The 70905-nt window shown below is 35.8% G+C and overlaps 8 protein-coding genes across 10 annotated transcripts; 5 read left to right on the top strand and 3 right to left on the bottom strand.

Moving 5' to 3' along the window:
• The first annotated feature begins 28666 nt into the window (after nt 1–28666).
• LOC132604186 (transmembrane 9 superfamily member 5) lies at nt 28667–34980 on the top strand. Its single transcript, XM_060317562.1, has 7 exons — nt 28667–29015; nt 30380–30420; nt 31016–31604; nt 31719–31850; nt 32668–32824; nt 32910–33394; nt 34262–34980. Exons 1-7 carry the CDS (start codon nt 28867–28869, stop codon nt 34476–34478), a joined length of 1770 nt encoding a protein of 589 aa, XP_060173545.1. The 5' UTR covers nt 28667–28866; the 3' UTR covers nt 34479–34980.
• A 564-nt stretch (nt 34981–35544) lies between these two features.
• On the bottom strand, nt 35545–40031 carry LOC132604168 (NAC domain-containing protein 1-like). The gene is made up of 2 exons (XM_060317540.1): nt 39878–40031; nt 35545–36535 (listed from the first exon to the last, which is right to left on the bottom strand). Exon 2 carries the CDS (start codon nt 36480–36482, stop codon nt 35859–35861), a length of 624 nt encoding a protein of 207 aa, XP_060173523.1. The 5' UTR covers nt 36483–36535; nt 39878–40031; the 3' UTR covers nt 35545–35858.
• Nucleotides 40032–40983: 952 nt separating this feature from the next.
• Nucleotides 40984–44208, bottom strand: LOC132604176 (cytochrome b-c1 complex subunit 9, mitochondrial). The gene is made up of 3 exons (XM_060317550.1): nt 43943–44208; nt 43722–43769; nt 40984–41238 (listed from the first exon to the last, which is right to left on the bottom strand). The coding sequence occupies exons 1-3, from the start codon at nt 44033–44035 to the stop codon at nt 41191–41193; spliced, it is 189 nt and encodes a 62-aa protein (XP_060173533.1). The 5' UTR covers nt 44036–44208; the 3' UTR covers nt 40984–41190.
• Nucleotides 44209–46472: 2264 nt separating this feature from the next.
• LOC132604158 (large ribosomal subunit protein uL1z) lies at nt 46473–49465 on the top strand. Its single transcript, XM_060317529.1, has 6 exons — nt 46473–46589; nt 46761–46794; nt 47741–47960; nt 48543–48708; nt 48890–49095; nt 49237–49465. Exons 2-6 carry the CDS (start codon nt 46790–46792, stop codon nt 49288–49290), a joined length of 651 nt encoding a protein of 216 aa, XP_060173512.1. The 5' UTR covers nt 46473–46589; nt 46761–46789; the 3' UTR covers nt 49291–49465.
• Nucleotides 49466–52953: 3488 nt separating this feature from the next.
• Nucleotides 52954–54992, top strand: LOC132604143 (ferredoxin, root R-B1-like). Of its 3 annotated transcripts, none has more exons than XM_060317500.1 (2): nt 52954–53110; nt 54337–54992. In XM_060317500.1, exon 2 carries the CDS (start codon nt 54343–54345, stop codon nt 54796–54798), a length of 456 nt encoding a protein of 151 aa, XP_060173483.1. In that variant the 5' UTR covers nt 52954–53110; nt 54337–54342; the 3' UTR covers nt 54799–54992. The 3 variants fall into 3 exon arrangements, with proteins under 3 accessions (XP_060173483.1, XP_060173490.1, XP_060173498.1); XM_060317507.1 differs by having other exon boundaries at nt 52960–53114; nt 54341–54992; XM_060317515.1 differs by having other exon boundaries at nt 52971–53110; nt 54341–54992.
• A 105-nt stretch (nt 54993–55097) lies between these two features.
• LOC132604139 (ankyrin repeat-containing protein BDA1-like) lies at nt 55098–57406 on the bottom strand. The gene is made up of 3 exons (XM_060317495.1): nt 57327–57406; nt 56061–56655; nt 55098–55785 (listed from the first exon to the last, which is right to left on the bottom strand). Exons 2-3 carry the CDS (start codon nt 56634–56636, stop codon nt 55714–55716), a joined length of 648 nt encoding a protein of 215 aa, XP_060173478.1. The 5' UTR covers nt 56637–56655; nt 57327–57406; the 3' UTR covers nt 55098–55713.
• A 2718-nt stretch (nt 57407–60124) lies between these two features.
• On the top strand, nt 60125–61589 carry LOC132626183 (protein FAF-like, chloroplastic). The gene has a single exon (XM_060340964.1). The coding sequence runs from the start codon at nt 60255–60257 to the stop codon at nt 61098–61100; it is 846 nt and encodes a 281-aa protein (XP_060196947.1). The 5' UTR covers nt 60125–60254; the 3' UTR covers nt 61101–61589.
• Nucleotides 61590–65794: 4205 nt separating this feature from the next.
• On the top strand, nt 65795–68801 carry LOC132604132 (protein S40-7-like). Its single transcript, XM_060317488.1, has 2 exons — nt 65795–66647; nt 68360–68801. The coding sequence occupies exons 1-2, from the start codon at nt 66038–66040 to the stop codon at nt 68374–68376; spliced, it is 627 nt and encodes a 208-aa protein (XP_060173471.1). The 5' UTR covers nt 65795–66037; the 3' UTR covers nt 68377–68801.
• Nucleotides 68802–70905: the final 2104 nt, after the last annotated feature.

Raw genomic sequence — 70905 nt, 5'->3', positions numbered from 1 at the left:
AATCAGTTCATCTTCACCTAGAGGCATTTTGCTATGAAATTCGTTGTTTGAATGAGAAGGAATGGTGTAGGGATGAGTTGAAATGGACAGCTTAATAGGCTATTTATAGGCTAATGATATTGAATGGTTACAATTTTCATTAGCCTTCCCAACTACCAGTCAATGTACATGAATTCAATTAGATTGAATTGAATCATCCAATGCAGACTGACTGAATTCATTTCAGTCAATGTACCTGAATTCAAGCCGCCACAGAAATCTGCCCACATTTATATGTACACACACGGCACAGTACACACACTGCACATTTAACTTTAGTGCTCAATGTACACACTGCCCAAATCACAGTACCACAGCTAACAGAGCACAAAAAAAGGACACAAACAAGTATGATTAATAAGTCATTCTAACACTTAATTAAGCAGAAAACATTAAGTCATTGTAACTGCTAATTCAAGTCTTCCAAACTTCCAAATTCATACAAAGTGTTTAATATCCAAAAACAACTTAATTCTAGTAATCTAAATAATGGTCATCACTTCCATGGCCTCTTTCCTTTGCTGCTAGTGGCCTTGTTGAGTTTGTCCCTTTTAATCTCATCAAGCATGCTTCTTGAGTAGCATGGTTTGCCTTTGTACCCCATCCCTTGTCGTGCCTTGTGACCAAGGTCTCCTGTGACTTCAGCAGATCTTATAGGCTGACTTCCTTGATGTTTACCACCAAAATTCAGCACTCTACTAGTAGGCATGCCATGCTGCAATAAAAAAACTTGAAAATTAGTCACTTCACAACTTCACATACCAATGCCATTGTAAAGAAAATATTAAACTTACATTCAGGGATGTATAACCACTTTCAGCAACAAAGACTCCCATACCAACTGTTTTAGATCTTTTATTTGGGTAAGAAGGGGGACCCTCAGAATCAACTCTTTTGAGAACAACAGGGGCAGGACTAGCAACAGCCTCTGTTACCTTTCTTGGCCTTCGTCTAGGCTTTAGAGTAGCAACTGCAGGTTCTTTTCTTGGCCTTCCTCTAAGCTTTGGAGTAGCAACTGCAGGTTCTTTTCTTGGCCTTCCCCTTGGTATTGGAGGAGCACTAGGCACATTAGGATCTTTTCTTGGCCTACCCCTTGGTCTTGGAGGAGTTTCAAGTAGCACAGGTGTTTTTATTAGTCTCCCCCTTGGCCTTGGGACATTGTTTGAAGCAGCAGTTGTTTGAGAAGCAGCATTGGTCTGAGAAGCAGCAAAGGTTTGAGAGGCATCATTAGTTTGAGAGGCAGTACTGGCTTGAGAAGCAGCAAATGTTTGAGAAGCATCAAATGTTTGAGAAGCAGTACTGGTTTGAGAAGCAGCAAAAGCAGCCCATGTTCCCCTCTACAAGTAAAATACAAAGTCATAAAAATTTAATAGTGCAGTGCAAAGTCAAGAAAATTGTAGGAATGACATACATACCCTCTGACAGCCTCTTTTATTGTGGTTTTTACCTCCACATTGGCTACAAGTCATCAGCATGCCTATTCTTGGCATTTTTCCACATTTCTTTGCTTCACTAGCCTCTTTCCTTCTTGCTTTTGAGGGCCTGCCTAGCATTTTTCTGATGATTGGTGGTGCAATAGCAGGATTAGCAGACCTAGGCCACATTGCCATATTTGTCATTGGTTGAATGTAGTGACAAAAGGTTTTGAACCAGTTCTTCTTGCTATAGTATTCATGGACATATTCAATAGGTTCATACTTCTTGTACAACATGGCACAAATGGCATGTGGACATGGTATTCCTTTAAGCTGCCATGACCTGCAACTACATTTCTCATTGACAATATCAACAGTGTGCTGATATGGACCATCAAGAATCTCAAACCCATGCTCAAATTAAACACAATATTACAGTTCATTGACTTCCCCATGTTTTCTTCTAATGTCCTTAATGCCATTAGAGATATTCTTGTGACCCAAGTGTTTGCAAAAGACATCATCACGCTTATCCTATTCATTACCTTCATCCTAATCTCTTCTAGCATGGTTATGATGGTCTTGTGTCTTGCAGGCAAGATCCAAGCATTAAAGCTCCCGGCCATATTATTGTCAATGATGTCACACTTAGTTTCAGTATTAAAGTATACCTTACAAAAAGTGTGTTCCTTATAGTAGAGTAAATCCTCAACAATCTTCTTACCACCAAGCAGCTCTAATTTGTCCAAATTTCTCCTCAAATCTGCCTCAAATGTGCTTCTAGCACATTTCCAAAAGATCAGCCTCCTTTCAAGGCCTCCCCAATCTTTTGACCAGTTTGCAAGGATGTGTCTAGCACATTGCCTTTGCTCCACTTCTGGTAGAAGCTCTTTTATAGTGGCAAGAAGCCCCTGAAAAGGAACAATTTAGTACCTTCTGCATATAAAATCAGCAAAGTGTAACAACATAAACAATATAAAATCAACAGTTTAGTACCTTCTGCATATCTGAAATGACTGTGTAACCAGTCCCATCGCCTAAGTTCAAGTCTTCAATCAATATTTTCAAAAACCAAGTCCATGTGGTTTTGTTCTCATACTCCACAATAGCCCAAGCAATTGGCAACATCTGGTTGTTGCCATCCTTAGCCACAACAACTAGCAGTTGACCCTTGCTACAACCCTTTAAGAAACAGCCATCTAACCCAATGCATCTTCTACAACCACTCAAAAATGACATTTTCAAGGCATCAAAACAAATGTAGAAACCTAAGAAGCAAGGCCTACCATCTTTAGCAAATTCTGTAGTAGACACTTTCACCACACAAGTACTTCCTGGATTTATTTTCAACACTTCATCTCTGTAATCAAGTATTCTTCCAAACTCTTTTTCTTGATCACCCATGATCTCTAGTAAAACCTTAGATCTAGCTCTCCTAACAGTGGATCTGCCAACATGCACACCAAGTTCCTTCCTAATTGCCTCTTGGGGTTTACAAATTCTGATGTTTAGTTGTTCAGTAATTCTATCTTTGTAGTGGGTGGCTAGGTACTTAGAATTGCACATATAGTTTCTTGTGGTCTAAACACATCTATGTTTAGGATAGTATGTTTTGATTTGAAAATTCTTGGTTGAATTGTCCAGTTTAGCATAAATTAACCAAGGACAACCATCCTTACATGTGACCCTCACCCTTGAAGGCTCATTGACAAACTTATCTAACTGAATATGCTTCTGAAGTGAATATCTAGTCACAGCATCTCTAATCTCATTAACACTCTGAAAAATCATACTAAGCTGCCATACTACCTTCTTACATGTAGGGTCAAATCTTATGTATTTACTTTCCCTTCTAGGTTTCAAGGTTACCCCCTCCTCAGCATCATCCTCATCAGATGTACAACTATTTGCATCAGAACTAAAGTAAAAGGGTTCATCACCACCTACCCTTCCTTCTAAACCTCTTTCATTAGGTTCTGTTTCATCAAATCCTATGTCTTGTTCAACTTCACCTAAAGGTACATCATCAATGTTAGGTTTCCCTTTTTTCTCTCTTCTAGTCCTTCTCTTATAAGCCCTCCTTTCAGCCCTAAATGTTCTAACTTCCTAATGTACATCAGATCCATCATCACCATCTGGACCATCAAATACTGCCACATGGTCTGATTCTACATCGCATTCAACATCTGATTCAACATCAGAATCTGTTGATTGAGAGTCAACATGGTCACTACTTACTTGCTTTGCATTTTCACCATCTTCAGGTTCAGTTTGTTTGGGTGAATTTTCAGCAGCTTCTGTTTGTGGGGTTGAAGAATTAGTGGGAAATTGAGAGGGTGAAGTAGTAGTTGCTGCAGTTTCAAGTGGTGTATTTTCAGTGGCTGGGTTCTCATTAGGGTTGCTTTGAGAAACATTTGGTTCACATTGGATACCCTCACCAACTTTATTAAAAGCATCACTTTTTGTTTAGTTGTTGGGAACAATATATTTCAAAGGCAACGGGGGCACATCTGGTTTATCTACCATGTGGCAGACATAAATCTCCACAATGTCCCCATCTTTCAAACTTAGGGAAAGGTCAAAAATATCCTTGTCAGTAAGTACATCTACAAGAATGTCACTATTAGGGGGCTTCACCTTAAAACCACAACTTGGACTATATCCTAATTCCTTTATGTAGTCCCTAAGCTCAAAATATGACAACCTATCAACATCAACATCTAAGAATTCTGTACAACTACCACCCTCATATCTTGACACACCACTACTTAAATCAAATACCCCACCATAAAACCATCTCAACGTAACATAAATAAAACTATTTACAAAGCAACAATACTTAACAAAACCCTTAAATTACAAAGCAACAAAACTTCTCACCAACAAGCAACATCAAAGGGAAACATATGATTCTTAACAAAATCAGCAGCAAAAGTTACTCGTTCATTTACCTCATTCTACTAAAAAAACCTACATTAACAAACACCCGATTCAAAACCCTCGAATGCAAGCAAATAATTAAATGTGTCAAAACCCTAACAAGCAAACTATATCAGTAGATAAATACACTACAAAATACACAAAACGAAAAAATCTAAACCTGCAAAATCACGAATGATAGCCTTCTTCAGCAAAACAAACTTCATCAAACTTAAGAATGCAAAAACGACCCTAGAAATCACTAAGTATTGCGCGAATTAATGTATGTGGTGGAAGATCGGTTGAAAATTATCAAGGTAAACAGTGCAAATGCTGTGAAAATCGATGAGAGAGAGAGAGGGGAGTGGAAATGAATTTTGTTTATGTTTAAGGGGGTGAAATGAAAAGGGAGTTAAAAAATAATGTTGATTTGGAAATTTAAAAGGCGCGTGTACAACACGTAAGTTAAAAAATTGGGGGTCACTAAAAATCAGCGCTAAAAGGTCACTAAAATACTGAAAAATTAAGACTGGGGGGGGGGGGGGGGGGTAATAGGTCGCCCGAAAAGGTTGGGTGCGTCATAATTAATCTGGCTATACGTTCGGGGGGGGGGGGGGGGGGGGGTTAATGTATTTTCCCATTTTAAAAGTACGCACACGTTTATATATTGGGTGCTGCTATTTGGCACAACCCTATTAAAAAGTCCTAATTACCCTTAATGAAGATTTTGGCTCCAATAAGTGGTGTTTCCCTCCAAATTTCTTTCCTTCAAGGCAAAGCAATTATTACACATAACTTGCTTAAGCTTTTCATTCTTTCAATACCTAGAACCCATAAATTTATCTCCCTCTAATATTTTTATATAATTTATACATACATAGCATGGACCTAGAAAGCTTTTTTGGTAGGCTTCTTAGCTCACATTTGTTTTTGTTTGTTGTTTTAAGACTCTTTTGTTTTACGTTTCTCTTTGTTTGGTTTCTAATAAAATATCCACTAAGTCTACTTAGTGGTTTGTTTAAAAAAATTTATACATACACCTAATTTAGTTATTTGGTCAACCTATATATACGGTCTATCAATACAAACTACAAGTTAATGTACCCTATAAATATCGTTTAAACAATATAAAAAAAGTCCTAAATTACATACAAAAATTGTCTAATTTTTTGACGAAATTGCATTTATTTTATATAAAAAATGATTGAAGTGAATCAAAATTTAGTAAAAATATTTACTCAATCCTATATAATATTTAGATAAATTGAAGTAATTCAACATTTCAATTACAGTCAATCATAGTGTTGATTGCTTGTTTCATCCAGTTTTTGTCATTTTTTTAAAATTGATTGAATTAAATTAAAACTTGCTAATTGTTCCTCAATTATATCTAATACTTATCTAAATTCTTGCTAGAATAAATCTTTAATTCAAAGTCAACAATAGTGTGACTACTTGTTAAACCCGCTATTTTTTAAAAAAATTGATTGAAGTAAATCGAAATTTGTTAATTGTTATTCAATTCTATCTAATACTTAGCTAAATTAAGATAATTCAATGTTTCCATTAAGTCAACTCGGTGTTGACTAATTGTTACATGCACTATTTTTTTATTTTCTTAAATTAATTTAATTAAATCAGCACTTACAAAATATTTATTCGATCCAATCCTATCTAATGCTCAACAAATTGAGATAATTCAACGTTTTAATTAAAGCCAATAACAATGTCAACTACTTGTTACATTCATTATTTTTTTTTAAAATTTGATTGAATTAAATTAAAAGCCGATAATGATTACTCAATCATATCTAATACTTAGCTAATTTAAGATAATTTAATATTTCAATTAGAGTCAACCATAGTGTTGACTGCTTGTTACATCCTTTTAAAAAAATAATGATGGAATTAAATCAAAACTTGCTAATTGGTACTCAAATTTATCTAACTCTCAAAAAACTAAGATAATTCTACATTTCAATTAAAGTCGATCATAGTGTTTGGCTACTTGTTATATCCACTTATTTTATAAAAAAAATGATTGAATTGAATCAACACTTGGGAAAGCTTTACTTAATAATGGTTGATGCTTAGCTAAATTGAGAAAATTCAACTTCAATCAAAGTCAACCATAGTGTTGACTACTTGTTACGTCTCTTTGTATCGTTTCAGTTTTATCGAATGTCTATGAAGAGACACCACTTGTTACATCGTCTATTTTTAAAAAAAAAAATGAATTAAATCAAACTTGTTAATCATTATTCAATCCTATCTAGTGCTTAATTAAACTGAGATAATTTAATATTGCAATTAAAGTCAATCATAGTCTTGACTACTTGTTACATCCATATTTAAAAAAAATAATTGACTTAAATCAAAACTTATTAACTGTTACTCAATCATATCTAATACTTTCCTAAATTGAGATAATTAAACATTCCAATCAAAGTCAACCATTATCATAGTGTTAACTTTCGTAACATCCACTATTTTTGTTTAAATTGAATGGATTAGATATGAACTTGCTAATTGTCACTCAATTCTATTTAATAATTAACTAATTGAGATAATTCATATTTCAATTAAAGTCAACGATAGTATTTACTACTTGTTACATCTATTTTTTTTTAATTGATTGAATTAAATCAAAAGTTGCTAATTGTTACTCAATCCTATACTTAGCTAAATTGAAGCAATTCAATGTTTCAATTAAAGTCAACCATAGTGTTGACTACTTGTTACATCCACTATTTTATTGATTGAATTAGATCTAAACTTACTAATTGCTACTCAATTCTATCGAACTTAGTTAAATTGATATAATTTTTATGTTTTAATTAAAGTTAATCATAGTGTTGACGACTTGTTACATTCATTATTTTTTTTAGAGTGATTAAATTAGATCAAAACTTGTCAATTGTTACTTAATTTTATTTAATACTTGACTAATTGAGATAATTTAATTTTTCAATTAAAGTCAACCATATATTGACTACTTGTTGCGTCTACTTTTTAATTAAAAAAATTGATTGATTTAAACCAAGAGTTGCTAATTGTTACTCAATCCTATATAATGCTTAGCTAAATTGAAGCAATTCAATATTTCAATTAAAATCAACCATAGTGTTGGCTACTTGCTACATCTACATTTTTTGTTTAAATTGATTGAATTAGATCTAAACTTGATCATTGTTACTCAATTCTATTTTATACTTATCTAATTGAGATAACTCAATGTTCCAATTAAAGTAAACTATAGTATTGACTATTTGTTATATCTACTTTTTTTTTAAAATGATTGAATTAAATTAGAAGTTGCAAATTGTTATTCAATCCTATATAATACTTAGCTAAATTGAAGGAATTCAATGTTTCAATGAAAGTGGACTATAGTGCTGACTACTTATTACATCCTTTATTTTTGTTTAAATTGATTGATTTAGATCTAAACTTGTTAATTGCTACTCAGTTCTATTTAATACTTAACTAATTGAGATAATTCTATGTTTCAATTAAAGTCAACCATAGTATTGACTACTTGCTACATCTACTTTTAAAAAAAAAATTATTGAATTAAATCAAAAGTTGCTAATTGTTAGTCAATCTTATATAATAATTAGCTAAATTGAAGCAATTCAATATTTCAATTAAAGTTAATCATAATATTGACTACTTATTACATCCACTATTTTATTGATTGAATTAGTTATAAACTTACTAATTGCTACTCAATTCTATCTAATACTCAGCTAAATTAAGATAATTCATTGTTTCAATTAAAGTCAACTGTAGTGTTGACTACTTTTTACATCCACTCTTTTTAAAAAAAAATTGATTGAATTAGATCTAAACTTGCTCATTGTTACTTTTTTCCATTTAATACATAACTAATCGAGATAATTCAATGTTTCAGTTAAAGTCAACCATAGTACTGACTACTAATTACATTTTCTTTTTTCTTTTAAAATTGGTAGAATTAAATCAAAAGCTGCTAATTGTTACTCAATCTTATATAATACTTAGGTGAATTGAAGCAATTCAATGTTCCAATCAAAGTCAATCATAGTGTTGAGTACTTGTTGCATCCACTATTTTATTGATTAAATTAGATCTAAATTTACTAATTGCTACTTAACTATATCTAATACTTAGCTAAGTTGAGATAATTCAATGTTTCAATTAAAGTCAACCATAATTTTGACAAACTCTTACATCCACTTTTTAAAAAAAAAAAAAAAATCATGAAATTGAATCAATAGTTATCAACTTGTTTTACGTAATCTTATATAATACTTAGCTAAATTGAATCAATCTTATATTTCAATTAAAGTCAACCATAGTGTTGAACACTTGTTACGTCCATTTTTTTTTTAAAGTTATTGAATTAAATCAAAACTTACTAATTATTACTCAATTATAGCTAATCTTAGCTAAATTGCGATAATTTAATGTTTTAGTTAAAGTCAACTAGTTGTGGCAGCAATGGCTACGCCCCCAGGCCTCCGTGTAGAAAGAGAAGAGAACGTTAGGTTTTAGATTAGATTATGTTCTAGTTGATTCATTTTTTCGTCCCAACCATAGTATTGACTGCTTGTTAAATACACTTTTTTTTAAAATTGACGAAATTAAATCAACTCTTAGCAATTTTTTTTTACTCAATCCTATTCTAATCTTAGTTAATTTGCACTAATTCATTTTGAATCGACCCATAAAACAAAACATGCAAAAACATCAATTTCCAAAACAAAAAAAAAAAACAAAGAATTTTAATCAGAATAAAAAAAAAACGAATCTATACCCTTCTATTATGTTGAAAACCATAAGTCTTATTAGCCGGTACAAAGTTAATGAGAAGCATCTGATCACCGCCACGATTATTATAAGAAGGAAGAAAAAATTCCTTAGCCATTGGATTGAGCTTGAATTTTTTTCAACATGTCAACAATATGTTGCATATGATAATTATCTGATTTATCCAATGAAGATATTTTTGGAGTCGTATTTAAAAAAAAAATAGGCATGTAAATATGTACTTTTTTTTTATTCCTCTTACTTTTTATTACTATAATTATATCATCCATAAGAAATATGGAAAATAAAAAACTACTCCACTGTTGCGGGCTTCAACAGTTTATTGTTTTAATTTGCTTCACAATGAAGCAATACAATAGGTAAATGGATGTACTTGGCATAGGTGTATTGCACATTTTTTCTTGTTGAATATTATTGGGAAGAAAGAGTAATTATGGTCTTGAAGAAAAAGAGAGTAAAATTTGAATTATTTTGACTTTTCCCTCTAACTTTTCAGGAAGAATATCAACGGAATAGAAAAAAAAAAAATTTACTGGTACACCCTCAAATGTCATGTGAAATTATATTAATACTCCTAAAAAGGTGAAATTGTGTCAAGTTGTTTCATTTGTGGTTGTGCTAAATATATTTACCCTTATATGTGTGTAATGTTTTACTCATCAACCACTTTTGGAGGTAGGGTGCCCCCACCAATAATTGCTTCCAAATTAACCAATGATTGGCCTTGGAAAAAGTTTGAGAGTTACAAGTAGGGGAGACAGATTCCATTATAGTATTTGGTATGCATGCATTTGAGTGCTTAAACTTTTTATTCTTCATGAAACTTAATTAAATGCAATGTTCTTCATGTGGAAAATTGTGAAAACACTCGAAAGAAATGACTTCCTTTTGGATCTAACTAACATTCCCTCTTCTTTTTTCCTGGAATATTGATTGGTTCGAATCATATCTAAGGGTATTATTCTATGTCTTTAATTAATAATCTTTTCAGATTAGACATAAAGTATAATCAAGCCATTGCTTGTCACTTAAGCATGGAACTAAATTTGCTATATATTTATATTATATTAGTTGCGTGACATGTTACGTATCATCAAAACTAAACTCCGTGCTTTATCGTCTAGGTTTATTAATTTCAATCTTGTCCGAGTTCTTTTCAGCAACCCCACTCCCCACACCCCCACAGAAAGAAAAAAAATATTCCCGAACAGGGACCTAGTCTAGAAAGAAAATGTACTTTTGAACAACAAAAAATAAAGAGTGGCACACAAGAAGGAACAATTCTGCCACAGAATCCCCTAAAAGTACTGCTTCTTGTGATTCGTTTAATTTTTGGTGCGTTTAAATTCAGTCTCTTGTTGGGTCTTCACTGTAAAATTAACTCCAGTAAATCCCCTAAAGTATTGTTTCAAGACTTAATTAACATGATACTCGCCTTTAAGATAATATTTACAATATGATGAGAACTCTGTATAAATCATATCATATTATATTAAAAGTGAAAAGCTTTTAAAGCTAAAGTTGGATCATGAAAATGCCCTCAAAAGTTGATTGATGCTTTACTCATTGGCCGTTACTATGCCAAAGCTTGAAATTAATTATTGTAATGTTAATCCTCCCTATCTCAGCTTTTATACGTTCGGTCTTTTGAATTTCCATGACCATCGGTATAATTAGGATAGCCTTTTCATATTCTTTGATACTTTATAAAAGTGCACAACACATTGACAAAATGCTTTATTATTTTCTTTTTTCTTTTCTTCATTCTTTTCTGTCAGAATTCTCTTGTCTTCTTGTTTTTTTATTTTTTATTTTATAATATAGTAAATCTGCTCTTTTTCATGTTAGGCAAAGTTTAATTTCTGCTAACTGCTTGCTGTTTAGGGAATTGTATATCTTATGGTGTAAATATAGGAATCGATTGATTCAAGATTTCTATAAATTTTAATCTGACTTTAGTTAATATCTACAGTCAAATATTGAATAAATTTAATCGCAAAATTTATACGGGGATATTTCCATTTTCAATATTATTTTGATCCGTTTACATGCCATTATTTTATGCCTCTTTAGTACCTTTTTTTCGTTCATTTGCAGGGATAGTAGACGCAAGTGTTTGGAGAATGCCAGATACAATTTGCAACGACGATGTTTCAATAGCAGCAACATTAAAATTTGGTCGTATCTCATTTTTAAAAAATCGTTACAACTGTATTGTAGTTGGATCCACTTAATTCCTAATTAGATTTAGTTGTTCCATTTTGCAGATTCAGATGGTATCTAATAATTTGCATTCAAGGATCAAGTCATTCAGACAGACTGATTGTTCATTAATATGTATTTTACCTTTTAGATTTTCAATTGCTCATTTATACACATGTTTTAATATTATACCAATATTATTTAAAACAGTTTTGACTAATTGACATGGGACACACGTGCCAAAAACTAGCGGAAGAAAGTGAGCCAAGCTGCCTTAATTCTTGTTCTAACTGGTGTTGGAAAAATAATTTTACTTTAAAAGTAAGGGAAAATACATAAATACCCCCCCCCCAAACGTATACTCGGATTAATTATGACGCACCCAACCTTTGCGGGCAACCTATTACCCCCCTGGCTTTATTTTTCTGTATTTTTATACCCTTTTTTTGCTGACGTGGCAAAAAAAAATTTGATGCCTAGTTGCACAGTAGAGAGTGTTGCACACTCTCCGCCACATCGGCGCCACGTCAGCGCCACGTCACTGCCACATTGGTGCCACCTAAATTTTATTAAACAAGTATTAAAATTTTAAATAATGCCATCTTCTCCATTGTCACAACTTAGAGAGCTTTCTCCATGACTTCCGTGATTATCAAATAATGCAAAGCTCAATTGTAATTCAACTTTAGCACAAACAAACAACTTCAAACAATTTTCACTAGTGTTTTTAAGCTCCAAATAGTAATACCCAGATGATTAAACAACAGTTAATCACAACATCCATTTTTTTTTTCTGCTGCAATTTTCAATCTCAAGAACCCAACAATACAGATCTGAAATTTTCACTTTTCAACTTGTTTCAAATCAGCATACAACTTCGAATGTCACCGTCATGGTCAACTCCGCCATGGTCATCGCCGTGGACCTGGTGGTCTCCGGTGACCCTACGCCAATCTGCCTTTTTTTCTTCTTCATAAATCCACCTCTCAATCACATTATTCTCCTCGAATCCACAACTAAATCGCAACGCCATGAAATAAACCGCCCAATTTCAACTTCCCAATATCAAAACAAGCTTTAGTTACTGCTGATAAAGTAAACCCATTTGGCTCAAACCATTAATCAATCATTTCCCCTTACAATTTCAGAGAAAAAAGAATGGAGCAAGTAACAATGGAGTTCACCGGAGCAAGTAACAATGGAGGTCACAACAGCTTTCTCATCAGATTTTACTTGCTAACCAATTTTGACTAACAAATCACCAACATACAAAAATTTCAGATTCAAAATTGGTAACCCAACAACATTTTTGACTACCCATTTCTGATTTAAGAATTCGACTACTCCATTTCAGATTCAAAAATTTCAGATTCACAATTGGTAACCCAACAACATTTTCCTCTAATTTTTCTATCGTTGGAGGAAAATGTAGGATTAAATCGACAAAAATGGAGTTCCAAAAGTGAAGAAAAAGAATGAGAGTGAAGAAGAATTGCACAAAGAAAAAGAAAGTAAAAAATTGTGAAAGAATAAATAAAAGTAACATTAGCAAAAATGAAGAAGAATGGGGGTAGCGGTGGGGTTAGGGGTGGGTGGGGAAAATGAGGGGTGGGGTGGAATGAAGAAGCAGAAGAAGAAGGGTTTAGTGACGTGGCGCCGATGTGGCGGAGAGTGTGCAACACTCTCACTGTGCAACTGGGCATCAATTTTTTTTTGCCACGTTAGCCAAAAAAGGGTACAAAAATACAGAAAAAATAAGGCCAGGAGGGTAATAAGTTGCCCGCAAAGGTTGGGTGCGTCATGTTGGTAAATGAAAACCACCTCGACCGGATCAGAGTAAACAACAATGTCGAATCAGACCGCCCTTTACCTTGAAAGAAATCACACGCGGCCACCAGCTTTCCCAAAATAAGGGGAGACATCCGACCTATACTATCTCCTGAGTAATTCTTTCCTTTTCACATTGTTTGATGACTGCAATTTCTCGACTCTCAAATTAGTTCAATCTTCAAATATTCGTTCCAATTAGTACAAGTGACACTGTAAGAATCTATGCCAAAACGAATTATATATAGTATACTAAATGATGTACTGGGAAAGTGTTTTTTTTTTCTTTTTTTGAGTGGTTCTTCTTTACCCTTTGAACAAGTCTTCTAAGCAACAGAACGAGACAATGCCGAAACTTGAAACCTTCGTACAAATTGATAATTCATTTACAGAGTAGCAGGGCCATGGTTCATGCATACAGAGTCATATTAAGTAGCAAGATTTTTACAGCACATTATACGCTGCAAGTACAATGACCTTTCAACTACAAGAGATAAACATAGTATATCATATGTAATTGCTTGAAACTCTTATCAGTGTGCCAGATTACTGCCTTATCCTTAACTGGAAAATATTTATACAACCATATAATTTACGATCGAATACATACTTGTAACTTCCAAATACTACAATCTAACAACGAAATTTACAATGTGTCTCATCTCCTTAACATTATATATTTAACACAAGGAGCACTACCAAAATCTGGTCACAGCCTTCTTCCAAATCCTCTTCAGTTCCTTAATGAACTTGCATCCCCCTAGCAAGCCAGGTCTTTGGAGAGCTAGGCATCACCCGACTCGATGCAAATTATCTGCTTAATAGCTACCACAACTGATGTGCAACTGTACAATGAGGAAGAAAGGTATCATTCCCTCCATGCCTATCCCGCACATGCAAGACTTGATGCAACTCAGCCCCTTTTATGAAGATCCTTGTAAGCTAAACAGACATCATAAGACAGCTATGAAGCATACTCCACATCGTTAGAGGCGGACTTAGGATTTAAATTCTAGGGGTTCAACATTTTAAATTTTTTAGCATTGAACCATTATATTTCTAAAGTTATGGGTTCATATCTACTATTTATTGCAAATTTAGTAAATTTTTACATATAAATTTGTGCACCGCATCGAAAGTTTGGGGTTCAATTGAACCCCAAATTATAATGCTCCATCCGTCCCTGCACATCGTATAGTGATCAGACATTGTTGAATGTATAACTACAGTGTTTCAAACCACCATGACAAGCAGTGGGTCTAGGTATAAGACCTATAGGTCCTATTAATGAGCTCAAATTCATCCCTGAAAGTAGAGAAGCATAATGTAAGAGGGATCTAGCTATAGTTATTAGTGTCGGAGCCATGATTTTCAGTAAGGGGATTCAAAGTATATATAAATAAACACAAGAAGAAGTCAAGGGGACTCAACATCTTCTATATATACATAAAAAGTTACTTTGATCTTGCATATATATAGTGTAATTTTACGGCGAAGGGGGTCACCTCCCCCCCCCCCCCCCCCCCCACCCACCCCAGCTCTGCCCGTGATAGTTATCATCTCTTATAGAAATAGTGATCTTAAAAGTACGTGAACTAGGATCTTTTTCGTCCTGCAAACACGTCTTCCTATACCATAAGGGCTCCAAAAATCTGAAACAATTATCACATTAACAAGTCAACTTGAGCACACATCATTCCATCACTAAAGAGTCGTAGTAATGTATAGTACAAAGTCAAGCCCACAAAATTAGAAGATAAACTACAAAACATAACAAGCTGCTTTGGGAAGACTCTATACTTATGATCGACTAGTAAGCTGGGGTATGGATATTAATGATCAATGTCAGCTTTGCAGATGTGAACCAGAGACACTCACCATTTATTCTTTGTATGCTTCGATTCACGGAGCACCTGGCTTAGACTATTGCAGTGGCTCCATATCAACAGATGCAATATAGTGTGGGATGATGAACTAAAGAGCTGAAACATTGTGCAAAGGGAGAAGTTGCAGGGCTGAGGTGTATAAAATAGTTCTGACTGCAGCTGTCTATTATGTGAGGAAGGAAAGAAATAACAGATTCCTACAATAGAAGAGCAGAAGCATTGATGACGTCTTAAAGCAAACTACACAAGAGGTGTACTACAGAGTAAAGATGAAGCCACGGAACAGAACACTGCTACAAATGTTAAATTGCTATCCTTAGTCTGGTTAAGTTAGAAGCAATGAAGTAGCTGGAGCACATCAGGACTTGGGCATGTCCAGTCCTTTTTTTCCCTTTTGTTTGAGCTCTAACCGATTCACTTTGGTAATAAAATTAACTTTAAGTACCAAAAAAAAAATGTTTGAAACCATTTATGAGAAATATCTCCGGTCTCAGAGGTGGATTCAGAATTTAAACTTGAAGGGTCCGAGCTTTAAGATTCTTAGTGCTGAACGCATTGTAAATTATGGGTTGATATCTAGCATTTATTGAAACCATTATGAGAAATAAGTATCTCCGGCCTCAGAGGCGGACTCAGAATTCAAACTTGATGGGTCCGAGCTTTAAGATTCTTAGTACTAAACACATTGTAAACTATGGGTTGATTTTTTTTATTTTTTTTTGGATCAGGAAAGAAAAAATTCTGACCTGCCGGATTCGAACCAGCGACCTAAAGGTAAATTATGGGTTGATAGCATTTGTTGGAATTTTAGTGATTTTTCACACATATATCTACACTTCGCGTCAAAAATCCCAGTAACTAAGACCTGCATCATCCCTGTCCGGCCTACTAGTAGTTGAATTTCAATAAGTAGGCCACTCATGAGAATAGAAAAAAAGTACTGAGGTGTTTCAGACAAAAACTAGTATCTTGGTGATGAAAACAATAGGGGGCTGTATTAGATGAAGGTTCTCACCACTTCCTACACAGTGCAGAGGCTAGAATCGCGTGGCTCGCTCAGACAAGTGGAAGAGGCATTCCCAATTACCTCAACAGGAAGGTTATCCATAACACTGAAATAAGTAAATAAATTTAGAACTCAACCACATGGATTTCCCAAAGCTGAGCACTAAAGCAAAAAATTACAATCCTAAAAATTTATAAATATATCAAGCCACTAGTACACTATCATCCTTGTGATTCAAAAATCATCATTTCGCACATTAATCAAGATTGTATCTTTTTTCTAATTTCTTAAACCATTGTAGTGAAAGTTCAGCAAGCGAATATGAAAGTACACAGCCTGCATTCACAAATGGAGAGACAAAACCAAACAATGTTGCATCAAATGGGGACTCCTACAACACCATCACTTACAACTTGTGAAAACAAATGCAATTAGCAAAAAAAAAACGAAAATAATAAGAAACCAACCCACCCAGTACCAAGGGGATGGACGAGTAGTGTGAGATTAGAAGTAACAACCTAGATATCCCAGATACCAATAGCAGGTAGAACTTTCATGTGAGCCCATCGCTCCAGCTTTCATCAGCAGATTTTTCTAACATTGAACGGTAATAAGCTGTCCCTACATTAGTTACTGTATACACAAGCACCATCAATAATAAATCAATCCACACGAGGCTAAAGTAACTTGTTAATTGAACTTAATGCGATTTTACATACCCAAATTATTGAGAACGCTGCAAAAAGTCCTGAATGATCGAAACGCCATCCCACACGATCACTAAGAAATGTTTTCAAATCCTTCAGGTTTCGCTGGCGTGCTCAACTGCCTTGGATTTAGAAGTAATGGAATGACAATTGGTTGAAGGGCACAGCATGAGACAGAGGGAGGATAATTTGTTTAATGAAAGGGGTACATTATAAACTAGAAAAGGGAACCTGAGTAAGGGAAAAAGGAGAAAGCAAAGAACTGTTTGAAATCATGTTTGTTTGAAGGGAGGTAAAGGAAATGGAGGAGAAACCAAAGGAAAAACAACTGGTTACTTATCTTTCCAAATAAATGTCATTTGCCTGCTAGAATTTTATGCATCACTATGCTAAGCCTGGAACATTGGCCAAACATCTGATGACAATTCTGATCACGTATATGCCTAATCAATTCAGCAAGTTCTTCCTGACCTACATGATCATTCAATTCAGCAATTTCTTTCTCCAAGCTAATTATTTTCACATCGAATTGCCATAGGGGAAGAAGTTTGGAAGGATCAACCTTGTGACGTTCCAAACATCTGATGACAGATTTCAGAGCAAACAACAAAATCTTTTTCGCTGCACGCCAGTGTTATCAAAGGCGTGCTTTAAGCACGCTTAAGCCCTGAAGCGAGGCTCAAAACATGTTGAGCGCTTCGCCTCACTTTATGTGCGCTTCAGTCTGGATGATTGATATTTCACTTTATCGTAATATTTTTACAATTTCTTTGTCCATATATTTGTTATTCATGCTTATTATTTTCAATCTTGGACTAAACATATATATATATATTTGTATTTTTGCACCATTGTGCTTTTTTTCATTAAAGCCCACGCTTTATTTGCGCTTTGCGCTTAAAGCCCCAGCTGACCTTAGAGCTTTTTTGCGCTTTTCGCTTTTGATAACACTGCTGCACGCACATTAATACTTTGTTTAAATCCCTTAATTTTTTCGACAATGTCTCCTCAGACTCTTTTAAAAATTGATGTTAAGAGTCTCTGACGGTTAAATTTGTCCTCAATACCAAAAGTATAGGCAATGTCAACTGCCTCAACTACATTGTCCTTCACCCTCCACTCTATTACTTCTGAGATCTTTTCCATGAAAACCTTTGATCTCCTGAGGTCACCAGAAATCCCCTTCACACCCAACTGAATCAAATCCCTGATATCCCGATATAAAAATGCATAAGATGGAATCCCGAAACATCCAAGGAGCAATAGTAAACCCCCGGCATCCATCTTATGAGCCTTCATTACACCTCCTTCGGAAATCAACCCCTGCTTCCATGCTAAAGCTGCCTGCTTTGCGTCGTTCTTCACCCCTTCCGGAATCTCAACGACTCCCTTGCCCTCGTCCTCTACCATCATCAACATTAAGCACTCCTAAGCAAATACAGAAGCATTCCTTTTTTGGATCATATGTGAGCCCTCAACGTAGGTACTGCTCCCTTGAAGATAAAACTTGTCAAGGCATTTCAGCACTAGCCTAGCTGGATTTTCCGAGAGTTTCAATGCCTTGGGGACTTGTTCACGCAGTCTTTTATATTCTGAGAAATGCGTTACCAAGTAATTCTTCAGACCATGATTGTTCATCGCTTTGCAGAGGCTTAACAGCTCTGAACAAAGGGGTTTTCATTCCCTCTCCCTTTCCTCCTTCCACTTCCACTTCCACTTCCACTTTCACGTCATTCTCTTCCATTTCCTCTTCTTCCACTTCCACTTCCACGTCATCCTCTTCCATTCCACTTCTTCCTCTTCTACTTCCACGTCATCCACTTCCCCCTCATCATCTTCCACGGTATCATCTTACTCTTCCTCTTCCACGTCATCCACTCCCACTTCCAAGTCATCCTCTTCCACTTCCACGTCATCATCTTCCACTTCTTCTTCTTCTTCTTCTTCTTCTTCTTCTTGAGATGGTTCTGATTCTGGCTGTGGGGCTGGAAGTGCTTCTACTGGCAGTGATAAAGAATTGGTATTAGTTGTGTCTAGTGGGGGTGGGAGCAGTTGTATAGAGGAATCAATACATGGTTGTAGCTCACTGATGCACCGTTGGAATACTAAGAGGGAATCAGAGAGTTTGCGGAGATTGGCAATGATTGTGTTAGAGTATGTACATATGTAGTCACATATATTTTATAATCTTCTATTTTAGGATAGCATATGTTAGAATCCATTAGTCAAATTAGTTCCTAATTTGTAGCCTACAATTCTGATGTACATGATGTATATTAACCTATGGAATGAATGAAAACAGACAGGGAAAATATTCTCTTACATGGTATCAGACTAGGTCTCTCCTAAAACCCTAGCCGCCGACAATTTTCTTGTCTTCCTTCTCTTCGGCCCTTCCTCCTCCCTTTCTCCATGGCTGACACCTCCAAGTTGCACCCTGCAACTACAGTCACCAATATCAAATCATGCATTTCTATTGTTCTTGACTATGAAGGAAGCCAATACAACAACTGGGCTACCCTCTTCAAGCTCCATTGCCGAGCAAACTTGGTGATCGACCACATACTACCTCCTGCCTCCCCCACCGTGCCACCACCGGCAACGGCAGCCGAGAAACTTGCTACGAAGGCTCTATGGGAACGACTAGATGACATTGTTCGTCAATGGATATATGGTACAATATCGAATGATCTTCTCAACACGATCATTCATCAAGAGGACACTGCAGCCGAGGCATGGAATCGTCTTGTTCATCTCTTTCAGGACAACAAATCGGCCAGGACTCTTGCTCTTGATGCAAAATTCACCAACACCAAATTGGTGGATTTTCCGAATGTGAAAGCATACTGCACCAGGCTAAAAGTTCTTGCAGACAATCTCGCAAACGTCGGCCACAAAGTTTCCGACAAACGACTTGTGCTTCGTCTTCTGCGAGGATTATCGGAGGAATATAAAACCTTTCGAACGACGGTACAGCACCGTACTCCTCTCCCATCTTTTGACGTTGTTCGGTCGATGCTCGAACTTGAGGAAGACAGCCATGGCGAGGAGCCCATCCACGACTCCGGGTCGAATGTTGCTCTCGTTTCTCACAATGTTAATCCTCATAATTTTTCTAGTAATGGGCAGTCCAACAATTCTGAGAATGGTTCTAATAATCGAGGAAATTCTCACAATCGCGGAAAGAAGAACAACCGCGGTCACGGCGGCGGAAACCGCAACAGCAACCGCGGTGGCGCAGGAAACGGGCAGAGCAGCGGCGGGGCAGCCGGCACACCACCCAGGGATATCTGCCCGCAGCATCGCCGAACCAAGGGGCTGCTGCCCAGTCATGATTTTACCCCCCTTGGGCTGCTTGGGGGCCTCAGTCGTGGGCTACCCCACCGTGCCCCTACGCCACCACTGGCTGGCAGCAGCCTCGCGGGTGGCAGTAGCAGCCACGGCCAGCCCAGTCCCAGCAAGGTATTCTCGGTGCTCGTCCTCCTCAGTCATTCTACTCAGCAGCCCCGTCATCACATGGTGGGTATGCGCCCACGGATATTGATCAAGCTATGCATACAATGTCGTTAAATCCGCCCGAAGACAACAATTGGTACATGGACACCGGAGCCACATCTCATATGACCAACTCCCAAGGTACTCTCTCATCTTACTATCAATGGAGCAAAAATAATGGCATTATTGTTGGAATGGTAACATAATTCCGATTCGTGGTTATGGTCATACTTCCCTTCGAGTAAATCCCTCCCTAAACCTGAAAAATGTTTTACATGCACCTAAATCATCAAAAACCTTATTTCCGTTCGTAAATTTACTATCGATACTATGGTTTCTGTTGAAATTTGATCCTTTTGGCTTTTCTGTGAAGGATTTACGGACGGGGAGCAAACTCATGAGATGTGAGAGTTCGGGTGATCTTTATCCATTCTTCAAAAATTATCGAGCCATCTTGTCTTCCGCACCATCTGCTTTTAGTGTCATCTCTCCTCATATCTGGCACTCCCGTTTAGGTCATCCAGGGGATGTTATTCTTAGTTCTTTACGTAGTAGTAATTTGATTGAATGTAATAAGGCTCGAAACAATGTTTGTCATTCTTACCCTCTGGAGAAATTAATTAAATTGCCTTTTTATGACTCTCTTTCAACTACTACTATGCCCTTTGACATTGTTCACAGTGATTTATGGACTTCACCTGTTCTTAGCTCTTCTGGTCACATATATTATGTTTTATTTCTTGACAATTACACTAATTTTCTTTGGACTTTTCCCATTAAAACAAAGTCCCAAGTTTATAATTGTTTCTTGTCTTTTCGGATTTTCATTCGCACTCAGTTTGAAAAAGAAATCAAAACTTTTCAATGTGACAACGGGCGTGAATTTGATAATGGTCCTTTTCATAAATTTTGTGAACAAAATGGGATGCTTTTCCGCTTTGCTTGTCCCCACACTTCCCCCCAAAATGGTAAGGCAGAACGAAAAACTAAATCCATCAATAATATTGTTCGTACACTCCTTGCCCATGCATCTATGCCCCCCTCCTATTGGCATCACACCTTGGCCATGGCAACGTACCTACACAATATTCTCCCTTCTAAAATCTTAACATATAAGACACCCACTCACATTCTTTATCAAAAGAATCCATCATACTCTCATCTCCGAGTTTTTGGCTGTCTATGCTTTCCCCTCTTTCTCTCCACACAAATTCATAAGCTGCAATCTAGGTCCACTCCGTGTGTTTTCCTAGGATATCCTTCCAATCATCGGGGGTACAAATGCTATGATTTATCGAGCCGAAAAATAATCATAGCCCGGCACGTGTGGTTTGATGAAAGTTCCTTCCCATTTTCACAAATAAATACTCCTTCTCCTACCTCATATGAGTTTTTGGGTGATGATAATTCCCTATTGAGAATCCATTTGTTGCATGACCAGGCCACTGCTCCACCAATGCAGCCCCCTCCCTCTTCTGCAACCCACCACCTGAGCTCGCCCACCTCCTCTTCTTCATCGTCGACTGCCCAGCAGTGCACCCCCACTGCCCCAGCTGCCCGCCAGCTTCTTTCGCCTCCTGCCATTGCCCAACCGGCAGCCCCCCCACTGCCAGCCCCTCCTTCTCCCTCGCTGCCCAGCCACGGCAGCAGCCCCCTCCCTGCCAGCCCCCCACCCATTCATCACATGACTACACGTAGTCAACATGGGATTTTTAAGCCGAACTTGAAATACCATAATCAAGCCTTAAGTGCCACCACTAATTTCATCTCCCCCATTCCCCGGAATCCCGTTGGTGCCCTTAATGACCCGAATTGGAAAAATGCTATGCAAGATGAATATAATGCTCTTATTGATAGTAAGACTTGGGAGTCGGTCTCTCGTCCTCCAAATGCTAATATTATTCGGTCGTTATGGATTTTTCGGCATAAAAAGAAATCTGATGGTTCTTTTGAGAGGCATAAAGCCCGTCTTGTAGGTGATGGCAGGTCTCAACGGGAAAGTGTTGATTGTGACGAGACTTTCAGTCCGGTGGTCAAGCCGGCAACTATCCGTGTGGTTCTTACTATTGCTTTATCTCACTCTTGGCCCATTCACCAACTTAATGTAAAGAATGCTTTCTTACATGGCAATTTGAATGAGACCGTCTATATGTATCAGCCTCTGCGATTCCGGGATCCGGCTCGTCCTGATCATGTCTGTCTCTTGCGTAAGTCTCTTTATGGTTTGAAACAGGCACCACGGGCTTAGTATCAGTGTTTTGCTGAATATGTGGTTCTCACATAGTACATCAGACAACTCTCTCTTCACTTATTGTCGTGGAAAGGATACTGCTTATATTTTGTTATATGTGGATGATATTATTCTAACTGCATCTTCAGACCCTCTCAGACTCGGTATTATGTCCAAGTTAGCTATGGAATTTGCAATGAAAGACTTGGGTCCGTTGAGCTATTTTTTGGGGATTGCTGTCTCCCGAGACACAAATACTCTATTTATGTCTCAGAGTTCTTATGCAGAGGATATTCTTAACAGAGCAGGCATGTCACAGTGTAAGCCTTGCCCCACTCCAGTTGACACCAAAGGCAAACTCAGCGCTTCTTCAAGCGCCCCGTATGAGGATCCTACAAAGTATCGTCGTCTGGCAGGTGCTTTGCAATACTTGACATTGACTCGGCCAGACATATCATACGCCGTCCAACAAGTTTGCTTGTTTATGCATGATCCCAAAGTCCAGCATATGGAAGCATTAAAACGCATTTTGCGTTACATTCGAGGTATGATTGATTTTGGCACACATTTATACAAAACCTCTCTACAGTCGCTACTATCATATACAGATGTTGATTGGGGAGGATGTCCAGACACTCGACGTTCCACATCGGGTTATTGTGTCTATCTTGGGGATAACTTGATTTCTTGGTCTTCCAAGCGCCAACCTACTCTATCTAAATCTAGGGCTGAAGCTGAGTACAGAGGGGTTGCTAATGTTGTCTCTGAATCTTGTTGGATTAGAAATTTGTTGCTTAAACTCAATTGTCCTATTCGTAAAGCAACTTTGGTCTATTGTGACAATGTGAGTGCCATTTATTTGTCTGGAAACCCGGTACAACACCAACGCACCAAGCATATTGAAATGGGCATTCACTTTGTTCGTGAAAAGGTTAGACGTGGAGAGGTTCGTGTCCTACATGTTCCATCCCGTTATCAGATTGCCGACATCTTCACCAAAGGTCTTCCGCGCGTACTCTTTGATGATTTTCGGGACAGTCTAACCGTTCGTAAACCTCCCGCTTCGACTGCGGGGGTGTGTTAGAGTATGTACATATTTAGTCACATATATTTTATAATCTTCTATTTTAGGATAGCATAGGGATCTCATTTTCTTGCTCTCATTATTTTTGGTTTTCCATTTTTTTTTTTTTATATTCTTTCTTCTCTCTCCTCTGCCCTCCAACTCTCCACCCCACCCGCCACTCTACCCCACCCGCCACCCCGTCAGGCGACCAGACCGCATCACCGTTCAGGTAACTCCGGCGACCAGGTAACGCCGGCCACTTTTCCGACCAGATCTACTTTTTTCCGGCCAGATCTACTTTTTTCTCTCTTTCCTTTTCTTCTTCTCTTCTCCTTTTTTCCTTTTTTTAGCTGCTTCTGCCGCTGCCAGAACACAGCTACGTCATCGCCGGAGACTTTTTCCGGCACCATTTTCCGGCCAGCCCTCTCTCTCTCCTTTTTTCCTTTTCTTTTCTTGTTCTTTTTTCTTTCCACCCCCCCCCCCCCCCCCCTCTCTTCTCCCGTTTCAGGTCTCTGTGAGCAGAATTCCGACAGTGAACAGTAACTCGGACGTTGAACAGTGTTTTTCGGCAGCGTCCAGGTTCAGTTCAACTGGAGTTGGTACCTCCGGTTGCCACATCCATTATTTGTCCATACACTTGTAGTTACATTTTGCTAACTTTAGACTTTTGAATAATTTATTAGTTCATACTCATTTTCGTGGCTTTGCTTAGTGATGGTAGACTAGGGTCATGTTCTCATTCGGGGACGGGGGCGAGGGTTAGGAGGGGTAAGTGGGTTAGAGGAGCGTCTAGGTTGAGAGTAGGATCTTGGAACATTGGGACGTTAACGGGGAAGTCCATAGAGCTAGTTCAGATTCTTAAGAAGAGGAAGATTAATATAGCTTGTATCCAAGAGACCAAATCGGTAGGTCCTAAAGCTAAGGAGGTAGACGGGTATAAGCTGTGGTTCTCTGGTAGGTCGAAGTATAGAAATGGGGTGGGCATTTTAGTAGATGGTGAATTAAGGGATCAGGTGGTAGAGGTTAGGAGAGCCACTGATAAGATGATGTCGATTAAGGTGGTCGTTGAAGGACTCACTGTGAACATTATTAGTGCATATGCGCCGCAAGCGGGTTTAGGCGACGAGGAGAAGAGACGCTTTTGGGAGGATTTGGACGAATTAGTGGGAGGCATACCGCCTACTGAGAAGCTATTTGTGGGAGGTGATTTCAATGGACACATCGGGCCTATTTCGGGAGGTTATGCTGATGTGCATGGAGGCTTTGGCTTCGGGGACAGGAATGGAGGAGGAGGCTTTGGCTTCGGGGACAGGAATGGAGGAGGAGTCTCACTTTTGGATTTTGCAAGAGCTTCTGGGTTGGTGATAGCCAATTCGAGTTTCCCAAAGAAGGAGGAACACTTGGTAACCTTCCATAGTTCAGTGGCTAAGACTCAGATAGACTTTTTACTCCTTAGGAAGGATGATAAAGGTCTGTGCAAAGATTGTAAGGTCATTCCGAGCGAATATCTTACAACCCGACATAAGCTCTTGGTGATGGATTTAGCGATCAAGATGACGAGGAAGAAGAGGGTCGTGGAGGATCGACCTAGGATCAGATGGGGGAGTTTGACCACGATTAGTGCCCTGGAGATGGGAGAGAATTGAAGGATATGGGGGCCTGGGATAGTAGTGGGGATGCGACCAGTATGTGGGATAAGATGGCTAGTTGCATTAGGGTGGTAGCAAGGGAAGTGTTGGGGGTCTCGACAGGTAGTCGTGGTCAGCATCGAGGGGACTGGTGGTGGAATGGAGAAGTTCAAGGGAAGGTGGAAGCAAAGAAGGTGGCGTATGCGAAGTTGATAGAAAGCAAGGATGAGGTGGAGAAGTTCCAAGACAGATCCTATGGAAATGCTTGGAGGCTAAAAGTGTACCTGTGGCGTACATTAGGGTGATCAAGGACATGTATGAGGGAGCCAAAACCAGGGTAAGGATAGTAGGAGGAGACTCAGAGCACTTTCCAGTTGTGATGGGGTTGCATCAAGGATCAGCTCTTAGTCTGTTTTTATTTGTCTTGGTGATGGATGAATTGACACGGCAAATTCAAGGTGAGGTGCCATGGTGTATGTTGTTCGCGGACGACATAGTCCTGATCGACGAGACTCGTAGCGGAGTTAACGCTAAGCTGGAGAGTTGGAGACATACTCTGAAGTCTAAAGGGTTTAAGCTGAGTAGGACCAAGACAGAGTACTTGGAGTGTAAGTTCAGTGAAGCACCTCAGGAGGCTGGCTTGAAAGTGAGACTTGGTACCCAGGCCATCCAGAAGAAAAGTAGTTTCAAGTACCTTGGGTCTATTCTGCAAAGCTGCGGGGAGATTGACGATGATGTCACACATCGTATTGGGGCAGGGGGATGAAATGGAGGCTTGCTTCCGGAGTGCTATGTGACAAGATGGTGCCACCAAAACTTAAGGGCAAGTTCTACAAAGTGGTGGTTAGACCGACTATGTTGTATGGGGCGGAGTGTTGGCCGGTTAAGATCTCTCACGTTCAAAAGATGAAAGTTGCCGAGATGAGAATGTTAAGATGGATGTGTGGCCACACTAGGAGTGACAGGATTAGGAATGAGCATATTCGGGATAAGGTGGGGGTGGCCTCGGTGGAAGATAAGATGCGAGAAGCGAGATTGAGATGGTTTGGGCATGTGAAGAGGAGAGACACAGATGCCCCAGTGCGGAGGTGTGACAGGTTGGTCATGGATGGTTTCAGACGAGGTAGGGGTAGACCGAAGAAGTATTGGGGAGAGGTAATTAGACACGACATGACGCAACTACAGCTTACCGAGGACATGACCTTAGAGAGAGGGTTTGGAGAACCCAAGTTAGGGTAGAAGGCTAGTAAATAGTCTTGTTTTCCGTTCTTATTAGTAGTCGCATTATCGCAATATAATTTCTTCTGCTCAGATTTCTGCTATTATCTGTTATTTCCTGTGTTTTGATTATCCTGTGTTATCTGTGTCGCTTGCATTATTTCATTTCATATCGCTTTGATTCTCTTAACCTTATCTGACTTCTTTTTATGCTTTTATTGAGCCGAGGGTCTTTCGAAAACAGCCGTCCTATCTTGGTAGGAGTAAAGTCTGCGTACACTCTACCCTCCCCAGACCCCACGATGTGGGATTTCACTGGGTTGTTGTTGTTGTTGTTGTTGTATTTTAGGATAGCATATGTTAGAATCCATTAGTCAAATTAGTTCCTAATTTGTAGCCTACAATTCTGATGTACATGATGTATATTAACCTATGGAATGAATGAAAACAGACAGGAAAATATTCTCTTACAGATTGATTCCCTTAAATGTATTCTTGCAATTCCGAAGTGTTTCTTGATACTTGTTTCTGTTCTGTTTGGACCAATTGGGTGGCCAATGGTGGCTGTGACAGTGGCGTAGTACTGGCGGAATCCGGTGGTTTATACAAGTAGAAATGGAGAACGAGAAATTTGACAATATAGAGAAAAGGGATGAAAACCCCTCAAGAAATCAAAGTGTACTTGTCTAGGTTTTTTAACTACAATGGCGGAAATTAACATATCTTTTTCCTGCATTCTCCTTGCTGTGATTGTAATTCTGAATGGCACATTATAAGATTATAATGATAACTTACCTGCCCATATAAATTTTACATCTACAGCTTTTTGGAAACTCAAATATAAGAAGACGGTCAAAAAAAAATCGGCAGTCAGCATGAAAATATTCTGTCGTAATAAATCTCTGAATGCTAAAATTGTACGTTGTAGAATGTTCTATAGAGAAATACAGCAAAAGAAAATTTAAATGGGGAGATAACTAAGATTGGAAGATTAATTAAAGAAGAGAAAGTTACGAAAAAAGATTTCTAGAATTGACTTGAACGGCTTTGAAGTGGATTGTGTTGGGTTAACTTGGTTTGATTACAAATGTTGAAGGTCACCTCCATTAATATTTGTGTAAAGATGATTTTAGATATTATTCTAGATACATCGAAAAATCTAATTACTCTTATGTCATATCACTATTCTAGACTATCATGATATTATTCTAGATACAAAAGCATCTATATAATTCTACCCTCAACTATAAATATCTAACTGTCTAGAATTTCTAGACATTTGCTAAGTATATATATATATATATATATATATATATATATATATATATATATATATATATAAAATATTACAATATAACTTTCTAGAAACTCTTCTAAATACCTAAGATATTTATTTTTCCAAAATATTAACTTTAAATTTTCACATGTCCCTACCTGGATTTGTATTAAATTGTATGTACTCCGTGTAGTAATTAAAAGTAAATGGAGTAGTAGTAAATTGTCATTTTCGTAGATTACCTCGAATGAATAGCATCTTAATAATATTAAATACTTTAGTATAGGTCTTAATTATTTAAATATATTCAAACTCAATTAATAATTAAAAGGTAAACTTCATTTAATAATTAAATTATGAATAATCAAGATTTAAACATAAAAATAAGTTATGAACGAAATAGGAATTATTAAAATTCAAATCTCCATTAAGTGCGGACAAATTAGGCCTAAGAAATATCTATGGCAGAACATTCACCTTCCTTTTCTTCGAAACTCAAGTGAAAAACACACAATTTCTTGTTTTTTTTTTTTTTATAGCCTTAGTTCCCGAGTTAGCTTGCGTGTATCCAACTAATTCATACCTGTTATCTCCTTTTATAGGTATCAGATAATTTCGTCCATCAAAGTTTAGACCATTAAAAAAATTTAGTGTTTTAGCCTTCGTTGTTCCTATTTTGTTTATATTTTTGTCATTTATTTACTTTTTATAATTATTTTTAAGAATATTGTCATATATGTAAAGATTTGAGTATATTAATCAATCAAATACGTCCAATATTATTGATCTCCAATATCCATCCCACTCATTTCAAGTTGATTTCATTTTTTATGAAAAGAATACTTGAGCAGTCATTGTAATTTCTTTTATTCTATTAAAATACTTTTAGCATTTCTCACAAAATTTTAATACAGGGGAGCTTAAAGAAAGAAAAGGAGAATATGGTTCTTTTCTTATATTTTTTCGGTTACTCTTTCACAAACTTAAAAGGGAAAAAAAATCATTAAATTTGTATGCCTAATTCCCTATCTTAAAGTTAACAGTCTAACTTGTTGCTATTGAGTTGACTATTTAGTAAATCAATTCCATTTCTTGTTTATTCAATTCAAGAACTTGTCTTTCTTCCTTCTGGATCCACTAATGGGTCGTATGATTTCTCAGTTAATTCTACCATTTCAGTTACTGTTAATATTGGGTCTCTCTGTGGCTTCACCAAATGATCATCGCTACAACCTTGGAGATGAAGTCCCCCTTTTTGTTAACAAAGTTGGTCCCTTGAATAATCCCAGGTACCTTCTTTTTTTTTTTTTTTTTTTTTTAAACATTTGGGGTTTTCTTTTTTTTGCTTAGTGTATGAGATTTGCTTTTGATTTCATGAGGAATGTTGTTACAATTTTAATTCTTTAAGACTGTTAAATTATGTGCTGTTATTAACAATAATGTTGCCATTAATCAGACTTGTTTTCCTTCACCTGAGTTAGATCCAGGATTTAGTGGCTGTTTGAATACCACTACATTCATTGCTACTATGTGACAGTGGCTACAAACTTAGTATAAATACATACATTTTTTGAGTTGTTCAACTATGTGTGTGTGCATCGTCCAAGCTGCTGCCTTAGTACTATATCCGCCCCTAAAGATGCCCTCCCCTGTTCTATAAACGGGTATGATGATGCAAGGAATTATGAAAAGTACTGCTACTTGTACAATAGACCCTTGTGGTCCGGCCTTCCAGCGGGAGCTTAGTGCACCGAGCTGCTCTTTTCTTTACTGCTACTTGTCAAACCCTTGTGGTTTTATAGAATTGAGAATGAGGGTGAAGAGAAGTAATAAGGTTTTGTTTTTTCCTTTTTCCTCATTGACATTGTTTTTGGAAGAAGCAAAGAGACTATAATGTCCAAATTGGAAGAGAGGTTCAACAAATAATCACCAAGCAGACTTTCTAAGTTTAAATTAGGTTTAGCTTTGGATGTAACGGAATTTTAACCAAGATGCGGTGCTACAAGCGATAAGTGAATTCTAAGACTTCAGCCTAGCCAAATCAGCTTGCGCTAATAACGAATTGGTATTAGTTGTTTGTGGGAGTGGTAGTATAGAGGAAGAGTCGATTGAGGTACGGGAGGGGTCAATGTATAGAATGATGATATTTTTATTGTTGCACTTCTTGATATCTTACAAGGATTTCCGAGGTCATTTTTGTACATGCTAAAACTTCCATTTGCTGCATAAATGGAGCAGTTAATCATCTTGAAGAACTTTCAGCATTTGCATTTAAATTTCTTCAAATTTTAAGGTCCCCATTCTCTGGTCTTTTTTCTAAGCATGAAATATTTTCCCTGGTTAACTTTTTTAAATCCCAACACATACCAACATATAAGGATATTTTCCTTTTTCTTTTAGCTGAAAATTCGCCAGCTGTTCGTCTTACGGAGATATTTTCTTGAGTGGCTTTAGTAATTCTTATAGGGTCTTTCTCATTCTTGTGCAAAATTCTATGAAATTGGAATCATCAAAGCAAGTGAAATGAGTCAAGGATCTTAATGTAAAATATCCAAGTTTTCTTACTGATTGTAATAGTAAAATGTCTGAGTTTTCTTGATTCACCCTTGCAGTAGATAATCCTGATATTCCTATATCTGTTATTCTTTTGCAGTGAAACTTACCAATATTATGACCTGCCATTCTGCCAGCCAGGTCAGCATTTTTGTGCTTGCACTTGAGTATAGTATAGCCGACCCAGCTAGTTTGTGATTGAGGCATAGTTGATTGGTCGGCTTACTGAATATCATATATCATCCAAATAAAATCCTTTTTCTTTTCCTTCTGCTGAGTTGTGTTGGACTTATTCTAGGCCAGTACTGCCAACGCTGAATACCGTGAAATATACAGAGAAACTGTACTATTAACATCTTGTGCTTCTTATCTGCTTACAATACAACAAGTCAACAACAACATACCCAGTGTAATCCCACAAGTGGGGACTGGGGAGGGTGGCGTGTACGCAGCCTTACCCCTACCTTGTGAAGGTAAAGAGGTCGTATCTTCTTACAATACATAAACTCAAAATATATTACTGCTTAGAGCAAGAGCAAAGCTACTAAATCTGTGATAAGATGTTATTCACGGTACTGTTATATATATTTTGTTTAGTGTCACTGGTAATCTCTGGAGTTAGTTATGTTGAAAATTTAACTTTCTTATTTTCAAGAATTTTTCGGTGAAGGTTGCTTAACATAAAATTTTAGTTTCAAAAAAAAGAATTTTGACCTTTTATTTTCACTTGACACAGGTGAGCTGCTTCCGGAAAAGGAATCCCTTGGGGAAGTTCTGAATGGTGACCATTTAACCAATACCTTGTATCAGTTGAAATTTGGAGTGGAGAAAGATGGGGCTGTCCTGTGCCACAAGAAGCTTAATCAAAATGATATCTCAGAGTTTAGAGCCGCTATTATTAAAGATTACTACTACCAGATGTACTTTGATGATCTTCCTTTCTGGGGATTTGTCGGGAAAATTGAAGATGAACTCTGGACCCTGGATGGAAAGGGCCCCAAGTATTTTCTCTTTAAGCATATCCAATTTGATGTGCTTTACAATGGAAACCAAGTCATAGAAATACATGCTCTCAGTGATCCAAGCCATGTTGTGGATATTACAGAAGATATAGACCAAGATGTAACCTTCACGTATAATGTACGCTGGAATGAAACATCAACTCTATTCAAGAACAGAATGGAAAGATACTCTAAGGCTTCAGCAAAACCAGTGATCCATCAAGTTCATTGGTTCTCAGTAATTAATTCAATTGTTATTTCTGTTCTGCTGATGGCCTTTTTTGCTGTGAGTATGATGCAGCGTCTTAAGAACGATCTACGAAAGTAAGACTCATGTCATGCTTATTGCTAATGGCAAAACAAGTAATCTATGTATATTTACATGAAGGTATCTGAAGCTGAAAGCACTTTTCTCATACTTGTATGACTGATATGCAGATGGGCTAGCGGTGATGAAGAGGAAGACAAAGAAGTGGGTTGGAAGTACCTTCACGGGGACGTATTTAGATGTCCATCAAACATGCCTCTGCTTTGTGCGGTTATCGGTGCTGGTACCCAGCTGTTGACCTTGTAAGTTGTAGCTCTTATTTATTCATCAGCTGATTTCATAACTTCATTAAGTTCTCTATAGGCTGCAGAACTTATAATAGGTGTTCCTTTCGTTTTCATATGTCCATTGAGCCATCTTCTATTTCTTTTCTGCATTATCACTGAGAGAGAGTCTATGTGCATAAGTTTGTACGTTTGATATCTAACTCAAGATATTGTATACCCACCTTTCCAATTCCCAACCAGTCCCCTTTAATAAAGTATATCTCTGAAGGCCCTGGCTGGTGGGGTCTATTTTGTCCTGCTTCTGTTAGTGATCTTTCACTTTCCAACTTGGAAATACAGAATCCTCTGAAGCATGTTTTGTCTCTTTCCAACCAGACAATCCACATGATACGTAATGCGATAGACTTCTACATCTGCTCCATCTTTTATCAGTCTTCTGCCCTTGCCAACAAACTCTTACAATCCCTTGGCAAGTCATTTTGTGACCATGTTATCCCACCAAATGTTGCATGGTATCAGCATCATTTATCTTCTATATTCTGTATATTTTTGAGTAAATTTAAGATCTATGGAAAGATAGCTTCGAGGAAATATTTGTTTAACTTTGTCAATAAGAGCTTAGATATGGAAAAGGTTTTACATTGTCCTGTTAGAAGACCTTCCATCCCACGTATTTTCGATATAATCGGCGTGGTTTTCCATTATCTGCGAAAATACTTCCATGTAAGGGTGGTGCTTACTGCATGATTATGTTTGACATATTTATATTACTTAATTGATCATGCCAGGCACATCTTATGCCTTTAGTTAACCGTTTTTGCTGCACTTTCAGGTTCTGCTGCTTATTTATATTGGCATTTCTTGGTGTCCTATATCCATATAACCGTGGAACTCTCTTGACATCCTTGGTCATAATTTATACCCTTACATCTGCAGTTGCCGGATACAGCTCTGCCTCTTTCTACAGTCAATTTTTTGAAACTGGATGGGTAACTTTTATCAACTTTGTTCCAACTTTTTATTTCTGTAGTTATTGTTTTTCCAGGAACTGAAAACTTTTCTTTTCACCATCAGGAAAGGAGCGTTACTTTCTCTGCAGTGCTCTTTCTTGGACCGTCCCTCATTATGCAGTTTTTCCTTAATTCAGTCGCTGTATTATTTGGGGCTACCTTAGCAATTCCATTTGGCTCCATAATTGTCATTATTCTTGTTTATACCTTCATCGCTATTCCACTGCTTGCTCTTGGTGGGCTAATTGGCTATCGGTGTAGGTCTGAGTTTCAAGCACCTTCTGCCACAAAGAAGTGTGCAAGAGAGATTCCACCGCTAGCTTGGTACAGGAAGACAACTGGTCAAATGTTTTTGGCTGGTCTTCTACCTTTCAGTGCCATTGTTGTAGAGTTACACCAGTTGTATGCTACCCTTTGGGGCTACAAGATTTCGACTCTTCCTGGTATTTTGTTCTTTATGTTTGTAATCCTCATACTGCTCACTGTGACCCTAAGCATCGGTTTGACATATATTCAGCTGACAGTGGAAGACCATGAATGGTGGTGGCGGTATGTATCAATTGACTATATCTTTATAACTTTGCTCTTTCTGTTATTTGAATGTTAACTGGTGGAGTTTTAATTGAATTTCTTTAACTTTTTTTGTGATAAAGAAAATACAGTTTTCTCCTTAATCTTGTCTACTTCAACATTTCAACAAAATCTCAAAGAGAGAAGGGTAATAATACCCAGATTTTATTTCCTATCCGGAATTTGGTAAACACAGTGAAGGCTATTGGCAACTTTGTACTTCGAATGTTGAAGGAATTCATACGTTCCTCACTACATTAACTACTTTCTTGTGACACTATGACATTATTGAGTGACCCATTGAATCGTGATACTGTGAGAGGATATTGCGTTTTACAGAAGAATTGAATGACAACTTATTGTTGAACACTGGATGTCGGACACTAGAATAGTAGAGTTGACAAGCAGTTCCTCTATTTGGGGGCTAAATGCCACTTTTTTTGTTCATCAATTACAGTAGGCACAGGAAAAAGCAACTACCTAACATGAATTTTGGCATTCATAGTAGCTGTCATTCTGTTGAGTAAGATTGAACTCTTGCATTTTCTAAATTGGGAGTGCCAAATAAGTTCTTACATAAGTTCTTACTTTGTTAGTCTGCTGTAGTGGTCTACCACATTTACTGCAATACTCTCAATTTGTACTAGATCAATATATATATATCTATATATATGTTTGAGCAAAATGTAAACCTGGATGAGTTTATGTTTTCCAAAAGCATTTAAGGTCTCAAAGATCATTAGTGGATATCTAATTTTACTTGATATTGAATCCTTTTCATTTGCTAGTTCATTTACAACATCTATGGCTGCCTCCATAGACTGATAAATATGTTGTTTGATGCAGGTCTATTTTCCGGGGGGGCTCAACAGCTGTATTTATGTTTGCCTACTCCATATACTTCTATTGCAAATCAAACATGAGTGGGGTCTTGCAGACTACCACCTTCTTTGTATACAACACTTGCATATGCTATGCATTTTTCCTTATGCTTGGAACAATCAGTCTCCGTGCTTCCTTGATGTTTACCCGTCGCATCTACCATGCTGTAAAAAGTGAATGAGGCTCCTTCTTAGTCTTCGTGATTGCTACCATTTGATGGTCTTCAGTGTTATGAGGAGTTCAACAAAAAGGGTTTCCATCTTCGTGCTTGATATCATTTAGGAATCTCTTTGGTGATTTGAGCAGCTAAACAAAATGGGAAAGGTTTCTTGTTTTTGGACAACTGAGCATTGTCAGCAAAAACTTAGGCACGGCGCATTCTTAATCAAGTTGTACTGCATTCATAACTTAGACAGTAGTAGAAGTTGATATCAAATGAAAAGTATTAGGCATTCCTGTTATGAGTTGGAAATATGACCAGATGTTGGATGTGAGGTGTTTCTACAAAGTATAGTTCTGAAGCCATGTAGTTGCATATATTTTTTTTCTTTCCCTGGAGCTGTGCTTGTTCAGTTCTTACCAACAATCTTAAATAGTTGGTGATAACTCAGGTAGGGAACGCAAGTACCTGATAGTTCAGTAGGAAACTTGCAAAAGTGATACTTTAGTTGTGTTTTTGACCATTATCTCTTTATTATATCCAAGAAAATATGGTTGACAATCTCCACAAAAAGAGATGTATAAGTAACTCCGGTAGTATTTTGTTCAAATGTACGGATCATGCTCATGCATTATGCATTTCATGATTAAGACTAGGTAGAAACTTAACAAGTTCATCGTTTATGTTATTTTCATAATTAATACTAGGTAGAACTTAACAAGAACTAATTTCATCGTTTATCTTCTGTGGGTTTAGCAAACTATTGCAACACATCTGAAATATTTTAAAAGTAATAACTATCCAATTCATACTTCATCATAGCGGTACTTATGCCCGGCCAAACTTTTAAAATCAGCTTATTTTTAAAAAGTTATTTTTAAAAAAAAATATTTTTGGCGACAAACATATTGCATTTGTCCAATTAACTTAAAACACACTTTTGAGCAGTAATTAGTTTTTAACTAAGATTTTAAAAAGTGTTCCTAAATATATTTTTTTCAAAAGTGCTTTTGAGAAAACTACTTTTTTAGCTTCTGAAAAACAGTTTCTTCTACACTCAAAGAAGCACTTATTTTCTTCCAAAAGCTGATTCAAACACCTCACTTTTATAACATAAGCACTTCTTGAAAAAAAATAAGCACTTTTGGGCTCCCAAAAGCGTGACCAAACATGCTATAAGCAACATCTACCAAGCTGAATAATTGTGTATGTATAAACATCTATTAATTCAATTGGCAACAGTACATGGCCAATAAAAGTTCAGTTTGTGCTAGTTCGTCCACGCCTTAATTGCAGACAACAAAAGCTAACGAATAATGGTTCAACAATATACTGCTTCTTGTGATTCTTGAAAATTCAGAAAAGCCATTGTTTGAGACTCAGAGAGTGTTCCAAATTCCTTCACATATTATTATCATTGGAAGTCGCCAATACAGAGTCAGCAAAACCAGCTACCTCATCAGAGTCCTCAGAAGCATCATCCAACGTAGTTGTGGACGTCACAGGAGAACAAGTATCAATGGGCTTCTTCTTGATGGCACACAAAACATAATCCCTGCAATCCCCGTCGAACTTTTGAAGAATAACCTTAGAGAGCTCGTACTCCTTCATGAGCCAATCCCCATCTTTATGCTCCTTATTCACGTAACGCATGCTCTTCTTGCATCCAATAATAAGAGTTGATGATGAGTTCCCCATGTTGTTGTAAACTGTTTTTTCCTCGCCTTGTTGTTTCCAACTGCCTTTGTTTCCCACTTCACGATGATACGTCATGGGGCTTTTCTTCTTCAGCTTCGTGATGAAGTAGCGATAACAGTCGTCATCATCTTCATCTTCTGATCCTCCACAGGGTACTCCTTGACTGTAAATCTCCCATGGCTCTTCATTACCATAGACATCTATGTTGGTGGTGATAAATCCAGCATCATGCATCTCTTGTTTCGCCACGAATCTTAGCAAGAAACTAAGTCCTTCTGCATCAGTTGGATGGAAACGAAAACCCTCTTTTAGCTCTAAGTGCTCCATGTGTGGATTTTGTTTTTCTTGCACTCTCTCAACAACAATGAAACAGAAATCAACTACAAAAACAGTAGTTAGCAACGGACAAATTCTGTAGCTAAACAACAAAATTTGACAGCGACAAAGATTGTAGCTAATTTCAATTCTAGAACTAGGGAAACAAAAGAACATGAAAAGAAAGCAACTTGCACAGGCCAGAGATGTGAAGGCCGAAGGAGGATTTCTGAGAATTTATAGACTGAGGTTCAGTCCGCTTTAGGAAATTAATTAACTCATGGTTTATTCAATTTCTTCCGTCCAAAGAAAGCATTGAAATCTTAAAGCAAAACACTATGTATGGATGGTATGAACTGGCTAAACAAGCATTCTTAATTACCATATCAACTCTTTCTCCCAATTATATATGGATACATTTTTAATTTCTCAAGCATAGTGGAGACTTTTTTATAAAATTCAAACACATATGGGGACTCTTGACTTCAACGAGAATTAAACACAAAAATGATATTCTAATTTCTTGTCTGCTAATTCTACCAAAAATTAACTTAATATATCCAGCTTAGAAAATGTTGGACTTAGATGTTTCTGGTTCAAGAGTGTCTAACGTTCTATATTCCTCATTGGAACTTATCTAATCTATTAACCTACATAACAGTGTTTTACCTATAACAACCACCATTTTTTAATCTCAGGATTTCAATACGCAGGCCTCAGCCATTTCTTATTCCTCTTTATCGAAGATCTTATATTTGTTAAGTCTGTGACTTAAATTCGTAATAACCAAGTTCATGAACTTCAAACAAGATCCATATTTCGGTGCCATAGAATATACAAATGTCAATGAATCACTAATTTCATGATGGCTACTTAAAGAACAAGAAAAGGATAGATGACTACAGACTCAATAGGTTTGATGATATTTTTTCTATGTTCTAATAATGGGAATATAAATACCATACAGAGACCACTAAAAGTAGCTTCTCTAAGACCTTTATATGTAAGTTGTAACAAGTACTTCAAATTTCTATGTTTGCACAATCTATCAAGAATTTCAACCATGGCAGACCACTACACTTATCAGAACACCAGCATAGATATTCCATTTTTGGTAACAGGATGGTGTAGTATTTAAACTTCTCACTGTATTCAAGAAGTGATCATATTGCAGCTCACCCAATCGAGACTATAATTGCTTGATTTTAGTAGTTGTCCACTCCCAGGATATTCTATAAGATTTGTGGATACTACTAAAGGGGCAGCAAAACCTTACAATGCAAAAAAAAATAAAAAATAAAAATATATATATATATAAATAAATGAACGTTTTATAATGCAAAAATGGAGACCATGTAGCTACTCAGGAATTGCAGATTACTGGTAGTAACCACAGCAGAACAACCTCCCAAATTGAATTAGAAGCCGCAGAATAGAAATAGCGCTAGTGTGTGAGATCAAGGAGGAGAGGAAAGGACTCGAGCAGACAGAGTTCTAATCATTAAAATGTTCCTACTGTCATCATTAATCAGCTACATGTAAATGAAATGACTAACATATGGAAGAGACGACCTAAACAGCTTTCAAGACTACAAACTACATATATGCAATCGAATTCAGGGCAGACAAGAGAACGTTTGAAACAAAATTCTTGCAAATTAAAGGAGGATGAGCCTGTTATAAAATCTCCTAAAATTCTAAAAGTGAAGTAGAATGCAAATTAAAGGAGGGCGAGCAACTCATAGAAAGAAAGTGTATCTTGACACTAGCCCAGAAGAATGGTTCTCTATTTGAATAACAAGTGCTTCTTGCGACTCTCTCTCTCTCTCTCTCTCATACAAAGTAGCCTACACAAGAATAGCTTCTTTTTAAATTACAATTGTATATATGAAAACCAAGAGCAGTGATGATGTTCTTAGTTTATTTGACATATGGGGAATTGTGCTTTTCCATTGAAAGAAACTTCATTATTTGATATGTTATTTTCTTTTCCAGCTTCCCCAACAAAATCTAATGTACAACAACAACAACAACATCATACCCAGCAAAATCCCACAAAGTGTGGTCTGGGAGGGTAGAGTACGCGGACCTTACCCTACCTTGGGAGGTAAAGTGGTGTTTCCGGTAGACCATCGGCACAATAACAAGCAATTCAAAGAAGTATAAATCAATTCAATTAGATACTAATATAAGTGGATGCTCTAGGCTAAGTAAGATTTCATTGTCATTCTCCTGGATAATTTTCCTGTTAATTCTTAGTTTGTTATTCGAAAAAGCTAATAGAGGCAAAGCAAAAGTGTAGGAGCAGATGAAGACTATATTAACATTGTTCTTGTTCTTTACAAATCTGGACTTGATTTATAAAGAAGCAAAACTTACACTTATCCATCAACATTCAAATGAATGAGACAACTTATGTTACAAAGTTGTGAATTCCAGAGATTGCCATGACTCTAAGCCTTAATCTGATGCAATATGAATTTAGGAGCTATAGTAAGATAGATGAGCCGATGCTTGCAATGGTTGTACCAAGTGCAGTTTAAAGCTGTGGACACAAGTTTCATCAGTTGTACACTTGTACCTGAACCCCTTAACTTTAAGTCTCTTTACCTATGCAATTACCACAATTTTCCTTGTAATGGTTCTTTTAGATTCCCATAAGCTAGCTAGGGCATCTCTCTTATATTCTAAGTATCATGTAACCATTTTGCGATTATATCAATTAAATATCCTTTAGCTCTATTTTATATCGCTTGGTTTTTATCTAGATTTCTTAAATTCATTCTTGCATCATTATCGTTTGAATTTGATCTTTGAAAAGAGGAAACAGAAAAGTGAAAACAATCTTTCCCTCTTTAGTGTGCAATCAGCAATGTAAGTACTTATTGACCCGTATGATGAGAATTATTTACTTTTTTCCGGATTTTTTTTTTCACTTTATTTGAATATCAGAGTTTGACCATTGAAAATTCCATATTTGGAAAACTTCTAAAACCCAGTATATTCAAACAACCAAATATTTTTTGAAAAAAGTATAAACAAACACAACTCCATCTTCAACTCCAACTACAAAAATTCCAAATAAAGTGAAAAATATTGGGTTCCTATGGCCAAACAACTACTTAGGATACTTGTTTTGATCATGACGATAGAAAAACAGCATCATCGCATAGCAGCCGTTAAATTTCGAAACTACCCAAAAATAGTTGTAATAATACAGAAAAAAAAGGATTCAGAGAAAAATAAAAGAAGAAGACCAAGCACTGAAGAAAACGAGAAACAACCATTGAATTTCGAAATTAATAAGGATGCATGGAGACAAACCTAGTAAAAACACCCCAACAAAAAAAAAAAAAAAAAAAAAAAGAGAGAGAGAGAAACGATGAAGGAAAAAGAGAAGAAGATACCTGTAGAACAGAAACGCGCTCGACAGCAACAACACAAAGCAATGAGAAGAATTATATAAACATTGTGAAAGTAAAAACCTAATAGTACTACGTCGGTAATTTCAGCCGAGCGTTATCCAACTTACACGTAGAATTTTGGGTAAATAATTAAAACAGAAAAGGGTCAAATATACCCCGTACTATCAGAAATAGTTTATAAAATACCTCGTAGTATTTTTGGTCCAAACATATCCCTTCAAATAATGCTTATAGTCTGAATATACCGTTCCCATTATACTTTGGAACAAATTTGCCCTTAAGCACGTGGCAAGCTCAGAATTAAATTACCCACATAAAATTCACTTATGAGCATGAACGTGTCCATGGAATTCACCATTTTCCAAACAGAAACATTCTGTAATTTGCCTTTGAATAAGTGTTTGTGCTTTCCTCGTTCTCAATAGGGTCTAGAGGAAGTGATTAAAGTCACTTTTTTATTTTATCCATACACTTTAAAGTTATTTTTCCTGAAATGTACCTGAAAGCTATTTTGGTTTAAATGCACCTAAAATAGGTCAATCCAAACAGGCTCTAATTCATCTAGATCCTCTACATTTCAAGTTTGATACGATGAAATAAGTTTTGCGGTCGATGGACCAACAGTCTATCAACTATGTGAAAATACGATTAAGTCCGCACACTTTTAACTGCCTATCATTTCAGGTTTCACATTCTGTTTTTTCATCTGATCTCCTATCTAACTCCGAGATGGAATGGAGCACATATTATTTAGCAATCACAAGATTTTTCCAAGAAATGTGAATATAATCAAACAAATCCCGAGGATCAAGATCTTAGCACTGTACAGTCTTAATTAGTATGAAAGAAAGAAGCTTCTTTTTTATATTATACTCACAATTGAAACCTTGGAGAATACTCCTTTTATTTTTTTAAGCATGGTGAACACTAGAAAGTTGAAAGGATGCAGCCATGCAGTATATTGAAGGCTGTTCGTTGCTACCAAGGAAATGGAAAGCACCAGATTTTAACAATTTCCTCCAAGGCACAGCGAATATCTAAATGAATCAGTCTTCTTTGATGCATTTAACCATGGTGGCGACACTAGATAATTGAAAGGATACATAATAATGCGAAGGCTGTTCTTTGTTACCATGGAAATGGCAAAAGTAACAGTTCACTTAACAATTTCCTCCAAAACACAGCAGACACAAAAAATAATCAGCCATAACCATCATGGCCCAGTAAGAAAATAATTATTGAAAGATAATAAAATGCTTGTCTTCTGACTCAAATGGGCATCCATTACTGCAAGTCTATTCAGCAGGCCTCTGTCCCAAAACTGAAATATCTTCATAACGCTTCTGTATTTCAGTAACAACAAAAATTTTAGCAACAAAATTGACACAAGCCAAGCAAGAACAAAGTGAAAAGAATACTCGGAGCAAGAGGGAAAAAGCATAGCCTAGGATCCAAACATATACTAGAATGAGCAAAACTTTCATCACGCTTTACGTTGAGAGCTAAAAATTTAAAAGGAACATGACAATTTAAATTCTCAAGATCATCACAGTAGAATAGAACAGACACTTCTTGAAAGTTTTTATATATAGATATAGAAGCAATTTTAGTTCGTCCAGACTTAGAGTTGACCAGGAAACTTGTTAAGAGTACTGGAAAAAAGACACATCAAAGAGGAATCAATTTTAACTAAGACTGGCCGCGAAGCACACCTTATGCAGCTCAAAATTTAGTAATCATCTTTGTTTATTTTGTGTTTGTGTCATCCTTCTTCTGAGCCAAGGTTGTTTTGCTCCTTGGGAGTCAAGGTTCTTCTCATTCTTAAGACTTTCTTATTATTGATTAAAGGTTCCATATGACGTCGTCTGAAGCAATTACTGCATATTGAGTGACAGCAGAAGATCCTCTTTTTTGGTGCTATATCTTAACTCTCAAGCAAATAGAATCAGACATTCAGCATTCAACAAGTCAAACATTATCTCATGGATTCTCCTCCTATTAAATCCACCTATCAGAGTTTTGCAAAATATATATGGTCTCGAACTTGGATAAAGGGTAACAATTAAGGTAAGTTGATGTCCATCGTAGAAGCAGTTTATTATGATGAATTCTCTAGGTCTAGCGTTGTCAAGAGTCTTTTCTACTATTGTTAAGACTTGTATGTCCATGTTGGATAAGTATGAGATTAGAGAACCTCTACTTTTAGAAAACTCCTAATTTTCTCTAAAAGATACTGTATTTAGTATTGGAACGAGATGGACCTGAATAGACGGGAATGGATAAACAAGATTCATATAGCCATCTACAACTAATTTAGGATTGAGGTGTAGTTGATTGATTGATCTATTGATTCGTACTGGAATGCTTTCTAGCTAAAACTTCTGCACATGCCTTCTCTCTGCTATACGTCCAGAATTTGATTTCTTCAGGATTTTTTATTACAATTAGTGTTGAAAACCATAATTGAAGTCAGATATCAACTCTTGTTTAAGCAATCAAAATCAACCCAGCATGCCCAGCAATTCCAGGTCTTTCATAGAGACTGGAAGATACAAAATGGATTATAGATCCTATTATTTTCAAAGGAGAAGCTAGAACTAAGAAAAGGAGAGAGAAAAGGAGCAAATATTAACAGGTTACGGGAATAAAGACATCAAACAACAGGTGCAGAGAAAGAGATGGGTTAGAGTAAATAGAAGAGGGAAAAGAAAGAGGAACAGAAGGAGGGCAGTATGCAGGTTATGTTGCTCGGACTCTTCAAAAATGTCAACGGGTGCGTGCCGGATCCTCCAAAAGTAATGCGGTAGCATTTTTGGAGAGTCTGAGCAACATAGACTGCAAGAACTAAGTAAATAGTAGAATCAGTAATGAAATAGTAGAATAGAGCAACTGTTGAAATGAGATGCGAAAGAAAGGGGAGTTTGCAGGAGAAGGACCTGATCATCGAAGAAGAGGAGGAGCTGAGAGCAGGGGCAGATGTAGTGTTACTGTTACGAGTTAATCCGAACCCAGGAGCCGAGGCTCAGTCTCAATATATGTGTTAAAATGTTCACTAAATAAGTACGAATAATAGATGTTGGAGTTGGACGCGGTAAATCAAATGGGCTGTGGTAGAATCCCGAATTTGAACTCATAATGTTCAAATCCTGGATACGCCTCCTACTGTCAATAGCTAGAAGAAGAAGAATTTGAAAAACCAGAGAAGAAGGAAAAGAAATTCCGATACAGAATCATATTTTGAAACACAAAAGGGTGGGAAGGGAGGTAGGATGTTAAATAGGACAACGTTCCTCAAATTTAGTTTATCTAAGGAATAAAACCATGTAAACCCCCTATACATTGCAAGCAACAAAGTCAAAGTTACGATTTGTCTTTGGCTTAGCACGCCAAGGACAACATTCACTGTCTTTGACCAATAAATTTGGAAGTGAAAGGTAAAACAAATCAAGTACGGTCCCTATCTAACACAGATACCTTTTCCATAATTAGCTAAAACCAAGCTGGTGATAGATGGAATCAATAATCTCTTTCATATAATTAAAAAAAAAAAAACTGTCCATACAGTCTGTACTATGAAGAACACCCTATCCATACAGTTGGAAAACAAAATTCCTTACATCTCCATTCTAGTTTAGAGCCCTGATAAACTCATCCCAATTATATAACCCATTTTAAACAGCATTCTGAAACATCAATATCATAACAAACTCTCAAGAATCCAAGTAAAACAAGAAAGAAAAAAATAATAAAAAAGATTGATGAAACATATAAGATATAACCTTTTTCTTAAAAAAATCTCAGAAAGAAAAGGAAACAATTAACATACCCCAACATTATTGTGCTCCCAGAGCTTATGAACCCCATAATCCACTGCCTGCAATTAATAAAAACGAAATCAAACTCGGACCCATCTCATAATAATTTACATCACACCGATTCAGATCCAGTTTTAAACATACCCAAATAATGATCCCAAACATAAACACACATAGGAATAATAATAAAGACAACTTTCTGATCTACAGAATTAATGGATAGAAGACAGACCCGTTCACCAAGTAAAGCGCCAGCGATAACGAAGGTGACATAGACAGAGTTGCGGCGCATAAGCACTTTGTAAATCCCTTCAAATAGCACCATTCTGCCTCTGAAAGAGAAATCCGAACTTATACAAATGGGATGATTGCCAATGCTGTGCTAAAATACTACTCGCGCTGTATTAACACTATTAAACCTATATCATCCAATTTGGAGTGCCCGTTAGACTGGTTCAACTTTGGACCCTTATTTTTTGGTTTCTGGAGAATGTGTGGCATAATTTTTTGAAGCACAAAACCATGTCTCTCTCTCTCTTTTTTTTTTTTTTTTTTATTTTATCCGGTGTTGATACTTGCATTGGAGCCCGATTATATCTATATTCGCGTCTCGTAGGGCCCCATTTCGAGGGAGGCTCCCTGCTAAGGATTTTTTTCATACTCAGGGCTCGAACCCGAGACCTCTAATTAAGGGAGGAACAACCTCATCCACTGTACCACATTTTTTGCGGTTAACCCATGTATTTTTGGCTTGAGATACTTTTAGAGATTTTGGAGTTTGGTTTTACAATATTAATTTTTTATGATTTACGGAAATACGTTATCATGCATAAAAGCTTGTTTAAAATTTTGAGTCGAAAATAGTTTAATAGAAATATTTTATCGTATGCCCAAGTACTCAATCAGAATGTCTAAATTTATCAATATTTTTGCTTTTATAAAAATTACCTTACTACATCAGTCTCGGACATTGTCTCTCGTGAGCAGTGTTTTCAAAGGTGTTTTTGGAGCGAGTCCAAAAATGGGGCGTACCAAAAACGCTTTGGGGCGTTAATAAAAGCCTTAGATCCATATTACGACCGTCCTAAAATTTGGGGCGTAAGTTTCGGGTGCAAAAGCGTAAGCCCTAGATGTAAAAGCGTGTGCCCTGAGCGTTAAATTTGATTTTTATTTTAAAAAAAAAATTGCTATAGATTATGATTTTTATTATTGGTTAATGATATTTATACTTTATGTTATCATGCTGTAGCGATGTTTCCTAAAATATAAAGCAACTCTCTCATAGAAAATAATACTGTCATAAATAGTTTTTTTAGATGATTATGTCTGAAATTGATAGGATAGAGATTTCATTACACCATGTTCCTGAAACATATTATCCATTTTTTGTCATTGGTCTTACACTTTTTACCCTTCTCCTTCTTTGAAATATATAAATAAAAATCAGTGCAAATATTAGTTGAGGGTTTGAAGGATATATAGATGTGAAGATCGATGATGAAGTGAATGATGATTCATTTTAATGATTATCTAGGCTATTGACATTTTTTATGTTGTTACCATTCCCAAATAATGATTATAATAACTTTTTCTATATCATTGGTGATTTATTTGAATTTATTTTTAGAGTTTTAATGAAAAAAATTAATTTTGCTTATTTTCTTACTAATAAAATTATAAAATTGAAGATACATGAACATACGCCCCGTAGATTCATGGGACTTCTGCGTAAAACGTCTCGCCGCGCCTCCCTCTTAAAACACTGCTCTTGAGATAGTTCATGTGCTCATGTTTATGTGCAATATTGCCTTGGTGTGAACACTTCAAAGATAGCACTAATTAGGAGGGTATGAACTATGAGCCCGTTTGGATTGACTTATAAGCTGTTTTTAGCTTTTTTGAGTATTTGGCTGGCCAGCTTAAAGCCATTTTATGCATAAAATAATCCCAAAAAAATAATTGGGTTCGTTTGGTTTAGTTTATCTAAAGCAGCTTATAAGCTGAAAACAACTTATAAGCCAAAATAAATAAATTAAGCCCACCCAAACAGGCTCTATAAGGAGTTTTAAAGATAAGGTCACGTCAACATCAACTAAATATAGCTATGTTTTCAAATTATATTTTTGATTGTTTCGTGTTAATTAGAAATAATAAAGTAAATATGTTACTTCCCCGCTTAGAATGAATGTGATAATCAGTTTCGTCTCCTTTTTTTTTTTTTTCAAACATAGTTGTATTCAGGAAAAACTAGAAAATTGCACCAAGTTAGAAACAGGTTAAAATGTGACAAATGATGTAACTTTCCAATAACCAAATATATTAAACAAAAAAAGGTGGACATTTGCACGATTATCCTTCAAAGGCACTGGTCTTTAATTTTTGCCCTTCGCCTAATATCATGGGATTTGAAATTCGAATCTCAACTCAATTAAAATAAAATCGTAAAGCAGAGTTTTGTAGCAGAGTTTAGGCTTATTCGGGCCAAAATTAGGCCTCAGACAGAGTTTCAAATTCTATCTTAAGATTGAGTTTTGCGAAATCTAAACCTCTACCTTGCGTTTTTTTTTTTTATTGAATTGGGGTTCGAACCCACCCTGAATCTTGGGTATTAGATGAAGGACAAAAATTAAGGACGAGTGCCTTTGAAGGGCAATCCGCTCAAAAAAATTTTTTAAGTTGGAACCAACCAATCCAAATTCAGAATTGGGTTGTTGGGCTTTTTAGCCTGGTTAATTTTAAGGGCCTTGGTGAGATAGCCCAGTTTCTGTACTCATGCCTGAGCCCAGCCCACTTGTAGCCCTATATTTAAGATAGCAATCCACTGGACCAACCTCAACATCGGCGCTTACAAACCCTAATCAGAGGGTTTTCTCTTACAGGTACCTTTCTTATCTACCTCTCTCTCATTCATCATTTTTTGGGTTTGAATTTGCATATACTGATTAACATTGTAAGCATTTCGGTTCCTTTGGTTGCTGATAAAACATTAAAAAAAAAAAAAAGGAATTTAGCTGAATATTTTTATTTTTTTTGTAATTTTTGATTGACAGGTGAAGTTTGAAGAAGAGATCTTTGAGCCATGAGGTATGAAGGAAGCTCCAATTTTTTATTTTTTTTAACCTCAATATGTTATCTATTTATCTCAGTATGTTTGTCTCATTAAGTTTTGCTCTGATAATTAATTTTCTGCATGTTTGTAGATTATAAATAATTGGTCCACTTTTCTATGCAATTTATGTTCCTAATGATATTCGAGAAATGAATTGGTTTCTTTCATGCCTATAAAGGTTGTTGATTTGGACAACAAAGTCAAAGAGGCCAAAGATATGTTATATGTTCTTTCTTTAATAGTTCAAAGGAATAAGTTATCCCCATCATGTTAATTTTTGTTTCATAGTGCTTCTTTCTAGCTGATATATTGTAATGCGTATGCAATTTATACTGGTCAGTTAATGGTAACAGTAAATGCACTGCAAGATTGTATGGTTATATAAAAAGCAGTTGTCAAACTGCATATGAGACATCAAATTGCCTTGGCATCTAACAGGAAAAGAATGGCTTTATTGTAATCACAAATCAAATATAAAATAATCTGAAGCTTTTCTGCTGTTGGAATCTTGGTTAACAAGCTCATGTTATTAGATAGTATTATTTTGATTATCTCTGAGGCTTTGACAGTTAGTCCCTGAAAATGATACTGTATTTTGTTTAATGAGTAAGTAGTTTCTCAATTATTTCCTTCAAACTTATTTTTTTCCCAAAGAGCATCTCTTTTATATTGAAGCCACAAGCATTTTGATAGCGGATTTCATGTTAATGGGAAGTGTAATAAATGCTCCTCCTGGGTCCAGCATTCAAATTAGAATTTAGATTTAGATTTTTTTTCATTTTTTTATAATTTTCTTTCCTATACGAAATAGTCTGTTTTGTAATATTTGTATTTCAATTATTAAACATGCACTTCTGATGTTCATTTTATGGTAGTGCTGATTACCTGTAGTTATGTAGTTTGATGTTTATTCCTTTACAGTAAGCTCCAGAGTGAGGCCGTCAGAGAAGCTATCTCTGTGATTAAGAATGATTCAGCAGAGAAGAAAAGGAAGTTCAGCGAGACCATTGAACTCCAGATCGGTCTGAAGAACTATGACCCCCAAAAGGACAAGCGTTTCAGTGGATCTGTTAAGTTACCGCACATTCCTCGCCCTAAGATGAAGATCTGTATGCTTGGAGATGCTCAGCATGTTGAGGAGGTAATCCTAATGAATATGTTACAGCATGCAGAAAGTTTAACAGTTGCAAACACTATTTCTGAAAGGATTTTACTGAAATAATAGCCTCTGCTTGCAAGTTAAACAATAAGAATGATTAATTTGTCATTAAATAAGCCCTTAACATGTTTATGCTCATTTGTTCAGCTTTTGATTATATGTCTTGCCGTACTTGCTCTGAGTCAGTTGGTTGCTTTCACTAGCTTTACGTGTCTGCAGTTATCCTACTACTTTTGTGTAGTTCCTTCTACAAATTACTAGTTTCTTGTATCTAGGAAAAGGCAACTAGTTTAGAAGTCTGATGCATCCTAGCTTAGTAAGCCTAATAGCATTTTTTCTTCCATTAGGGTGACACAGCTTGTGGATGTTGTTATCATAGCTTAGAAATCTTATTAGAAGTCTTTTTTAACTCGCCTGATGTGACACTTCAATGCCAGCTATTTAGCAGTAGTTATTGATATTGTCTTGCTTTCAGATTACCCAAAAACTACATGTGTTGGAACCTTTCCTGAATCTTTATTTGTTTTGGAAAGATGATTAAAACTTGTTGCCATATATCTGCAGGCAACAAAGATTGGTTTGGAGTACATGGATGTTGAAGGCTTGAAGAAGCTTAACAAAAACAAGAAGCTGGTTAAGAAGCTTGCAAAGAAATACCATGCTTTCTTGGCTTCAGAATCTGTCATCAAGCAGATTCCCCGTTTGTTGGGGCCTGGTCTGAACAAGGCAGGCAAGTTAATAGATTATCTTAATGCTTTATGTACTGTTAGTTCTGGTATGCTGCTTTTCATCCAGGAGAAAGGTGGATTTATCAGTTTCTGTCAGGACCAATCATGTCGTTGTGGTGGTTTATTCCATCCTGTACACCTTTAAGTTCATATCTGAGTGGCTTTGTCCATTTGTAAATGCAGGTAAGTTTCCCACCCTTGTTACACACCAGGAGTCGCTTGAATCCAAGGTTAATGAGACCAAGGCTACAATCAAGTTTCAATTGAAGAAGGTGCTTTGCATGGGAGTTGCTGTTGGAAACATGGATATGGAGGAGAAACAGATCTTCCAGAATGTGCAAATGAGTGTCAATTTCCTTGTGTCATTGCTGAAGAAGAATTGGCAAAATGTGAGTGCATCTGGTGTCCCAGTTTAGCGATCTCCACTTAAAATTTGCAATATTTTACTCCACAGAGGATTGTTCTTTTTCATTCCATTCCATTCCTTGTTTAATTCAGTTCTAATTTTCTGTATTTTTTGGTCAATGCAGGTGAGGTGCTTGTACTTGAAGAGCACCATGGGAAAAACCCAACGTATCTTTTAAGGAGATTTTTGTTTCATCGTTGGAAAATTTCAGGCGTTCTGGTTGTGTGAGCTATAGACACTCCTGAAAATTTTGGGTAGTTGCCGTTTTTGTTCTGTTTGAATATTATAAAACTGTTAGGGATTGGTTTGCTTTCAACTTTTCTCTTGCTTAACGATGTTATTACTGATTGAAATAGCGTCCAAGATACCAATTTCTTTTCTTAACCTAATTGGCCTATCTCAACTTGGTGTCCTCAGTGGCAAAAATGTATGAGGGGATCTATGCGATTATACCATAATTAATATATTGGGTTGTAGCTAGTATGAAAAGATAGTAATCGATGGTAATTTGATTTCATAACGTTAGTTTTTACCTAAAAATGTCTAGGTTGTCAAGTTAAAACTTAGAATAATAATTATACCTTTTAAAATTTAGAACTCTTTGAATGAAATTTACTTAATCATCCATTCTGGTTATAGTTCCTAGATTTACGAAGAGTTTGAAAGTCCCTCCTGTATTTTCTGGTTTGCTGTATATTATTTTGTTTTATCTTGCCAAAAGTGAAACTAAAAAGGATTTGGTTTTGGTTTTAGACACCCTCGAGGTGCGTTTTCTAAAAGGAAGCTTTAATTAAAAGGTAAGGAGATATTGTCCAAAAAATAATCTCATAAGAGCTTGTAAAAGCAGCATGTACAAAATACTTTGAAAATGTAGGCTTTGTTTCATTGCCCCCTACAAACTACCCTCTAGTATTAGGAGTCCGTGACTTTTGTAGGACAAAAAAAAAAAATTGAATCAAACTAATAAAAAAAAAAACATAAGTATGTTTCACGCACTAAGTTAGTGCGTGAAAGGATCAAACTGCAAAAATAAGAGTTTGGCCTTTCACGCATGAAATTTGTGTGTGAACGAGTCCAAAGTCAATTCTTGAAAGGAGTCACTGCATAACTACATACTTTTTTTTTATTTTTATTTTTTCTGTGATTCTCTGACAGTGGAAAAAAAAATTGGGGTATAACGTGGACCAGTTCACGTTATACCGGTTTTGGTCTGTAAATTTTTTGATATCCCCTTTTGATTTATATCGTGTATTTTTATACCCTTTAGGCTCCGGATGAGTATATCATGGCCTATCAACAAAGAAAAACATTACAATCTGGAATTTGGTGATAGGCATGATGGAACCTTATGCAGTGACTCCTTTCAAGAATTGACTTTGGGCTTATTCACGCACAAATTTTATGAGTGAAAGTTTGGACTCTTATTTTTGCAGTTTGGTCCTTTCACGACCTACTTATGTTTTTTTTTTTTTTTTTTTTTTTTTTTTTGTGTTAGTTTGATTCAATTTTTTTTTTTTTTTTTTGTCCTACAAAAGTCGCGGACTCCTAGTATTAGCCAATGACCAAATTGGACGGTCCCCTCGTGTGCCTAATCAAAAGAACACGCCATTCCAGTACTTAGATAAAAGCTTAATAGCCGTTACTGTAGTGTCCATTATTTCATTACAGCACTTGGCTAATAATTGCCCACTATCGCGATCCAATATGAGAAAAGTCTTAGTGGCGGGTATAAATCATCCTCATTGAACTTGCGCTTATGTACTAAAGTATCAAACTAAAATATCAATTAAGTTTCTATCTTTTTGAAACTGTTCATTTATGAATTAGTTATGTAAAAGTTATTAATGTGAGAAGTTGTTATGTAATGAATAATATTATAGGATTAATTCTTTGGTTGTTATCTTAATATCCATTTAAGATCTGACTTAAAACAGACAACTAGAAAACCACCAAATGTGATGAAATTTTCAGCTACGTTAATCTGTTTTTGGCCCATTCAAAACTTCCTTTTCGGGTTTGGTGGACAATTGAATCAAAAGAATTAGGCACTTTGAGGAAAAGAGTACTCCCTTCTTCTCAAATTAATTGTCACTTTTTTTGCACGCCCTTTAGTAATATTAATTAGGAAGAGTATTTTACTAACTTCACTCTTATTTATGTCTAAGTTACCAAAAAATAAATAATTTAAGATAACTATTTTTAATAATCATGATAAATAATTTGACACAAAGAGAGAGTACAAAAATAAAACGGAAAAGGTCCATATATGCCCGCGGACTGTGCGAAATTGCACGCATTTGCCCGTCGTTTAAAGGTCAGTCCGCTCATGCCACAAACGTTACGTTTTGCGTCACCCATGCCCTTGAGTTAACGGAAACCTGACAAAAATATTGGAGGGCAAATTTGTGCAGTCCCGCATAGTATAGGGGCATATTTGATCCACTGAAATTTCTAAATATTATGGCACAAACGAAACAATATGGCACAAAATATCACTGCATTCCAAAACATAAAAAACATTTGCAATTACAATCCATGCATCCACCATTACATTACATCTAAATCATATAACTAAAAGATCAAATGCAATTACAACCATCATTTAAAGATTGTTTACACAAACAAGAGCACCATTTTACCTTTTTAAAAGATTTGTTTTACTAATGATAATATCTTTTTTTTTTTTCAATTAGTTGATGACCCGGATAGTTCTTTCTAGATATTTTTCGTTTTCACAGTCTCAATATCTACAGGATAATGCATGCAACAACTTCTTATTGTACCAATAGTTCTTAGATTTTTTTCGCAGTGCACTTTATGTTAGCCAATGATTTTTTGGTACTGCATTTTGAAACTCCACATTTATCGTGCAACCCACACTTTGCTCTCTTATTCTTTCACTTGTTTATGAAATGTTGGAAGCTTCGAGCTTTTCAAATAATTGTGGAAGAGTTCGTCACTCCATCTCACATCATGGACTCCAAATAATTCTATTAAATTTATATTATGCATGGAATTCGCGAAAGGGCCAGACCACATTAAATTTTATGTAAGACCATATAAATACCTAAAATGTAATATTCTCTCTATTATTGCTATCAAAATTTCAGCACTGCGGGAGACCTTTTTTTAGGTGTCATAAGTCTAATGTAAGTTATCTCTTTTTCCTTGTGATTTTTTTGTGACAGATTTGTAATGAATTTTTTTTTATGTTTATATTTTGTGCGGCAGTTGTTACATGCATTATCGTATAGATATTGAGACTGGGAAGACAAAAAATATCTAGAAAGAACTATTCAGGTCATCAACTAATTAATTGAAAAAAGAAGAAGATATTATCATTAGTAAAACAAATCTTTTGAAAAGGTAAAATGATGCTCTTGTTTGTGAAAACAATCTTTTAAAGATGGTTGTAATTGCATTTCATCTTTTAGTTGTACAATTTAGATGTAACGTAATGGTGGATGCATGAATTATAATTGCAAATGTTTTTTATGTTTTGGAATGCAGTGATATTTTGTGCCATATTGCTGCTTTTGTGCCATGATATTTAGGAATTTCAGTGGGTCAAATATACCCCTATACTATGCGGAACTGCACAAATTTGCCCTTCAATATTTTTATCAGGTTTCTGTTAACTCAAGGGCATGGGTGACACAAAACGTAACGTTAGGAGCATGAGCGGACTGATCTTTAAAGGACGGGCAAATGCGTACAATTTCGCATAATGCGCGGGCATATATGAACCTTTACCGAAAATAAAATGAAGCAAAGGGATAAAGAGGTAAAGACGCCCGTTGTAATAATTCGAAAAATGCTAAAGAGAAACCCATGGGCGGTAGGTTTTAGGGTGTCTTATTATGGCTAATCTCCCTCAAAACTTCTTATATATATATTTGAAGGTTGACACTTTTGACAGTGCCAACACATTGCTTTTGCTCTCTTTGGAGTCTTATTGAGTCTCTGCTCCTCGTTTACTCCGCCTTACTCCTCCAACAGTAAGTTTTCCTTCAATCTTTAAACACTGTTCTTGCCCAACAGTAAAAAAAAAAAAAAAAAAATCTTTTTTGTTTTTTAAACTTTTGGGTTGTGGTTCTGAACTTGTGTGGTTCATGTGAATATTTCGTGTTATGCTATGTAGATGAGTTCTGAGAATTGGGTTTGTCTTGTTTTGGTGATGGTTGTTGAAATTGTTAATTTTTCGTTTTCATTTCTTGGTGAAATTTATGATATATGATTAAAGGTTGGATCTTGAATGGTAGTTGGATTTTGGGTGTTTGAAACTTTTTATAATTCTTTGGATTCTCAATTCAATTTAATCCCTTGTTTTTTGTTTACAAGTTTGATTTTAGACATGCTTTTTTTCCTAAATGACATGCAGATGAAAAATGGCATCGAGACTGGCCTAAATGTTGATGATTTTGTGATTCATTTACTGAAATAAATGTACAGTAGGTTCTGTACTTTGAAATTTCAGGGTATAAAATACTCAAGACCTAAAAGAATTTAGGTAGAAATTGAGATAACTTGAAGAAGAATTAAACGCGCCCTGTCAGATTCTTGAGATGTCTGTCATGTATTACTTTCATCTAAAATGGAAGTTAGACATATCCTTTGGTCTGATTAAGTTTTATGGCGATGTCTCATGGTGTATTAAGCACATGACAATGTAAAACAGGTTTTTTTTTTTTGGCTTTCATTTTGTGTGTCATCTGCATATTTGTATCTTGTTTCATTCACATGGTCTTCAAATGGTAGAAATGATGCACTTTACATTTCCTAGAACTTAGAAGAGCTGCATATATCCTAATCTTAGGTCCATGATATGGAGCTTCGAGTGAAGAGCAAGAATGTCAAATTGGTTTTCTAATTTGTTGGGCTTGCAGATAGCAGGTCAATGTAGAAAGTTGTTAATTGGAGAAATAATTAAGTTTTCATATAATTTTCTTTTCACCATTTATGTTTAGACAAACCAGAAATGTAAACCCTCGTAGTAGCTTAATTTTTTCCTGATATGCAACATTAATTGGTGAAGATAAAAATTTAAGTATCATTTGTCTTGTCTTGAATTTGGATTCAATAGTTGAATACTTCGATTTATACACCGTCATTCTACAGAGAGCATTGATCAATTTCAAGCACCAACAATACATTATTTGTTGAACACTAGCACCTCTATCGATTCATGTGTTGCGAGTAATTAAACAGCTATGTTTTTTATCAGGTAGACATGTCGACTGTCGGACTTCCTGCCACCTGTATGGTAAAAATTGCTCCTCGGACCCAACCAAAGAGCGGCTTTGTTAAGAGCCCATCGTCTCTCGGGTCAGCAAGGAGAATTTCTAAAGCCTTTGGATTGAAAGCTAGCTCTGGCTTTAGAGTATCAGCATCAGCAGTCTACAAGGTCAAGTTGGTTTGTCCAGATGGCGTTGAGCATGAATTCGAGGCACCTTCGGATACTTACATCCTTGACGCAGCTGAGAATGCTGGAGTCGAACTCCCTTATTCTTGCAGGGCAGGTGCGTGCTCAACATGCGCGGGGAAGATTGTATCAGGGTCCGTTGATCAATCTGATGGTTCTTTTTTGGATGATAATCAAATGGAAGAAGGCTATGTGCTCACTTGTGTTTCTTACCCAACCTCAGATTGTGTGATTCATACTCACAAGGAATCTGATCTTTACTAGAGATTTATCTCATATTATCTGTATGGTCGGTCTTGTTTAAGGTGAAGAAGCAGTTAGAAAATTGCTCTGTTCTTGAGAATGATGTAGAGTTCAATCAGGAACATATTGTGTTTCAATGATGTTCGTGTAATGAATCCTTCTTTTAAGCTCTTATTGGTTATATATATGTTTCCCTTGGTGGAAATTTACCTTCATTCGGTGTTTATTCCAAATTATACTAATTTACCTTAGATAAGTCATGAAATAAAGTGAAGATGTGTACTAATAACTACTTTATAGTATGTTTTAACTAACTATAGATAGAGGTCCTATGTATAAACCAAGTGGTCATCATATAAATTGATCGACGAAGCAAGAGATAGTTATTGAAATATCATATACAAGCTCCAAAGATTCAAGCATTGTAGCAAATCAATCAAATTAAACTTCAAGCTCGTAATTCAAGATCAAATTAAAAAAGAATCACTCAAGGAGAAATTGTAGATTGTAACCTCCTATTTTCTCGTCATTATTTTCCCCACACAAAAAAAGTTTGTGTTACAATAGGACCATATAAGGCGCCCTCGGGCCTCATCAAGTCATGTATTTGCAAAGACGCACTCGCTTTTCCATCCGATAAAGGAAAACATCAGTAGCAAATGACCTGCGTAAAAACTTGCGAAGAAAGGCTGTCGGTGCAGGAGGAGTTTCTGGTGGAAGCCTCATATAAATACACATGCCACTCATTAACACTAATGCATAAAACATAAATGGGATTAGGAAGTTCTGATGTTTTCATGGCACCAGCTTTATGTAATATTTCCTGAATTTCTACATATTCTCGGTTTGAAACAACAGAGAGAGCTGAATGATTATGTGAACTATTTTGAGTTGGATAGTTGCACCGCTATGATTTGCTATTTGATCCTCAACAATCTAAGAAGCCGTCCGATTTTGTTCATTCCTGACATCAAGATCCACTCTTTCTTTTGCTACATGCTTTATTACCTGATAATCATCATGTTTTGTAGTATAAATAAACTCAATCATAGCCAAACAATCATCTAGTTACTCTACTAAGCAAAAGTGAATGTCATAAAATTTTCTTGAGCCGAGGGTCTATCGAAAACAATCTTCCTACCTTTCAAGATAGGGGTAAGGTTTGCGTACACTCTAACCTCTTCGGATCCCACCATGTGGGAATATACTGGGTATGTAGTTGTTGTTGTTGTAGATAAAATTAAGATGAGAAAAAATTGATCATTTAAAGAAACATGGCACACCTCAACTTGACTTGTTTGTGCAGCAATGTGCAACACTGTGGAGCCATTATTATCTTTCCAGTCCAATATATCGTCGTTGTCAGTCCGGAAAAGCCAACCTATTAGAACTTTGAAAGCTTGAATACTTCCGCTTATCACAGCGAGATGCACAGCTGTTTCTCCACGGATGGTCAGTTCTTTGATGGCGGTGGGGCAAGCTATCAGAAACTCGCTTAGAAGATCAACGTCGTTATTTTCAGCTACAAAGTGCAGCGGCGTTTTCCTCTCCCTGCTTCTGAATTGAATGAGCTTAGGATCAAACTTTATGAGCTGCTTCACAGTGTCTCTGTGGCCATTCCGCAATGCTAGATCCAGAGGGCTATATCCCCCGGGGTTTAGCTTCCTTCCGAATGAAGGCTTTAGGCTCAACATTTCAATGGCAAGGTCAGTGCAGCCAGCATACGCAGCTGTGTGCAATGGAGTTTCTACAAATTCTATCTCGTCGATCTGTTTAAGAACTAGTGGTTCTCTTTCAAGAACTCTGTCGAAGGCATCAATGTCCCCTTCTCGAGCTGCCCGTTTTACCTCTTCTTCCATTTCTCAGTGTTGAATCAACCTATGAACAATTTACAACAACAATTGAGCCTCAATCACAAGCAAATTGGAGTCAACTATATAGACATGCCACCCCATTTAGGCTCATATTTGACCAATATTTTACAAAATAAAAGGTACTAAAATGAATAATATGATAGCTCAAAATTCCACATGCAGTGTAGTAATGCAGAACACTGCTAGTATTATATATATCTCAGACTGCTAATTTGGCTAGAGAATTGCTTCTTGGACTCAAGAGTCTTGAATAATAATAGTAGATGTTTTGTTTATAACAAGAACTATGGACATTAGACTATGAGCCGGTTTGGATGGGCTTATGGTTTTAAGTTAGGAATTCTAGTTATGACTTTTGGCTTATTTTTGTAATTTTGATTTAAAAACAAGTGTTTAAAATTACTTTTTTTATTTTTATCCAAACACTTCAAAAGTGCTTAAAGATTATTTTGACTTAAAGCACCTAAAATAAGTCAATCCAAATAGGCTCTAAATATTGTCGAAACCCGAACTTCATGTTTCATTTATAGAAAAGAGTATTTCCTACAGTTCGATTTATAAAACTAGAAATGTAAAGCATATGGAGTAGTTGAAGTGCAAAAACAAAACAGGTCAATTTTAAAGAAAGGAGAAAGAGTGCTTTGTGTGTGAGAGAGAGTAAACAAAGAGAGAGACCTTTTAAAATGCTGGCTAATAGATAAATGGTGATGGATCTTCACTCTTCAGTGGTTTGTTTAAACTAAGGGCGGAATAAGTCTATTAAATAATGGGTTTTCTAGTAGTTGGAGACTTGTGTCTGGGAAAACGTATCAGCAATAGATGATAAAAGAAAATTAAAGGGCTAACATGGAGTATGGGGACTTGTGTCGGGGTAAAAGAATCGGAAAAACTATAACCTCTGGATAATTTTGGCCATGCACGAGACGACCGCTATAAGGAAGGGAATAAAAGTACTAGCAGCGGAAGATGTTACTCCAAGAATTTTGGGATTGTAACCTAATAGTTCCGTTATAAAATGTGCTATCACATTATCTCCGACTCCCTTCATCTCATAATAAGTGTCATCTTGATAAAAAGTAAGCATATTAAGGAGTCGTTTGAACATGATTTGAAATCATATTTGTACATGCAATTTGGATAACTTAAGTTGTATCTTCTCTTATAAATATAAAAACCCCACAAGTTGTGAAAACTATCAAAACATTCCTAATTTTTATACAATCTTACCAAATGAGCAAGTAATAGTTCATAACAAAATTAATACGCTATTAGAAGACCTTTCTAAAAAATACAACATCAATTGATCAAACTATAGTTTAATAAAAACGAAAATTTAACATCAATAGTAATGAGGTTGGTAGGCATAAATAAAGATAGACATAAATAAAGGTTGGTGGAAGTTAGTGAGGTTGGTGGAAGTAATTGTTAAAAATATCTAACAACTTATGGGTCTCTTTTTACAAAATATAAACTTATGAGTCAAATTTTATATTTAAATTTTTTGAAACCATGAGATGAAATGCATGTCCAAATGCTGGTTTCATCTCATGGTTTCAAACAATGGTTTCAAACCGCATGTCCAAACGCCTACTAAGAAACCAATTATACAATGTGAAGTTTACTAAATTACCTCTATATAATAAAAATAATTTTTTTTTTCTTGATTAGAGCATGCACAGTAGTAATCCTTTTGACATTGCGAGTCCAACAATACCAAGTTACTATGTGGGTTTTTTAATCAACATTTAGATGTTACTTTAACTTGTTTGTTTTTGTTTAAAGGTAGAGTTGGAAAAAACTAACTAATTTATGTCTTGGTTTCCTAAGGTGACACTTCTTATTCGACAAAAGTTTTTGGCTAAGGTGACACTTAATATGGACGGAGGGAGTATTTGATTGAATTCGATGGTAACTTACATTCTTAACATTTTCATAATTGCCGGTCCATGTTCAGCCAACTAACAAAACAAGGAGACAGACCGGTTAGAAATATGATAGCAAGATGTAGCAGATTGCTGGAATATTAAATTTTGCAGTTCCTTCTATGTTTATCTTAGATGTTCCGATAGAAAACAAATCAAGAACTATATATATTATCTATATGTATTGTAGAAGCAGTTTGGTATGTATAACTGGTGTACTACTTTTAACTCCACTAACGTTATAGTAGTACTCTTTTGAAAAAAAAATAAGGACATGCTGCATTATCTTAGATTATCAAATGGAAAAAAGTGTTTGAAAGTGTATTGGAGAATTGTCTAAAATTGGCAATCACATCAAAGATACTTTATAGAATACTAATCCTGATGCATACTGACTTAATGGAAATTACAAAAAAAGTTGCTAAGGCCATATGAGTGGCTTTCACTCCATATAGGAGAACAAACTGATTTTTTCTGTTGCAGTTCCTTAACCAACTATCAAGAAATGACAATTCTTTTGTCTTGCCTAAATCGACAAGTTAATTGATTCCACATGCGATACATCTCGTGTAAATTACACAGTTTTGTCACGCAAAATTTGGAAGATAGAAGGGTTTGCGTTAACATTCGAAATCTCAAGTGAGATGTGCGTACTCTGTTAGTCAAGTGAGATGTGTGTATCCTTTCATTGAAAATGTCTGTTATGTACTTTTTGCACCTTATAAATATTAGGTTTGCTGTAGATTTTTAGCACTTAGAAAATATTTCAGGAGTACAAAATTTCCAGCAACATCAAATTCTGCATTTTTCCTCTTCGTTTTCTACACAAAGCAGTTGAGAGATTAAGAGTTTTTCGAAGCTTTTATTTGAGTGCATATTAAAAGTTTCTGTGTAGTTCGTTGTATGTTAGGACGTCATTCGACTATTGCACTCGGATAGCGACGGATATCTACCGTGAAGAGAGCGCCAACCATAGCGTGCCTCGAGCCGGTTTTTCACTTCCAACATTTATATCTTCTTTTATTGTTAATTGTTGTATATATCTTGTGTGTCGTCGTTTGTTCTTCTTTTAGTATTTCCATTTTTTTTGTAGAGTACATTTTTCCAACTATTGATTGTTGTGATCCCAAAATGAGAATTTAACCTATATATCCACAATTTTATGTAACTTCATTATTTATTCATTGTAATTACTAATCGTTTTGCTAGAAGATTGCTTGAACTCAGCTGATGAGGTTGAATTGTTGAGAGAGATTTTACAGTTTAACTGTACAATGGAGACCGCCAATAAAAGGTTTTAAAATCACCCATCATCATTCCATTTCCAAACTGAGAGGCACTCCTGTAAAATAGCCTCTGTTAATAAAACAGCACATTCCTCTTGACTTTATCAACAATCCCATTCCTATCCTGTGCATACCTCCAACTCAGCTCCAACGTTTCTTACTTCTACCGAGATAATTGGGACGGTTTTAAAAATTCCAATTTTAGTTATAACTATAATTTAAAAAAATAGTATGATATAAATTTCTTGAAAAAATCAATCGAACCGAGTCATTGACACCCATCAACCACATCAATGCCTATCTTTCTCCATTAGAAAAACCAACCTAAAGTTAACTCTTTTTGTTGCTTCTCAGTTCTCAGCCCAATTAGCAACTCTGTCTGACAGAGTTGAACAATGGTTACCTGTGGAGGCCTCAAACACATCTTTGAGAAACCATTCTCAGAAAATTCAACAATTCTTGATTCCCCTTCATCATGGAACCAAATTAAATCCATGAAACCCATTAAAGATTCCTCCTTTACAGAGATTTTTGAAGAATCACATTTCAAAGATAACATCTCTGAATCTTCTGTCTCTTCTTTTTCGTCTAATAATCTCCCTCCATTGTCCTCATCATCATCAACATGTTCTTCTTATAGTAATTCTTTTTCATTTTCGCTCGAAACAATTCACCAATCTGGTATTGAAGGAAAAAATAGAGACCCCATTTATCCACAAACCAGCCTGAAAAAACATTACAAGCATAGTGATAGTTTTTCTTCAAGAAATTCAGATAGTTTATCATTATGTACAGAAGGCCTTGGATTTGAAAGCTCTGATGATGTTGAAGATCTTATGAATGATTTGGGTAATGAAGAAATAATTAGATCAACAAGTATTAACTATGAATATTCTAAGATTAGATCAAGAACAAATAAAGGATCATTATTGCCTCCTCCAATTTCTTGCATTGGAAGAAATGGAAAGCCTTGGGTTAGTTTTGAATCATTTAGAGAAAATGGTAGGTTTATTCTCAAGGAGGTTAGAATTCCTGAGTGGGAATTCTTGCATGCATGCAGAGAAGATGGTCGTTTGAAGCTACATATTGTTCAGTCTGATGATGAATTTCTAGAGGAAGATGAAGAGTATGATGATGATGGTTCAGAGGATGTTGAAGAAGATGAATCAAGTGAAGAGGTAACAAACGACGACGACGACGACGACGATGAAAAGAAAAGAGAAAATGGAGAATCTTGCTGAATAAAAATCTAGGAATTCAAGAATAGATACTCATAAAAGCATAGAGATGGAGTCAGAATTTGAAGCGCCTTCAAGATTCTAGTCCTTCTGAGTTAGAGAGTTCTAAATTAATAATTTATACATATTTCATAAAATTTAAAGACAAATACAAGATTTAGATCAAAGTATTGGATTTGGTAACAGAAGCTCTAACTCCGCGCTCTGCATAAAAGGGCGTTTGCTAATTTTTGTTTATGTCTTTCAACTTTGAGAATAAAAAGAGAAACTGGAAATGTAATACTGAATTTTCTAGATTTAGATGTTTTAAAGTACCACACCTTGTGGCGTGATCATGTTAAGGTAGCAAGAGAGGTCTTGTAAAAAGAGAGTAGCGTTCATGGGGTAAAAGTACCACACCTGTGGGGTGATCATGTTAAGGTACGTAATAGTAATTCCTTTACATTTCCGAGCATTAATAAGAAAAGAGGAGTACTCGATTTCATGCTCTACATAAAAGTTTGAATTGTGTAGCTTAGCATTTGCAGTTACAACTTTGCACTTTTGTTTTGTGATACTGTGTTCCATATCCGATTTGAGCCGAACTAATCCAAATTCACTTCGAAAAATCTCACATGCTAAAAACTTTTCTTACCAATGCAACAGTACCGTCTTTGCAATAATCTAGAAAAGTTTTTCTCCTTTACATGCCCCTTTCCATTGTTTCCAAGCTCATTTTATTCGTAAAAATGAAGGAAAAAATAAATTGAAATATATTATCCATTATCTTAAAATTCGTGTTTTGATATCTTAACTAATGCTCTTTTCTAGTAAAGATGTTAAATACGAAGATAATATCTTAGATGATCACTCAACTAAGAGTACTTCTCTTAGAAAGTCACTTAACTTTATTTTATAACTTAAAAGTCACTTAATTATTCTATTTCACTTAGAAAGTCATTCAACTTTATTTTATAACCAAAAAGTCACTACACTATTGGTATTTCACCTAAAAAGTCACTCAACCAATTTAAATGACTTTTTCATTAAATTTTGCTAACATGAAAATTTTATCTGAAGCTAAATTTTTAAGAAATAAAAAGGTACCCATTTTAATTATTTTGTTGACCCGCCCCACTTGATCCTAGCCACTAAAATTATATTGGTCAAGTATATATTTACGACAACCTTCTATTATACTCTTATCAAATAAATAAAATAAGTTTGTAACTCTACGACCTCCGTACCCTCTTATCTAAAGTCATGTCCTCAGTAAGCTAAAGTTGCGCCATGTTCGGTCTGATACCTCTTCGCTCTACCTTTCTTCATACTCACTATATCCAACCTCTCACATCTTATCATTGGGGCATCTATGCATCTCCTCTTCAAATGTCCAAACCATCTTCACCTCCCTTCCCTCATCTTGTCCACCATGAAGGCCGCTCTTATCTTGTCCCAAATATTTTCATTCTTAATTTTATCTCTCTTGGTATGCGCACACATAGATCTCATCATCCTCATTTCTGCAAGTTACAATTTCTGAACATGAGAGTTCTTGACTGACCAGCACTCCACTAACAACGTTGGTGTCAATGGTTTGGCTCGGTGGGTTTTTTGCAAAACCGTATACCATACCAATTTTTTGGTTACTCTACTATACATAACCAAAATTAAACCTCTTAAAACTGTCCCAATCATATCGATTTTTCTTCGGTATCGGTACGGTTCGATTAATTTTTGGTATTTTTTTGAAAATCAACTAATACAATTAAGAAAAAGAAGAAGTTAAGAACTAAAAAGGGATGGAAGAAATAAACTGAAAATACACTAACATTATTAATGAACCTCACAAATACATGTACATATATGTATAACTTATAAGGAACACACTACACTATAAAGTAAATACTAACAAGGCAGTAAGCCTACGGTTGTATCAAGACATGATAATTGGTGTTTACAGAATATTTTTATTATAAAATTTATTGAAAACTAAAAGTAAATAAATTAACCATCATATAAGTTCCAGTGCAGTGGGAAAGGGTAGTTGTATTAAATACTTAGTTTAAGAATTTGCAATATGAAGTTATATATAGATGCTATCATTGCTAATTGGAATAAGAACTTCAAAAATTTAGAAAAAATATAGAGGGAACAGAAAGAACAGGGCGAAAACAAACCTTTCCTTTTTCTGGAGTAGTTGATGACATTATCGTGTAGTAGTGTTCGAGAGTTTATGTATTTGATTTCAATAGAGTAGAGTAGGTTTAAGTTTTAATTATAGCCCTCTCCATTTAAATTCATCCAATGCAAGATTTAAGGTTAAAATATCTAATTCTATGCATTATAAATTTTGATACATATTTCTACATGTATATTTATTCGGTTCGATTTGGTATTTTTATAAAATAAAAAATCCACCATAATTATTCGGTATGGTTAGAAATTTATATTGAAACCTTCAGTTCTATTAAAAAGAACCTAATTAAAATACGGTTCGGCACAGTACGATTCGATCGGTTCAATCGGTTTTTAAAAAACCACTGACACCCCTAGGTCTAACCATCAATCTACAAAACTTAACTTTATGTTTTTGCGGTAACTATCCGTATATCCTACAACTTTTAAAGAAATTAACTTTTGTTTGATGAGTCTAAAACAATTAAAATCCATTGTAATTGATTGGTTTATACATAATTGATTGGTTTAATTTTATGTAAAGCCGAATCTAACCAAACTGCGAACTTTCCTATTTCATGCCTTCTTTTACAGTTCATGTAAATATTTATAAATCATATTAATGTAACAAAAAGAACGCATATTAAGTAGGGTTTGAACATGAATTAATCGATATTTAAAATTTAAAAGTAGTATTTGAAGTGAAGTTGAAAAATAATACTCCTATTGAAAGTTGAAGTTGTGTTTCAACTTGCATTTCATTTGAAAAAATGTTCAAAGTTTTAATTTGTAACAAACGGATAATCCAAACGGCTCTAACATTTATCTCATATAATGTAAAACATAGGTACAGCCAAAAAAAAAAAAGGTAACATAAAGGAGTTATAAAGAGGAAAAATATATAAAGATGCATGTAAACAGTCACGTATTATGTTTTTTGCTGAATAGTGACGTATTCATTATTTAGCGCAACGTTACTTTTTCTTCCATTCCCATTTGACAACAAAAATCAGTTCCACTACGCGTCGACCCCTCCTTATATTTGTTTGAAGTAATAATTTTGTCAACAATGAAATTAAGATATTAAACTTAAACGCCTAAAAAAAATTACTTTTTATATATTTGAATATAATTTTTATGTCATGAGATTGTTACTTATGTATTTTTGAAGTATTTATTTTATCTATAACTCATTTTGTTGATATACGTTTCTTCCTGTTTTTATTTAAAATCAAGAATCTATTCTTTTATGAATTTAATAAAAAAAATAGTTGGTATAAAGTATTTGAAATCAACTAAGACCATTTTACACCACTTTCTAAATAGTTCTATTTTTATTATTTTTAAAATAAAAATTAATTATTGAAATTTATTTTGTTTAACTTAATTGGTGATGAATACTTCATTTTTCGTAAATGCCTTTTATATTGTTTTTTGTGGGATTCGACACCGATTTATAGTTGAGTTTATTATATTGGGACGATCATGTACACTTTCTTTTTGAGAAATGAATTACATTTGTTTACCCCGAATTACAAGTAACAATTAAATTTGTAAGTGGTGAATAGGATATGTGGATGAACTTAATCTTTTGGTAAATATGCAATCTAAATGAATATGTATACGATTATATTTATATATATATGTATGTATAGTAAATAAGCGGATGATATGTGCTAAATAATGATAATGAGATAGATTGAAAGTGCCAAACAATATGTAAGATTAGCTTGGTTTTGGATGAACACCACATATTCAGACCAAAAAGCTTGAAGAGAATTTTAAAATTTCAGATGGTTACAATGTTGTGATACTAGGAAAAAGCTAACCTAAAAAAAAAGGGGGGGGGGGGGGGGGGGGTTGCCCTCTATTTATAGGTTTGTCTAATGGGCCCTTAGTACACTACCAAATAAAACCTTTCTGAATAAACCCTAAAAAGGATAAGGCTAATCCGTACGGTCTGACACTCGTACGGTTGTCAGCGCAAATAGCGGAACGGTTTTGTGACGCGTGGCAGCCTTACACCTGATTATCCGGATCAACGGACACACGCATTCGGGCTCAGATTATCCGGACTAACGGAAACACTTATTTTGGCTCGAATCTGCTGTGTCCGATACAACACCCCCGGTGTGGAGCAAGATCGAACGTATTCGTGTCCTAGTCGGACCTATCTTTTGCTCCGATCTTATCGGTCACAAATTGATCCGGTTTTTATCGTATACAACATTAAAATTTATTTTATCTCAAATATTTAATTTGTTATTTGTACAATTACTTAACTCAGATGTGAACGTAGAATTAAGTTAATGCAATTTTATCTCAAATATTTAATTTAGTGTAATTTAACTCAGATGTGAACGTAGAATTACGTTAACTGCGATTTTATCTGAAACATTTAATTCAGTGTAATCCAATTACTAGATCATCAGAAATTTCAAATTAATTCATTTATTAGTAATAATTTCGCTCTTATATTATAATTAATAATGATAATCCAACCATATTACAAGAATCTAAAGACAATTTTCTCTTTCCCTATATATAGAGTACAAAATCTTAGAGTCTTTCATATCATAAAAAAAAAAATCTTTTCTTAAACATTTCTGCAAGAAATACTCTATAAAGATGCATGTAAACGGTCACGTATTCATTATTTAGCGTAAAGTAACCTTTTTCTTCCATTCCCAACGACAAAAAAAAAAAAAAAAAACGGCTCCACTACATACCGTTACCGTTCCGTTTTTCCGTTACCCTTTATTTCCCGTTCTCCATTTCCCCATATGGATTCCGGCAACGGCGCCGCCACCAATAATTCCCGTTACCACCGTAAACCGCAGTACTCCGATGGTCTCCTCCGTATTTTATCCACCGCTCAACCCTCTACCTCCACTTCCACCGCCGGGGATGAGCTGAGTGAACACGACATCTTCGACGCGCTATCCGATTCCAGTATTCCTTCAACCTCAACAAGCCCTAACGCTAATCATCATCGCTCCCACCACAGACATTTCGGTATCCTAGCCGCGCTACCAGAGTCTCACGCGCCGGGTTTACTCTCCGTCTCATCATCCTCTTCCTCCACGTCATCAGCGGCTCGTTTAATTCCTACAATACCTAAACGGCCGCCTGTAGTGGATCGGGCTAAGTATCTACAATCCGCACCGGTGAATGTTCCTGTAAAATCAACGGCCCGAAGAGGAGCCCGGCATTTCGATGATGATGATGATGAGATGGAGGGTGGTGATCATGAGATGGTATTACCACCACATGAATTTGTTGCGTCGAGGAGGCAAACACCGGTTTTGGCGTGCTCTGTGTTTGAAGGAGTTGGGAGGAAGTTGAAAGGGAGGGATTTAAGGCAGGTCCGAAATACTATTTGGCAGAACACAGGTTTTCTTACCTGACTTTTGGGATAATTGTTAGGTTTCTTCTTCAGTTTTTGTAGCTATGTATGATTACAACATTGTCATCCTTTGTTACCCTCTTGATGTGTTATCAATTTAACGAGTTTGCCTTATTTCAGTGTCATCTTGTCTTTCAATTTCTGTTACTATCTCCTGCTTCTTGTATACTTGGATTATTGTACCATTTTGTTGTAGTTACTATTCAAAATGCTTTGTCACGCTTTCTATTGCATTTTGCCATGACTTCTTCGTTCCCGTTTTTTCCTTTTCCTAACTAAATTGAACTGTTTTCCCTAAAGCTGAGGGTCTATCGGAAACAGCCTCTCTACCTCTAAGGTAGGGGTAAGGTCGGCGTACATTCTACCCTCTCCAGACCCCACCTGGTGGGATTATACTGGGTATGTTGTTGTTGTTTGTCATTCTGGTCATTGGCATTAGCAATACTGGTAACAAATCCAAGAAGATTTTCTTTGTCTGCTGTAAGTGAAAGCTGTCTAATTGCAATTTTTAGGCTTGTAGGTGTAAACAAGGAGGGTGCTTCATTCATGTCCCTTTTAGATATTAGGGCTCGAACTTAAGATGGGGGTTAATCAAGTAAATTATATAGATAGATGGAATAGGAAGAAAATTGAACTGATAGCATTTGCAGTTGTTCAATGGAGCAACCTTTACTTCTCCTTCTAACTAAAAGCCAAGTGCCAACAATAAATAGAAAGTCCTTCCAGTTTGAGCTATCATGAGTAAGAAAGCATGCCGACTGTTAATGTCGCTAAAAGGCTGTTTATCTAATATTTTTTCTCTTCGGTAGCCGTTACTTTAAGGAGTGTGCGTATTTCTCAAATTCTCCTGTTGTATATATATAGTTAAAAGTGCTGGTCTCATGAATCATCTGAAACATCCTTATTTGGTGAACCCTGTTGAGTCAAAATTAGAACTCAATATTGGAAGGTCTATCAAAGTGATAAGGAGAATGAACAGTATTGCTGCTGAGGCATTGTTTCCACTCTAGAAATCAACAGGGAAGAGAGTGGAGAGACTGTATTTTTCTTGATATTTGCGATCGAGACATTATTATTATTTTGTTGAAAAGGAGAGACAATTCCTTTGATATATCAAGATTCTTAGGAGAAAAAATGATCTCTAGCACTCTAGGTACTATAACTTCTGTTTTGCACTATTACTAGCAGTCTGTCGCCGGAAATATTATCAGATCTGCAACATCTACTTGCCTGTGAAGTGCTATTTTCCCTCCAATATTCCCCATCTTATTCCATCTCAAACTTTTTCAATGGCAAGTATTCTTGCGGTGTGCTTCTCAAGGTAAGATTCTACTCCTGAGCATAATGGTATGATCATGAGCCTGAGAAAACTTGCCAAAAAAATTACAATAAGGTATTCTTTCCAGCAGAGTAGCATTAGGGACATCAAAATCAAATAGGTGCTATTTCTGACATCACCACAGAATGCTTGATCTTCTTGCTCTTTGCTGATGAAGTGGCAGACATTTAAAGGGGGTGAAAAGAGTCTGTTTACCTTTACACTTTTTAGGAATGTATCATGGTTCCATCTATTCATTTTTGCCTAATTTTGGGTTCCCAGTGAATACAGTCAACTCTATCTTTTCTCCTGTCTAAAAATACTGTTTATTCATTACCTCTTACCATATGTAGTTACCTTACGAACTCTTCATTTTCCTAGGTGTATCTACATCCTAGTGGTATTGGATGGAGATGTATACTTTGATGGATCCTCCAAATACATTAGAAGCTGGTTAGATTCAAACCTAACAACTGCAGACCAAATCCAATGTGGCGAGGAATTCATGCTGTATAGATAAATGATTAGATATTTGGAGGATGTAATATGTACCTGTATTAGACCACCTTTTGTCAGTCAAGGTCACGTGTTTCAACAAATAGTTCTGATTATGAAAAGGAAAAGCTGCACATCAAGCTTGATGCAGATATATTAGTCCATGTATATATTAAGCCGATGCAACAATATCCAGCAATTTGTGCCCCAGTAGTAAATGAAAATTACGTAATATGCCTTCGATCTTCAAAATCCCTGTTTGTGGTTCATTTACCCTGTACCAAATGTCTCCACGTATATCTGAGAATTAATAAGTTCATTCGTGTCACCATTCTAAGTTCCTCTTCGCAGTTTGTTTACCTATTAAGCAAACCCCTTTTCGTATGCCTGAGAGTGAGCCCTAAATTCTCACTCTTCAATGACATCCACCACCACCTCCCCCCCCCCCCCCCAAAAAAAAAAGGAAGAGAACATCTTGAGTCGATTGAGCTTATCCCCCTTGTTCTTCAACCTCTTGGAGGAAGTACTATCCTGAAGTACAAGATTGTATTAATGCAGGTGAGCCTCTTTTGATTTATAATTTGTATTACACAACTCAATTGTCGGTACAGTGCACAGAGAATTGTTTATACTTTTCAGTGTACGATTGGCACCTTTCAGATCTAGAATCACGCGATATGTATATATTCCTACCTGATAGACAAGTTATTAAAAACAATAATGATAGACAAGAAGTTGATTGATAGGGTTCCGTTTTCCTGAGAGACCTATATATAGTAGTAGAGGTTGACAGTGCGAAATCCGAACTGCTGGATTCTAATGCTTATATGCTGTCTATTATGGCGTCAATTACAGTTTCAATAGCATTCTTACGCGTTAGTACTTTTTTGTGTGCCCATAGTTGAGAGGATATTGTATTTAAGGGTTTGCATGATCCCCTAATAAATGATTGTGTATTGCATAATTCTTAATATGGAACTAGGTATGCATGATTATTGAAAGCAGACAACCTTGATGATTCTTTACTGCACCTAAAAGAGTTCCAATCTTTCTTTGACATCATTAAATAAACATGCCCTTATCCACTCTAATTATTGTTGATTGCCATTCTTGTTTTCTACTCTTTTCTTGCGAAGTTGTTATCAAATTTATGGTCAGTTTTCTTTGTGAATTTAACATATAAATGAACTTCAACAATATTTTTAGGTGCATAAATATAAGCTGGGTCATAAAGGATTTTTCAGGTCGCATTCCTTCATTAATGTGATTTAAATGCATTGATGTCCTATTTTTTTAAATGTTTTTAGAGGGTGTAAGAACTAGTTTGACTGCTCTAAACGTTGGACATGGGCTGGTAAGACATGGAATTGAAAAGAAAATGACCATGCAGTTAGTTTGTCATGCTTATCAAATGTTGTGGTTGCAATGTTTTGTTTCAAGGTGGTAGGTTGATGTTAGGATATTTTTATAGGGTTTTTAGCATGTTGTTAATTTGGCTCAGGGTATTTTACGTTTCTGACCCTGAAATATGTTATAATATTTTACATTTTTCTCTATGTATTTTTTGTCATTTATACAAATATTTTAAAAAATACTCATGTTTCTTGCTTCATGTCTTGTAAAACGCCCACCCCTGCGTGTAAAATGCCTTTGCCACGGGCTCCTACCTTTCACATTGGTTGAAAGTACCATATGGAAGTGAAAATTGAACTTTAAAATGCTAAAACATATAAAAGTGATCAGGTTAAAGTTTAATCTGCATAATATAGGGTACGCATGCATCACGCGTATCCTAATTAAAACTGGTACGAATATAAGGTGATTACAGTCATCTCATTTGGTTTCCCTTGCAAGTGACAATGGAGACAACAATTACCAGTGTTTCAAGAGCACGGGTATTTGTACTTGGTTGGAAGGACGAGAAGGAAACATTGCAGTAAATGCTTAAATATGTCTCCGTGACTTGGGATGTTAAAGAATCCTATAGACTACGGCTATTGAACAGTTCCTTCGATGGATACTTCTTCTATTTTGAAGGAATTTAATGTTTATGAAACTATAGCAGTAGCAGTACTGTACCCTTTTAAAAGGCGAGTATGATATGTTTTCTCTTCCTGAAATAATATCTAAGTGTACGGATCTCCAACATTTTGTGGAAGATAATCTAATTGTATGCGGGAAATTAACATGAGGATTAATTTCTAAACTAGTAAACTGGTTCGCGCTTCGCGTAGTTATTAATACTTAAAATAAATAAATTATGAAATGATAATCTTTCTTTGAATATCTAAATTCAAAAAGAAATTCAATAAATAAATAAATCTAAAAATTTGAAAATCGGGTACTCAAATCTCTTCAGAATTATGTAGTTCTAAAGCATTCAAATATTTTTAACAAAACAATTGAGACCTTCAGTTGTATATATACTATCA

The sequence above is a fragment of the Lycium barbarum genome, chromosome 1, assembly GCF_019175385.1.
Source record: "Lycium barbarum isolate Lr01 chromosome 1, ASM1917538v2, whole genome shotgun sequence".
Classification (NCBI taxonomy): domain Eukaryota; kingdom Viridiplantae; phylum Streptophyta; class Magnoliopsida; order Solanales; family Solanaceae; genus Lycium; species Lycium barbarum.
This window is presented reverse-complemented; position numbering and strand designations above follow the sequence as displayed.

What these genes read in the sequence shown, in the direction of transcription:
- LOC132604186 (XM_060317562.1), top strand. Translation starts at nt 28,867, where the DNA reads ATGGGTCGTATGATTTCTCAGTTAATTCTACCATTTCAGTTACTGTTA. An exon ending in GGTACCCAGCTGTTGACCTT is followed by an intron (nt 31,851 to 32,667) that starts GTAAGTTGTAGC and finishes CTGCACTTTCAG; the next exon opens with GTTCTGCTGCTTATTTATAT. An exon ending in AATTTTTTGAAACTGGATGG is followed by an intron (nt 32,825 to 32,909) that starts GTAACTTTTATC and finishes TTTCACCATCAG; the next exon opens with GAAAGGAGCGTTACTTTCTC.
- LOC132604168 (XM_060317540.1), bottom strand. Translation starts at nt 36,482, where the DNA reads ATGGAGCACTTAGAGCTAAAAGAGGGTTTTCGTTTCCATCCAACTGAT.
- LOC132604176 (XM_060317550.1), bottom strand. Translation starts at nt 44,035, where the DNA reads ATGGTGCTATTTGAAGGGATTTACAAAGTGCTTATGCGCCGCAACTCT. An exon ending in GCGCTTTACTTGGTGAACGG is followed by an intron (nt 43,770 to 43,942) that starts GTCTGTCTTCTA and finishes TATTAATTGCAG; the next exon opens with GCAGTGGATTATGGGGTTCA. An exon ending in GGGAGCACAATAATGTTGGG is followed by an intron (nt 41,239 to 43,721) that starts GTATGTTAATTG and finishes ACTGAAATACAG; the next exon opens with AAGCGTTATGAAGATATTTC.
- LOC132604158 (XM_060317529.1), top strand. An exon ending in ATGCTCAGCATGTTGAGGAG is followed by an intron (nt 47,961 to 48,542) that starts GTAATCCTAATG and finishes ATATATCTGCAG; the next exon opens with GCAACAAAGATTGGTTTGGA. An exon ending in GCCTGGTCTGAACAAGGCAG is followed by an intron (nt 48,709 to 48,889) that starts GCAAGTTAATAG and finishes TTGTAAATGCAG; the next exon opens with GTAAGTTTCCCACCCTTGTT.
- LOC132604143 (XM_060317500.1), top strand. Translation starts at nt 54,343, where the DNA reads ATGTCGACTGTCGGACTTCCTGCCACCTGTATGGTAAAAATTGCTCCT.
- LOC132604139 (XM_060317495.1), bottom strand. Translation starts at nt 56,636, where the DNA reads ATGGAAGAAGAGGTAAAACGGGCAGCTCGAGAAGGGGACATTGATGCC. An exon ending in CACAAACAAGTCAAGTTGAG is followed by an intron (nt 55,786 to 56,060) that starts GTGTGCCATGTT and finishes GATGATTATCAG; the next exon opens with GTAATAAAGCATGTAGCAAA.
- LOC132626183 (XM_060340964.1), top strand. Translation starts at nt 60,255, where the DNA reads ATGGTTACCTGTGGAGGCCTCAAACACATCTTTGAGAAACCATTCTCA.
- LOC132604132 (XM_060317488.1), top strand. Translation starts at nt 66,038, where the DNA reads ATGGATTCCGGCAACGGCGCCGCCACCAATAATTCCCGTTACCACCGT.